We start from the raw sequence: 72,089 nt of genomic DNA on the forward strand, positions 1-72,089 counted from the left end.
TTTTCAATTAAATATTGTATGTTTCAATTAAATATTGTATGGGATTGCACTCTATGACTTAACAAAACTCTTCCTTATAGAAAAATAACTGCATAAGAACCTACTTCTCAAACATGTTGTAGTTAATTCAAAGAATTTATAATGTTATAAGTGCAGTAACAGCGATAGTGGACATTAATTTGCAATGAAAGATCTATACAGAAGATTTTGCTGAATAGTAAGAATGACCTTTTGAATCTCCTTAAATGTGGCCTACAGTCTTAGGAGAGTTTAGTCCAGAGGTGTCAAACTGCCAGCCCGCGGGCCAACTGCATCATAGCGAAACCACGCCTACCCAATTGCCGGCAATGGCAAAAAAAGTCATGATACATCGCGACACGTCACATAACGCTGCGAGTTTGACACCCCTGGTTTAGTCTGTCTTACTTGATTCTGCAGGAAATATGAGGCAGTTTCTTTCTTTCAAGGGCATTTAATCTTGAATTCTTGACTTCAACAGTTCTTGAGTGGCTAGCTCTCAGGTACTCATCCTCAAAACATTAAGTTTTGAAATGCTGATTCCAGGGTATAAACATCTTAGCCAAAATGATAGCAATAACATCTCCAATAGCAAAGACAAAATAAATTTGACTTTGCTATTTCTTGTCTCATTTCAGGAGAAAAGTCAAATGTTAATAAATATTAAAGGTAGAACCATTGCTTGCTAGCCAGTTTGAAACAACTATCTTCCAATTTTACTTTTATTTCTTTTAATGCTGGAGTCCCCAACCTCTGGGCCACAGCCCACTACTGGGCCCTAGCCTATTTGCAACTGGGCTGTGTGAGCAGTGCCCGCCAACCTGCCTCTTGGACAAGTTGAGCTGAATGTGCATGAGTGCACCAGCTCACTGCTTGCATGGCCTCATTCCCGTCTCCCTCCTTGCTGGGCCACCAAGCCACAAAGGTTGGGGACCACTGTTTAATGTATAATAAAAGTAGTAGAAGCACACCACTTAGGCCAATCATAGTATTTTTCCAAAAGTGCCATCAATATGAACTAATTGGAACAGTTAGTGCTACATAACTCTAAACTAGGAAGATCTGAGTTTCTAAAAAGTCAGGTAAAGATCTGCTTGTCATATTTTAAAGATATTTTTCTCATAAGGTAATTGTTGCTCTATTCTTCATGATTATTTTTTTGTTGAAAGAAATATTATGGCCAACATGTCTGCAGTGGAGAGGGTCAAAATCTGCAAAATGGATGCTGTGGTATCATCATCAAAGCTACATGCTTTAATGGTGGTGTAGTGGTTAGAATGCAGTACTGCAGGCTAATTCTGCTGACTGCTGAGTGCCAGCAGTTCGGCAGTTCGAGTGCTCAAGGCTGACTCAGCCTTCTATCTTTCCGAGGTTGGTAAAAAGAGGACCCAGATTGTTGGGGGCAATATGCTGACTCTGTAAACCACTTAGAGAGGGCTATAAAGCACTGTGGAGCAGTATATAAGTCTAAGTGCTATTGCTATTGCTACATTATTTTTGTACCTATGGCAGTAAATAGTGAACTTGTGCCTACAATTTTGCTAATGTTGACTTCCCCAGGGACCTATATGGCAGTGGCCAAACTGGCATGACATTAAATTCTGATTGCTTTTTTTTTTGCAAATACATTCACTCCAAGTCTACAATTTGCTTTTTAAAAACTTAATGTTAAGATACATTTGATATCATAGTTGAGTTCTGTGCTTGATGCACAATGATTAACAATTGATCTTGGAAAGATCTTTAAAGCTTAACTTCTATCCTCCTGTTTTGGTCTCTAACATTTAAAGTTTGCCTTATTTCTCATAACCCGCGGGCCAGTTTCATCATACTGAAGCCGTGCCCACCCCATTGCTGGCAATGCAAAAAGAGTTGTGATATGTTGTGACATGTCACGTGACGTGGCAAGTTGTAATTCATATATGTTGGGCAGGCAAAAGGAACACAGAACTCATTGTGTTTTTTTCTCTCTCTATCCTGAATAGAGATAGCATATCAGGTAACTTAAAGCAGTATGTCTGAAAGATTTATATAACTGAGTATCTTCTTCTTGTTGTTGTTTGTTAAGTACAGTTTAAAAAATAAGTTAGTGGCAGTGTTTAGTTGTGTAAGTGAGATAGATGATTTCTAAGCAAAGCAAAACATGAATAAAGATGATAAATTCCCCTCTAAAGGTGGGATGGTAATGTTAACTTGTCAATGGTGACTTTTCCCTTTTCTTCACTTTTAAATTTAAAAACTTTACCTCTCATACTTGGTGGACATATTTTTCCACATTTTTTAAAATTTCTAAAATGATTATTTTCCAAATACATGTGTGGAGCTTTCTTTCATCTTTATTTTCTGATAAAAATCACATGATCATAAATAGGTCGCGGGCTATGTGCAATCAGATTATCATTGTTAGAATGTAGTAGATGGAAGAAGAACCCTCACCCTAGCCTCATTGTTTTCTATATATCATTAAAAAAATTAAAAAGGGGAGAAAGCTCATATTCTCTCTCAATTTACCCAGGAAATGGTGCATTCCATGTGAAAAAGACAGGGAAAAAATGACTCTTTTGTAGAGGCTAATGTCTCCTATGAATGCCAGAATTTTGATTTGACTGGCATTCCTTTATGCAGCCAATTCTAACCTTTATTCAGAGGTAAATACCCTAAACATAGGATTTTAACCTTAGTGTTACAATTTTACTTCAAAGGGTAAAATTAGAAGAGCCCACAAACTAAAGATATTACCATGGCATCTCATTTAGTGCGCCAGTGCCACACTGCCGTATTATTTTATTTAAATTCATGGTATGGATTAATTTAAAACATGTATACATTCTGTACCTCACTAATAAAAATATGCACAACAAACACAATATTTTGCACAAGTAATGAAAATGTTTCTCAGAGTGAACTCCTGATAATGTCAAGAGATAAATAATATATATTTTTATGCCAGGACATATTATTCTTTCTCTGATACTAGCATCTATACATGAAAGAAAAGTTCTGAATCTAAAGTGATCAAACCTATCAAAATGTTGAGTCACCAAGAGACTGTGATAGCCAAAATGATCTCTTTTTAAAGTGTGTATAACTTAAACTGGTGTAAGTAACATATTGTTGCCTTAACCTGAGAATGAGGTAGACATATACATGAAACATACCCATTTGTAATTAATGTCTGAAGTGCAATACTGATTGTGCAATGCTGATTGTAGTTCTTTACAATGGTACTCATGCTTAGTGCCTATATAATAAATTGTGATTATGATAAATAATCAAGCAGTGTATAATATCTATTTTTGTGCCTCATCATCCTTTCACATAATTTACTGATACAAAAGCCTTTTTACTGTTCACAAAACCACCTGGAATTTTCAACTTGGGAAGGTGTGGAACCAATATACTGTATACATACAGTCCCAATACCCAGTCCTTACAGGTAGTCCAGAATGGTAGCATAATTGATGGTATAAAACATTGCTGAGGGATCAGAAGAGGTACATTCCCACCATCTAGTTTGCAACAGAAATCATCAGTCAAAGAGATCAGTGCGGTTTCTGCCCATGATCAGCAATAAAAAAGGAATACCATCATATCCTTTCTTGAGCAAGACACTGGTGCTTTTCTTGTTTAGGCATCCAAAGAAAAGTGGTGAATCAACTACCAAAGATAAAACAGAACTTGTTGAAACTCACTTAAGTTTTTTTGAGCTTGGGGGGGGGGGAGTGTGCATATGTCTATCCCACACAACACATGAATGTGCTGAAGTCATGTTAACCAATACAGTAACAAATAAAATGTCCTTAACTGCATTTATAGAAGCTGGATGATTTGCTGAAAACAAGTTCACCTATAGTTATACCCAGTGCTTTTTTTTTTGTAACTCACATCTTGTTTATCTTTTATTTAAAAAATTATATATTCAGTCCTTAACATAAATTTACCTTTTGCAGGTAGTCAATCACTGTACACACACCTACACACATCAGTTGTGTAACAAAACATAATGGTCGCCACCTGCAGTAAGCACGTGATCACACGACCAATCACAAGCCGAGCAATGCCACAAGCCGAGCAGTGCAAAAACAACCAGTGCGGACAAAGCACGCATGTATCGGACTCGACACACAAGCAGCCCGCATGCACCATTTTAATGATTTTGCTGCCAACCTGCTATGCTTAACAGGGTGATTCAAGTGCACATGGACCAAACATCAAATTTTCAAAAGTTACTTTTAAAACTTGGAAAATCCTTTGAAAAAAGGTGCCGGAACTATGACAAAAAAAGCACTGCTTATACCATCACTAATGATTGATCAGAATTTTCTGATTTTCTGATCAGAAAATTTCCCACAATTGTAAGGAGAGACAAGAACTAGCATATGATTGGCATATGAGGCTCCAATTATTTTTCTTGTGCTAGAATGGTTAGTTAAGTCTTATGTTTCAGGATTTATGCTTCTCTGCAATAAAGATTGTAAATCCTGCCTGCCTGTAACTATGAGCCGAGCCAAGCCATGATCAGAATTAAGGGTTAACTATCTTATTTATTGTCCATATTCTGTGGAAGTTTCTCATGCTATCTTCTCTTAAAATGTACGTGAAATAAAGATAGAAAGACTTAAAAGATAATTATATAGTGAAAAATAAGAGGCTATCGCCTATCAATGATAAATGAGAATTTCATTTAAATTTTATCTGTCTGTCTGTCTATCTATCCATCAGTCTATCTCCTATCTTAATTTCTTTAAAATGAAATAATTAAAAATATAGAAGCAGTTTTCATTCTAGTATTAATCTCATAATTCCAACCAGTTGTTCAAAATGTTGTATTTCTTTTCAGTGAAAAATAGGTATGTTCCTATGTTCTGGTCAGTTTGACTTTTAAGTTAATTTAAGAAAATCCTGACTGAACTAAGATTCTTTGGAACAAATTGTGAATGACTCAGTTCTTCAAAAGAAGGCTATCAGAATTGGACAATTCTGCTGCTGTGCTTTCTCACCTACTCAGAGAAGAAAATATCAATAATTTTTCTTCCCATGGGCAGGTCTTCCTAAACATATAGACACTTAGGTGTGTGTGTGTGTGTGTATGTGTTTTCTCTCTGTGTAAAATTTTTGGGAGAGGTGAAGTTTCAGTTTGGATCTAATATCAATAGTACACTGATGAAATCTAAATATATATTTCTATACATAGAGGAAAGAAGGCGGGAAACAAGAATACTCTCCCTTTTCACTTACAGCAGGCATGTCAAACTGCCAACCTGCGGACCAGACACGTCATGCCGAAACCGTGCCCAACCCATTGCCGGCAATGGGGAAAAAGTCACAATACATCATGTGACATCACGTTATGTCGTGTGATGTCACATGACATCATGAGTTTGATATGCCTGATTACAGCAACCAATCACAGTTTAGATTGCATCATGCAGTGGCCAGCTCTCTTCAACCAATTAGCAATAACTCTGTATTCTTACTAATTGTCCAACCCTTCACTGCTCCAGCTAGTAAATTAAATATGTTAACAAGGTACTATAATTCTTTATACTCCTTCATTAAGATACAAATATCTCAAAAGCAACTTAAACATAAAGCAAAGTTTTACTGATCAAATTATTTAAAGGCCATATTTATCTACAGCCAAACAATTTTTTCTGTGTTCCTATCCTCAGAGGTTCTTTTCATGTGTGGCTTCTTCATTCTTGGTAGTGAAACCGTGTGTGTAACATTATTATATCTACTTGGAAATGTGGAGTGGGAAAAGATAGGAGTTTACAATGGTGGTGGTGGGGTGGAATACAAAGCTTTGACATTGGTTTGAAGGTGAACATTTCTGGTATGTAGACCTATCAGGTTCGTAGAATATGTTTCTAGGGATTTTTAATAAGCAGATATGGACCAGTACTATAATGACTGGGTTCCTACATTTCAGTATGTCATAATACAATTTGTTTGGTTTGGACTCAACCTGTTGAATGAATAAGAGCCCTGGTAGCACAGTATTGCAGGCAAATTCTGCCCAAAGCCTGGAGTTTTATCCTGATTTTTTAATTTAAGAAAATTAAAAGAATTTGGTACACTAGCTGGCTTTAAGACTATTACACAGAAGCCAAACATGTTAATAAAATATGTCATTGGTGGGGGAAACTACAACTGAACAATCCATGACTTAAATCTTAAATATTGTATATAGTTAGTCCTTTACCTATGACCACAATTGAGCCCAAAATTTATGTTGTTAAGTGAGAAATTTGTTAAGTGAGTTTTGCCCCATTTTATGACTTTTGTTGCCCCATTTGTTAAGTGAACCTGGTTTCCCAGTAAGGTTCTACATTTAGGCAAGAAAAACCAAATGTACAGGTACAGCATAGGGGGTACCTTGCTCAATAGTAGTAATTGTGAGAGGGATCTCAGAGTCCTAGTGGACGATCACTTAAATATGAGCCAGCAGTGTGCTGCAGCTGCTAAAAAAGCCAACACAGTGCTAGGCTACATTAACAGAGGGATAGAATCAAGATCATGTGAAGTATTAATACCAGTTTACAATGTCTTGCTAAGGCCACACTTGGAATACTGCATCCAGTTTTGGTCACCACGATGTAAAAAACATGTTGAGATTCTAGAAAGAGTATAGAAAAGAGCAACAAAGATGATTAGGGGACTGGAGGCTAAAACATATAAGGAATGGTTGCTGGAATTGGGTATGTCTAGTTTAATGAAGAGAAGGACAAGGGGGGACATGATAGCAGTGTTCCAATATCTCAGGGGCTGCCACAAAGAAGAGGAAGTAAAGCTATTTTCCAAAGTGCCTGAAGGCAGGACAAGAAGCAACGGATGGAAACTAATCAAAGAGAGAAGCAATCTAGAACTAAGGAGAAACTTCCTGACAGTTAGAACAATTAACCAGTGGAACAACCTGCCTCCAGAAGCGGTGAATGCTCCAGCACTGGAAGTTTTTAAGAAGAGACTGGACAGCCATTTGTCCAAAATGGTATAGGGCTTCCTGCCTGAGCAGGGGGTTGGACTAGATGACCTCCAAAGTCCCTTCCAACTTTACTACTACTACTACTACCGCTACTACTACTACTACTACTATTATTATTATTTTGCTTGTCAGAAGGTTACAAAAGCAGATCACATACCCTGGGACACTGCAACCGTCTAAATATGAATCAGTTGTTAAGCATCCAAATGTAAATCATGTGACCATGGGGATGCTGCAAACCCCATAAGTGTGAAAAATGGTCATAAGTCACTTTTTTCATTGCCTTTGTAACTTTGAATGGTCACTAAGTGAATTGTTGTAAGTCGAGGACTACCTATATAGTTTGAATAATTTATATACTAAAAGATAAGACTTTTTTTCCCTTTTAGGTTCAGAATAATGGGAGGTTCCACCCGTCAGTGTGTTTTGAAATCAGGCAATAGAGATCTTCCATATTGTGAACGTAAGATGATACTTTATTTTAAGCTTATTAGGTTTCTTTTGGTGCTTTTATGTTAACTTCCTCATAGCAAAAGTTCAACCTACCTTCCCTTTAGGTGACTAATTCTGCTTATTTATAAATATGAGAAATGCCTAAATGAATCATGTCAATAGAATTTATCTACTGTACTCTTTCCTCCATTGTCTGAGTAGAATACAGATCCAACATGCTTAAACCAGGTGAAAATTACAAAATAAAAATAAAAGCAGTAACATAAAGTGCAGCAACACCAAGTACTGCAAAGAATGTGGATCATGTTAAGTAAGCAAAACTTCACTACAAGAGAGAACAACCCTGAAATATTCCAATTCCCAAGACCTGCAGGAACAGCCAGGTGTTTATGGTTGGAGCCGTTTTTATCTCGGGGGGGGGGGGAATGCTGTTCCACACAAGGATGGCATTTCTGAAGATATCAAAGTCATAAGCTATTTGGGACTTTAATAATGACAACCACCAGTGCAGTTCTCAAGGTAATGGTGTTGTATAGTCAAATGAGATACACCCATAACTATTTGTATTTTTGCATTTTTTGACTAGTTATACCTTCTCAGTGATTTTCATGGACAATGCAATGTACAGTGCACCGCAATAGCTCAGCCAAGAGATTTTTTTTAGTCATGTATGAGTGACTGAGAAGAGCCAAGAGAGATTGAAACTGACACACAATACCACACTCTGGAAAGGTTCCACTAGCCACAGCTGTTATATATTCCTGGAGGAGGACCCATGTCAGGCAGTTCCCTTCAGATTATGAAATATCCTGGATTAAAAAGAGTTTCCCCCCCTTTGGAATCAGATGGCTTCCTAATGCAGTTACTTCATCTTGCTTAGATTAAACTTTTTCCACATCTTCTGGTTTCCAGGCATCAGGACAGCTGTATCACCTGTAGAGCCTCAACTGAAGGTATAAAATTCAATTCAATATGAATGCTGATAATACCTAACTGCATTGAGAAATGATTTCTCCCACCCACCACCCACTCCCGTGGCTTCATGTAGTCAATAAATAATACCATCAAGTGCCCTTAAGCTTGATCTTTTTTTCTGTCAACACTATTGGAACCAGTTTAAAGGATACGAGGTAGAATATTTGCAGTATAGTTAGCTGAATCCTTCCCTTCAGATCACAATGTTGCTGGACTGAGTTGTTGGAAATATTTCTATATCTGTACAGTTCTCCATGCCAAATGGGACTTGAATTGCTCCTAGTCTTCCCTTGTATAAGAAAGTCCTTGCACTTACAATCCGTTAGTTAAATGGTAATAATTCAGTTTCTTCAATAGAGAAATATGTACACAAACCATTTTGGTCCAGTGAATGAAAAACCTTCCTATACACCTGATTCCTCCTTCTACTTTGGCTAGGCTGGTCCTTGCAGAATGTGGTATTTGACTGTCTTGTTCAGAGTTACAGATTAGGATCCCATTTACTTAAATTTCTTTATTGGAAGAGTCTGAAATATAAGAACAAATCTTGGGAAGCAGAAAGATGGAAGCCTCCTATGAAGCTTATTCCATGACCAGTGATTTCTATCTAGTGCTAATTTTGCCCACTCACTTATTACACCTTCATTCCAAATCTGGATTATATAAGTAATTTTGTCTAACCATAATGTTAAGAAAGGATGGCCAGCAAAATAATAAGTACATTGTGCTAAGTCATGTTTTGTTTTAACTATAGTTTGCTTGATGCAAAGAAGTGGATATGATTAAGCTATAAAGCATGATTTATAAACTTAGTTTACACATTATACTGCACCAAAATCCAAATGATTTTTGAATCCATCCGATGCATAGTTTCAGAATGGGATAAAACACAGGAAATGCAAAGTTCAAATCAATCAAGTTTTCTAAAGTAATATGATTTATGTTTTATTTAATGGTAATATGGTAGTAATCAGTGGTTTTGAATATCCACTAAATGGTCCACCTAAAAAATGCAATGCCGGAGGTGCTTCTGAATGCACGCACTTCTAGCATTTTTGTAAAAATTAAGTTTTATTTTACATTCTTATTTCAGTTCTCCCCTCATAATACTGCTGGTGTAATTCCTGATTCAAAAATAATACTGCAGGATTGCCTTCACAACCCAAAGCATTAGTATTTCAGGATTCAAATAAAATTGCCATTTAGACCTAATATATTGGAAAAGTGTACAACACATCAAAAATTGAGCTTTTGAAATATAGTCCCTGTTGGCAGCTCTTTAAAGGAACTCACCTCTTCCAGGTAATGCTGCCTTCTACTTGGTTAGTTTCTCTTTGTCATGGAAGCAAATAGAAAATTTATAGCACTATCATAAATTACAAATACAAACAATTTAAGGGTAGGGAATTTAAGGAGTATTTTTTTCACACTGATCACCTAGCAGTGGCTCACAAGAAGCAAACCCAAGGAATGTAACTGCAAACATTATTCTTTAGTAAATGAAGTTTCTCCGTAGTTCTATGGTTATTAAAAGTAGACTTGTCGGAATATAGAAAATGCTTCCTATTGGTCCACTCATCTAAAAAGCGCCACTAATCAGGTCTAAGAATACACAACAGGCAGTGAGACTTGGAAGGAAACTATTTGAAACAATGTTTCAATTTCCATGACTAATGAGCAAGCAGAAGACAAATTCCAGGAGAAACAATTTGGAGTTTACTTCCTATAATTTTTATATGTGAAAAGAAGGTTTAGCCAATAGTTAAGAAAGGTGATTTTTCTTCCGCCAAGGATGCCCTGCCCCTGTTTGTCAGGCGCTACCTTGAACTTATTGTACTGCACTGCCCTACCCTGATGTTCATTCCCCCAGCTGCTCTTGTGGAGAGTTGAAGTGTTCCTTTTTGCTTTTCAAATGATACTTTTTCAAGCTTGTCAGAGCAGCCTTCTAATGTGGGCTTGGCTGTTCCTGTCAGCACTCTTTTGGCTGCCTGAGATTCAAGGTAAGTGGCAGAGTCCTTGAATGCCTGTCAGAGGCTATTTTTAAAAAGCAGGATTGGCGTTGCGTGTAGGGAGGGGGGGGGATTATTTATCCCTATAAAGACAGGTTATCTGACATTCTAATTATTCTTTATGTTTGGATTACACTGAGACTTCCTGGTCAGTATGGAAATAGTCCCTCTGCCTGTAGACAGGCAAATTGACTGCTTTGATACTGTTCCCTTGGTGCTGAATTTTTGACATTTACATCAGTTACTGGTTTGTAAAAATGTGATTTTGGACAAGTTCTTTGTCACTCTGTTTCTCTCTGTCTGTCCATCTGTTGATCTTCATCACCAGGACCCTTGACTGTGCTTTTTAGTTTATTCTTGTCTAGTATTTCTACAGAGAAATAGATTTTGAGACTTTATTTTAAAAATAGAAGAGCGTAAAAAGGATTCTATATATTTTTTTCTTTTTACAATTATGTAGTTTATTTTTTTCTGCTTTTATAATATCAGATAGGTGCATTAACATAATTGCAAAATAAATTAAATAAGAAATAAAGGAAATATAAATAATATTCAGTACCATCTAAATAAAATGTCAAATACTATATATGTGAAAATTCATCATATATGAGGAGTATACCAGATTACAATCCATTACTATTAAGGTAAATCATAAAATCTCACCAACTTTGATCACATTATAGTTCCTATTTCTGAAATCCCCTTACTTAACTTTAACTGTGAATTGTGAGGCAAGCCAGAGCAATTGAAAAGGCTTTATTTATCCACCACTCAGTTGTTATATTATCTAAAGTTTCCAGTGTTTCACATTTTGGGGGGGGCTGCTATAATTAAATAGATAATCAATTCTTTATTCTGAAGCTTATGATCTGGTCTGTAAGTAAGTGCAATAAGCCTAACTCTGGGGATCATTCAATTCTTGTTTAGTGATGATACTTACCTCTCAGAAAAATTGCTGAAAGCTTATAATTTTATCACATGACTACCACAACTGAAAGACTGACCCCTGTTTTTGGACAACCTCTCCAGAATAATACTGATGTGTACCTGCCAACCTAAGAGGAGTCAAATACAGGTAGTCCTTGACTTATGACCACAAATGAACCCAGAATTTATTTTTTTAAGGGAGATATTTGTAAAGTGAGTTTTGCCCCATTTTACGACCTTTCCTGACACAATTGTTAAATGAATCATTGCAGTTGATTCAGTTAGTAACATGGTTGTTAAGTGAATCTGGCTTCCCCATTGAATTTGCTTGTGTGAAATCACATGACCCCAGGACACTGCAATCATCATAAATATCAACCAGTTGCCAAGGATCTGAATGTTGATGACATGACCAAGGGGATGCTACGACGTTTGTAAATTTGAAAACTGGCCATAAGTCACTTTTTTCAGTCTGTTGTAATTTTGAACAGTCACTAAATAAAATGTTGCAAGTTAAAGACTATCTGTACTAACAATGCCATAATCTTTCACTGCATTTCTCACATTGAAGCTGAGGTGAATCCTTCCGAGATCAGTAAAATGAGGACCCAGATTGTTGGGGACAATATGCTGACCCTATAAACTGGTCAGAGAGTGTTGTAAAACACTATGGAGTGGTATACAGGTAGTCCTTGACTTACAACAGTTCGTTCAGTGACCATTCGAATTTACAACAGGATTGAACAAGTGACGTATGACCGTTTTTTACACTTTTGACCATTGCAGCATCCCCATGGTCATATGATCAAAATTCAGATGCTTGACAACTGACTCATATTTATGAGAGTTGCAGTGACCCAGAGTCATGTGATCACCTTTTGTGACCTTCTAAGAAGCAAAGTCAATGGGGAAGCCAGATTCACTTCCTTGGAAAATTTTTAGTTTTCTCAAAGAAGGTTAAAATACAAAACATCAAAATATTTTTAAAAAGGACAAAAGAATTAACACAACAAAAAAGACATTAAATCAAAAAAGTGTCTTTAAAAAAGAAAAAGAAAAGAAGACTAACACACATAATCTTAACATCTTCCCTAATTGAATGCTGATTAATATACAGCAATTGCAAAATAGGCCAATTTTTTTTAAACTATTAAACTACTAAATCTATTTACAAATTATTAGCCTGTCATCTATACACTATATTAATAACAAGATAGTTAACAGAACAAACAATAATAATGAATACATTATATAAAGGTAATCAAAATTGTGAATAATAATAAGAGAAAGACAAGATTGAAATTCCAAAACCCTTTGTTAACAAACTGTTTATAAGAACGTCCTGCCGGCGCGCGAAACAAACGATCCACCAGGTACGTTGCGGTAGTCAACAAAGGTTTATTTCTCCGTTGAAAACAAAACCAGCTCTGGGACACACCCCTGCCCTGCTTCCTAAATAACCCGATCACCACACCCACTGTGTACGCCCCAATCACCCTGATTATCCCCGTAGATTACAGCCCCCACCTGTACCGCGTCTCCACCCCGCCCCCTTCCCAGCAACCACCACTTGTCAGACCCAGCGTCCTATATTTATATGTCCATCTTGCATAATGCCGGTCTATCCCGTCCTCTCCGTCGGCATGGTAATTAGTCATATGGGCCGTTCATCACTGTGTAAGCGCCGGCAGCAGTTCATTCACGTCACCGGTGCTCGGCTCCCACAGGGCTGCTTAGAGCGCTGTACGGAGATTCGGATACCGTGCATCTTCCACACGCAGGTAGGTCTCACGCTGGGTCTGACATTCGGCTCCCCCTTACCATAGAGCCCCCTGAAATGGAACATGAACAATTACATCCATTATCTAGCCATCGTGGGCGTATCACCCATCCCCTAGCCCCTTAGCTTGTGTGGCCACATCCTGTGATATCGACGGGTGAGGGCAGGGGCGAAAACATCCTCCTCCCGTACCCAGGATGCCTCAGTTAAGGGGTATCCCTTCCATAACACCAGGTAATACAGGGTGCCCCTCCGCCACCGAGAATCTAGTATGTCTTGTACCTCATACCTTCCCGGGGCAATGGGTCCTGGGGGAGGTTTGTTGTGGGTGTCCCCCTCTACCGGCTTCAACAAACTCACATGGAACACTGGGTGTATCTTACCAAGCAATTCCGGCAACTGAAGCTGCACCGTAACAGGGTTGATGATGCGTACTCTATAGTATGCCTCACGGAGGTCTAGTTTTGTAAAGATTTTCCCAGCTGCCAAATGGGTAAGTAGGTCTTTCATAAGTGGCAGGGGATACACCTGGTCTATGCACACAGCGTTCAGGCCACGGAAGTCTACACACAATCGCAATCCCCCGTCCTTTTTCCCCTGGAATATGACTGGGGCTGCTATCCTTGAACGTGCTGGCTCTATAAAGCCCCTAGCCAAGTTCTTATCAATGTACTTTCTCAATTCTTGCAATTCTGCAAACGTCATAGGGTACATTCTGGGTTTAGGCAGCTTGGCCCCAGGAGCGAGTTCGATTGCACAATCTGTCCGTCGGTGAGGCGGCAAACAGTCACACTCTCGTTCGCTGAACACAGCCGCGAGGTCTTCATATACCCGTGGATATCGAACCTCACCCTTCTCCTGTACCGGTTTTGAGGAGTTTAACTCCTTACCCCTAGTCTGGTCATCCGGCGGCCGCGGTTGAGGACCCACTGCTAGCCTTAGGTGTCTGGATCCCTCCGCCCACCAGATCGTTGGTGTCCACTTATCCATCCACGCTAACCCCAGAATGACAGACTCGGACATAGTGGGAACAACTATGAAGCGTATAAGTTCCCAATGACCCCCTATATCCATTCTAACAGGTTCCGTCACCAATGTAGTCGGAACCCCCCCCAACAGAGAGCCATCCACTTGTTCAAAACGAATCGGGGATTTTAGCCGGGCCACTCTGATCCGCATCTGTTGCACCACTCCCTTACTGATTAGGCACCTTGTGCACCCTGTGTCCAGTAATGCCGAAAGGGGCATCGACTCACCCGTAACCGGGCTTGTTAATGTAATCGGGATGGTGAAGGGGACGATGGGTTCACTCACCATTGGATCCTCCACCGGCTCTTCCTCCTCGTACTCCTGCAATATAGGGGACGCCTCATCGGGTTTCTGCTGGACCTGCGACTGTCCCAGTTGGTAGGCAACCCGTGATTTCTCCGCTGGTCTCTTCGGCGTGATCCCCGGTGTCCCAATCGCCGTAGGTGTACCTGTTAGCTTGGGTATTCCACACTCCGCGGCTCGATGACCCGGCCGATTACAGCGGAAGCATCTGAAGGTAGGCCTCGAACGTACCGTTCCCGGTAGGGTCTGCGTGGTACCACTCACGGGCTGATCCTGACTTCGGCGGGGCCTATCCTCCCGCCTTCCGGGATGATCCCTCAGCCCGACATCCAACTCTACCGCTGCCCTATACCAGTCGGCTAGACGCCCCACCACCCCCCTGACTATACATGCTTGACGGATGGTGGTATCCAGGCCAGTGCGGAAGTGGTGGATTAGCAAGCTGTCTGGCCATGACCTGAGTTTCCCTGCCACCTTTTGGAACTCGCGAATGTATTCCTGTACTGGTCTACCCTTTTGCTGCAATCCCACTAACTGGGCCTCAGCCCGTAGTTGGCGTGTTGGGTCCTCAAACCTCGTTTTCAGTGCATCGAGGAAAAGGCCTACATCGGCCAGCTCCCTGGCTTGGTCGCTATATAGGTCTGCGGCCCAAGCAGCGGCCTCTCCTTGCAAACTCGCCGTGACAGCTACCACCATTGCCCAGTTGGACGAATACAGGGTTGTATAACGGTCCAGATGGTTCAGTACATGGCTAAGGAATACTGCCAGACGGTCCGGATCCCCATCGAACGTGAGGGAAATGGGTGGAGGATTCCACATCACCTGCTGAGGCCATGGAACCGGCACCTGACCGCCATATGGGCCCATCCCTGGATGCGCCATGGGACGGGATCCCGCTCCCAGGGGGTCCGCCCCATCCCCGTCCGGACCCTCTGGTGAAGGCCGCACCCCCCGTATGTCCAGTCCATACCGTGGCCGCTCGGTTCCGGTTTGCCTTGCCATCGGGTCCCGTAGTGTGAAACGACCCCCTGGCGGTAATTTGAACTCCGGGCTTGCCATTTGAAGGCGGGGCACATACGGGGTGCTATCCTTCACAGGGCTGCGTATGGTAGTTGGGTAGATACGCTCCCCGAACTGTTCCCTAAGGACCTCTAACGTATATTGCCCTGGAGCTGTGGAGCAGCTCCAGTCCTCTTCGTCATCCCCGGTCATTCGGCGTTCCCTCCAGCCGGCGAAACTGGGTGCCAGCCGCCGCCCCCTACCATCCTCTGGGAGACCTGTGGCTGAACCGAGCCACCATTCGCCTTCTGCTAGCGTAGGCTTGCGCCGTCTGGTTCCTGGTTCCATAGCCGCAGGGCCACGTCCCCTCTCTTTCGGGCGTACCGCCGGCTGCTCCTCCCCCTCAACTCCAGTGTCCGGGCTCTCCAACTGCTCGTCGGCCTCTGTAGGCTCCTCGCCAGTAATCGGGTCCACCTCCTGTGTACCCTCGGCCATAGCTCCGCAGCACCAGCCGTCCGCGCGAAGGGCGAGAAGTGTGTTGAGAGCTGGTTTACTATAAGAACGTCCTGCCGGCGCGCGAAACAAACGATCCACCAGGTACGTTGCGGTAGTCAACAAAGGTTTATTTCTCCGTTGAAAACAAAACCAGCTCTGGGACACACCCCTGCCCTGCTTCCTAAATAACCCGATCACCACACCCACTGTGTACGCCCCAATCACCCTGATTATCCCCGTAGATTACAGCCCCCACCTGTACCGCGCCTCCACCCCGCCCCCTTCCCAGCAACCACCACTTGTCAGACCCAGCGTCCTATATTTATATGTCCATCTTGCATAATGCCGGTCTATCCCGTCCTCTCCGTCGGCATGGTAATTAGTCATATGGGCCGTTCATCACTGTGTAAGCGCCGGCAGCAGTTCATTCACGTCACCGGTGCTCGGCTCCCACAGGGCTGCTTAGAGCGCTGTACGGAGATTCGGATACCGTGCATCTTCCACACGCAGGTAGGTCTCACGCTGGGTCTGACACTGTTATTGTAATCAACTTATAAAAAAAAATTACCACAACTTCAATCGCAGATCATCCCAAATATTAAACTAATTGGTCCTGGATCAAATATACATGTTGTTTCTTTATACCATCTCTTTTTCAATCATTGATTGATTGAATACAAAAAGTCCAATCTCCAAAGCCAATCTATCTTCCCCAACAAAACCAGATAAAATCATTCCTCAATTAGATCTAGTAAATCTATTTCCCACTCTCCTTTAAACTCCTTTAAAAAATCAATTTGCCATTTGTCCACTCAGAGAGTTTTCTATTATATTAAAGCATGTGTTAAGCTTCTGGCAGGTGTACAGAGTTGGCTCTATTATTTCTGAGGCTATATTTCTTCCTAGCCAGTTTACAGATGGGAAATCACATTTCTTCTTAATGTTTTCTACCATCTGCGTTGTTTCTGTGTCTATATTTCTGCTTCTTTGAAAACAAGTTCTTCTTGTAGGTTTAACATATTTAATGTCAGTTTTTAAAAAGTTTTGCACAACCTTCATATTTTCATCAAAACTTTAGAAAAAAAATCAGCATATGCTAGCCACCACCACCCCACTTCCCCACCATCCAATCAGAGGTGAAGAAGCTTCTTGGATGAGAAGCAAAACATCTTCAAAGAAAAACAAGAAAGTTGCCTCATGAAAAAAGCATATTTGGGCTAGCCAGACTCTGTTTTCCCTCTTCAGTGTCAGCCTCCTCTTTCTCTCTGTAATCTGATGTGTTGTTGCTCAAAGCAGGGAGCAAGCAAAGAAAACAAAGAAGATAATTTTTGACTATTTTGATCCAAAATATTTTTGCAGGTTAATAAAATACAAATCCAGAGTCACACACCATATTTCCATACAGAAAGCAGAAATTGATAAGAGCAATAAAAAAACCCCAGAAAGAATCCAGCAGGGGTTGAAATAAATCATAATTCAGCCAGCCAATCAACCTTTAAAGATAAGTTCAAAAAGTGAACTTAAAAGTCCCAGACATACTTACAAAAATATTCTGCAGGTAGGAAGAGGTTTAAATGCCCATTGACTTTTCACTGCTCCCACAAGGGGGTGCAATCTTCAAGATTCTCCCTCCAAGGTGGATCCACAGCCATCCAAAAGTTGTCTTGGGTCATTCCTAAGTGCCCCCATTCAAATCCAGGGGGCAAGACTGCCAAAGAGTCTTGGCAGCAGACACAACATTTTGTAAGAGAAAGAAAGCCTCTTACTCCTAAGCAGTCATTTTGGGGAGGAGTGTCAGAAAATCAGATTCACTTAATCTTGTTACTAAGTTAACAGCTGCAGTGATTCACTTAATAACGGTGGTTAAAAAGGTCATAAAGTGGAGCACAATTCATCTAACAAGTGTCTTGCTTAGCAACAGAAATTTTGGTCTCAATTGAGGTCGTAAGTCGAGGAGTACCTGTATAAATCTAAGTGTTACTGCTATCCACCCAGTTTCTATAACTGCTGCTAATCTGTCTCCTGTATGGGATTATCAAGATCAGTAATTTTTGAAAATGCTAGTTTCTGTTGTTCTAAGTAATGGGATATTAGTTTCTCAAAATTAATATAAGGCCATATTGTTGAAGCTCTAATATTTTTATTGCCCAGAAAAGATTTAGGGTGATACCAAAAAGCCACAGTACTTATCACTATTTGTTGCTCTACATCATGGGTGACAAACTCGCCACATCACATGACATATCGCAATGTATCGTGACTTTTTTTGCATTCCCAGAGATGGGGTGGGCACGGCCTCTGCATGAGGCAACCGGCCCACATGCTGGCAGTTTGACACCCCTGCTCTACATGATCTTTATGGAGGTGTTTATCATTGCTAAAATAATCTTTGAGTCTATAAAGATTATAAACTCTCAAAATTTCATTTTAGTCAAACCATAATAACTATTATATTGATCATAATATAATATCACAGGAGTTAAAGGAGAAATGTCCCTTATCAAAATTGTTTATTTATTTTTCCACATTTGAAGCATTATTTTAGTAAAAACATTTTCAATCTCTTTTATTCTAGAAAAATATTTCGGATAAAGAAGTCCACTGATCTATAAACCTATTTGGTTCTGACATAAATTTTAATTTGAATCCATTGTTTAGAAGGGTTTTTCATAAGAAATGGAATTATATCCCATAAAATGTTGCTTGACATAATGACAATTGGGTATGACCTAGTCTCCCTGTTTCTGAGGTCTATATAAAAACCTTCAATTTATTCTCAACTTTTTCTGCTTGAAAACAGAAACTTTCTATTTATTTATTTACTTACTTGCCAATGTCTTAAAACCTGTTCTGAAACTGCCAACAGGGGGTATTGAAATAAAAATTTTAATCATGTAAGAATTTTCATTTATGCTGCTACAATTCACCCTAAAATATTGAAATGGTTTGAAGTCCAATTTTTCATTTCCATAATTTCTTCCATGTTGCTACATAGTTGTTTCTAAATATTTTATTAATAATAGTAACACCTAAATATTTTAAAGATTTACAAAATATTAGAATCCCTAAAACTATGGCGATTTCTTTTAGGGGGTATAAAAAAACAGATGTGAATTACTGAAATTAACTGACAGTCCTTACACCTCTGTAAATTCCTCTAACTCCTTCTTAATATAACTGGTTGAATAAGAAGCTTTGGAGACCCAAAATCATATAACAGTGGTGGCGAACCTATGGCACACGTGCCAGAGGCGGCACTCAGAACCCTCTCTGTTGGCACGCACCACCAGCAGCAGGTGCCTCAGGCTGTCCGGAGCAGGAGCCCCGCCCAGCACAAAAGAGGTAAAGCAGCCGACTAGCAAGCTCGAGTACAGGTGGTAGAGCCGAGGTCACCAACCATTGTTATTTGTAGACTGGAAGAAAAGGGAGGGGGAAGCATTTTACATACATGCATGCGTGCTGCAAATGGGGCGAGGCTAGTGCCTGCGTGATACTCACTAGCCCTGTCCCATTCTTGCATGGTGCAGCGCCTTGTATTATACCCCACGGCATGGCCATTTTTGCGCCTTGCAGCACGGTGGCCCATTTTTGTGCCCCCAGTTTCTACGTGCCAGAGGCGGCACTCAGAGGTGCCTCCCTGCCCCCCATGAGGGCACTACAATGCTGATGTGGCCCTGGCACTTTTGCAATAAATAAGTGGGTTTTGGGTTGTGGTTTGAGCACTCGGTCTCTAAAAGGTTCGCCATCACTGTCAAATAACCTGCAAATAGGTTAAAAGTCATATGAAAAGTACACTCTCTTTGAGTTCTCTAGTTTCACATCTCAGGACATAGTAAAAATCACCTGGTCCTTTGTTGTTGTTGTTAATTGCAAAGTCGTGTCCGACCCATCGCGATCCCATGGACAATGTTCCTCCAGGTCTTCCTGTCCTCCACCATCTTCTGGAGTCCATTTAAGTTCACACCTACTGCTTCAGTGACTCCATCCAGCCATCTCATTCTCTGTCGTCCCTTTCTTCTATTGCCCTCAATCTTTCCCAGCATTAGGCCCTTCTCCAGTGAGTCCTTCCTTCTCATTAGGTGGCCAAAGTATTTGAGTTTCAACTTCAGGATCTGGCCTTCTAAAGAGCATTCGGGGTTGATCTCTTCTAGGACTGACCGGTTTGAATGCCTTGCAGTCCAAGGGACTCGCAGGAGTCTTCTCCAGCACCATAGTTCAAAGGCCTCAATTCTTTGGCGCTCAGCCTTTCTTATGGTCCAACTTTCACAGCCATACATTGCAACTGGGGAAAACCATGGCCTGGACTATATGCACTTTTGTTGGCAGGGTGATGTCTCTGCTTTTTAGTATGCTGTCTAGATTTGCCATAGCTTTCCTCCCCAGGAGCAAGCGTCTTTTAATTTCTTGGCTGCAGTCCCCATCTGAGGTGATCTTGGAGCCCAGAAAAATAAAATCTGTCACTACCTCCATTTCTTCCCCATCTATTTGCCAGGAATTGAGAGGGCCGAATGCCATGATTTTGGTTTTCTTAATGTTGAGTTTCAAGCCAACTTTTGCACTCTCCTTCTTCACCCGCATCAAGAGGCTCTTTAGTTCCTCTTCACTTTCTGCCATTAGCGTGGTATCATCTGCATATCTTAGGTTGTTGATATTTCTCCCGGCAATCTTAATTCCAACTTTTGATTCATCTAGCCCTGCCTTTCTCATGATGTGCTCTGCATATAAGTTAAATAGGCAGGGCGACAGTATACAGCCTTGCCGGACTCCTTTTCCAATTTTGAACCAATCAGTGGTTCCGTGTCCAGTTCTCACTGTTGCTTCTTGAACCGCATATAGGTTTCTCAAGAGACAAATAAGATGGTCTGGTTTTCCCATCTCTTTAAGAACTTGCCACAATTTGTTGTGGTAGATGTTTGTCTGGAACTCCCTAGCTTTCTCCATGATCCAGCGTATGTTGGCAATTTGATCTCTAGTTCCTCTGCCTCTTCGAAATCCTGCCTGTACTTCTGGTAGTTCTCGATCCACATACTGCTGGAATCTAGCTTGTAGGATTTTAAGCATAATTTTACTAGCATGTGAAGTGAGTGCAATGGTGCGATAGTTTGAACATTCTTTGACATTGCCTCTCTTTGGAATTGGAATGTAAACTGACCTTTTCCAATCCTGTGGCCACTGTTGAGTTTTCCAAATTTGCTGGCAAATTGAGTGTAGCACTTTTACTGCATCATCTTTTAAGATTTTGAATAGCTCAGCTGGAATACTGTCACCTCCACTAGTCTTGTTGTTGCTCAGATTTTCTAAGGCCCATTTCACTTCACATTCTAGAATGTCTGGTTCGAGGTTAATGACCATCTCATTGTGGTTATCTTGGACGTTAAGCTCATTCTTGTATAGATCTTCTGTGTAGTTTTGCCATCTCTTCTGAATCTCTTCTGCCTCTGTTAGGTCCCTGCCATTTTGGTCCTTTATCATGCTTATCTTTGCATGAAACGTTCCCTTCATATCTCCAATTTTCTTGAAGAGATCTCTGGTCCTCCCTATTCTGTTGTTTTCTTCTATTTCTTTGCACTGTTCATTTAAGAAGGCATTCTTATCTCTTCTAGCTACTCTCTGGAATTCTGCATTCAATTGGGTGTATCTTTCTCTTTCTCCTTTGCCTTTCGCTTCCCTTCTTTCCTCAGCTATTTGCAAAGCTTCCTCAGACAGCCATTTTGCTTTCTTGCATTTCTTTTTCTTTGGGATGGTTTTAGTTGCTACCTCTTGTACAATGTTGCGAACTTCCATCCATAGTTCTTCAGGCACTCTGTCTATCAGATCTAATTCCTTAAATCTATTTGTCACCTCTACTGTATATTCATCAGGAATATGATTTAGTTCATACCTGAGTGGCCTAGTGCTTTTCCCTACTTTTTTTAATTTAAGCCTAAATTTTGCAACGAGAAGCTCATGATCTGAGCCACAGTCAGCTCCTGGTCTTGTTTTTACTGACTGTATAGAGCTTCTCCATCTTTGGCTGCAGAGCACATAGTCAATCTGATTTCTATGTTGACCGTCTGGTGATGTCCATGTGTAGAGCCGTCTCTTGGGTTGTTGGAAAAGAGTGTTTGTTATGACCATCGTATTCTCTTGACAAAATTCTATTAGCCTGTGCCCTGCTTCATTTTGTACTCCAAGGCCAAACTTGCCTGTTATTCCGGTTATCTTTTGGCTTCCTACCTTAGCATTCCAATCCCCCATGATGATAAGGACATCATTTTTTGGTGTTAATTCTATAAGGTGCTGTAGGGCTTCATAGAACCGGTCAATTTCATCCTCTTCAGCACCAGTAGTTGGGGCATAGATTTGGACTATTGTGATATTGAATGGTTTGCCTTGGATTCGAACTGAGATCATTCTGTCATTTTGGGGATTGTATCCTAGTATTGCTTTTCCTATTCTTTTATTGACTATGAAGGCTACTCCATTTCTTCTGAGGGATTCTTGCCCACAATAGTATACCTGATGGTCATCTGAGTTAAATTCACCCATTCCTGTCCATTTTAGTTCGCTGATTCCTAAGATGTCGATGTTCAGTCTTGTCATCTCTTTTTTGACTACGTCTAGCTTGCCTTGATTCATGGATCTTACATTCCAGGTTCCTATAGAGAAAAAATCTTTACAGCATCGGACTTTCCTTTCACCACCAGATATATCCACAGCTGAGCGTCCTTTCGGCTTTGGCCCAGTCGCTTCATTCTTTCTGGCGCTACTAGTACTAGCCCTCTGCTCTTCCCCAGTAGCATATTGGATACCTTCCGACCTGAGGGGCTCATCTTCCAGCGTCATATCTTTTTGCCTTTTAGTACTGTCCATGGGGTTTTCATGGCAAAGATACTGGAGTGGTTTGCCATTTCCTTCTCCAGTGGATCACATTTTGTCAGAACTCTCTGCTATGACCTGTCCGTCTTGGGTGGCCCTGCACGGCATAGCTTATAGCTTCATTGAGTTACACAAGCCCCTTCGCCACGACAAGGCAGTAATCCATAAAGGGGATTAGCAGTTCTTAAAAGCAGGTAAATACAATCTCAGAGGAACAGCAATACATGACATATTACACCATGTCATCATTTATTTCACAAAAAGAAAACCAAATTGAGGAAGTCATGTGTGAAAAACTAAGTACACTTTATGATTCAGTAGCTTGTAGAACCACCTTTAGCAGCAATACCTAATTATTTCCTGTATGACTTCATCAGTCTCTCACATCATTGTGAAGGAATTTTGGCCCATTCTCCTTTACAACTTTGCTTCAATTCATTGAGATTTGTGGGCATTTGTTTATGCACAGCTCTCTTGAGGTTCTGCCATTGCATTTCAATCTGGCTGAAGTCTGGATTTGACTGAGCCATTACAACACCTTGATTTTTTTCTTTTTCAGCCATTCTATTGTAGATTCACTGATGTGCTTGGGATCATTTTCTGTTGCATGACCCAATGCCGACCAAGCTTTAGCTGTTAGACTCTAGCATACTTTAGTATACTGAGGAATTCATGGTTGACTCAATGACTGCAAGGTGCCCACATCCCGTGACTGCAAAACAAGCCCAAATTATCACTCCTCCACCACCCTGCTTAATTGTTGATATGAGGTGTCTGTGCAAATATGCTGTGTTTGCTTTTTGCCAAATGTTGCACTGTGCATTATGGCCAAACTTTGATCTTGTTTGTCCAAAGCACAGTGTTCCAGAAGATTGTTCAGATGCAACTTTGCAAAGCTAAGCCATGCTGCCATGTTATTTTTAGAGAGAAGAGGCATTGCCCTGGCAACCCTTCCAAGCAAACCTCTCTCGTTCAGTCTTTTTCTAATTGTACTGTCATGAACGTCAACATTTAACATGTTAACTGAAACCTATAGAGTTTTGAACTTTTTGCAATTTCTCTGAGCATTGCATGGTCTGACCTTGGGATGAATTTGCTGAGATGTCCGCTCCTGGAAAGATTGGCAACTGTCTTGAATTTTCTCCACTTGTGAATAATCTTCCTCACTGTAGAATGATGGGACTTAAAGTGTTTGGAAACGGCTTTATGACCCTTTGCAGGTTGATGGGCATCACAATTGCTTCTCTAAAATCATTGCTGATATCTTTCCTCTTTGGCATTAACACATATACAGTACATAATGGTGGAGACCAGTAAACTCCTAAAACTTTAGCATATATAGAGGTAGTCACACTTGCTGATGAACAGTTGATCAAGGGCATTTGATTAGCAGCACCTGGCTGCTACGTAGCCTCTTCATACTTGTGGAAGCAGTAAGGATATACCATGTTTCCCCAAAAATAACACCGGTCTTAATTTTTCTTTTCCCTACAAAAGAGGCATTAGGTCTTATTGGGGGGGGATGTCTTTTCCACTTCTCTTCTCATGGAAGTGGCACTGACAGTCCCACCCAACAGGAGCCCATGTGGCCACCGACGGCCCCTTTTTCTGCGGCTGCTTGCCACCACTCATGTGCATCATCCTCTGGCCTCCATTTTGCCCTCAGTGGCCTTCTGCAAAGGTCTCTGCAGCTGAGAAATGAGCTCCAGATTGACGTGCCCAACCCCCCCCCAGCCTCCATTTCATCATCAGAGGCCTTCAGAAAAGGCCTCTGACAGCAAAATGGAAGCCAGAGTGGGTGTGCAAGTGGCAACGAGCGGCTGCAGAAAAAGTGGGCTGGTGAGGAGTGGGATGTTGGGCTGTGGTAGGCTTGGCTGCAACTGTACTAAGGTAAGCAGCTATGGGGTGCGTACGCAGCTCCAATCCCCCCATCCCTGCCCTAGCTTGATTTTTACGCGTGCATCTCACCCCATCTCATACAACCAGATACAATGGAGAGGGAGGGGTCTTATGTAGGGCTTACTTTTGGGCTAGGCCTTATATTGGGTGCACATGTAAAAATTAAGCTAGGGCTTATTTTCAGGGTAGGTCTTATTTTCGGGAAAACACAGTACTTCATTTTTCTCACATAGCTCACATTGTGGCTTTCTTTTTATAAAAAAAAACTGCTAAGGATCAGATGCTTTTTACTATTTCCTGATATGTAAAACCATAGAACTCAAAGAGGGTTTACTTTCTTTTTCACATGACTGTACATCTTATTTTCCATTTTCATCCTACAAGTCTGCTTATTATATCAACATGCTATTTCCAATGCTTTTATAGATAAGTTGAATAGTATATGGGATAAAGGACAAGACTCCTTGGTACCTCTTGAAAATGTGATGGGGTCTGAATCATAATAGTCTTATCTGAGTTTTTTTTGTGCTTAAATATTTTCATACATCTTTTGAAAATCAGTCCCAAATTTGAATTTAATTTTTGTTATAAAAATTGTCAAAAAAAGAATCAAAAGCTTTAAATATATCTAAAGATCGAATAGCTAGCAAATCCTTATTAATTTGACTAAGCTGTATAATATTTAATAATTTCTTGATAGGAGTTGATATATTTTGATTTGGAATAAAGCCAGATTGAGTCATCTTAATTGATTGATTCATATTAATTTTATTAATCATCACTTTTAGTTGATTAATCAATATATATTTATACACTCATACACTAAGAGTCAGTTCAGGGAATATTTTTAACAATTGGTTAATTTTTATTGATGATGGATTATTTGCAGAATATAAATGTTGAAAAAACAGTTTAAACTGATTTGGCCACATCTGATTATTGCTAATTTTAACTGCATTAACACATCTATTGCCACTGGTGAGGACAGCATGTTAAGTTTTCTGCTCTTCTCTTGATCTAACTTGCCAGTTAATATATAGCCAGTTTAATATAGCCAGTTACCCTTGCTAAATATTTTATCATATAAAGAAATTAGTAAAGCAGTATGTTCAAGAAAGAAACTCTATGCAAAGGAGAAGGGATTAATGCCTACTTGGAAAACTTGAAGAAGGTTGAGGAGGCTCTCTGCAAAAGAAGGAGGAATGGACGGAAGGACTGTTCATGAGGAAGAACAGAATGGAAAATGGTAATTGGACAATTAATAAAACAAGCTAAAAACAACAAAAGATAGAATGGGACAAACATGCTGTGGGATATCTAAACACTTGGCATATATGTCAGAGCAAATGAATAAACAAGCTAAGGAAATATCACGGCAAATAGCAGATAGTGTTCAGAGAGCCTGCAATGCTTATAATATGGCTACAGATAACACTCTTGACATAGACAAGACTGAAAAGTGTGTTTCTGAAATAAAGATTGAACTGGCAGATTTACTGGATTGTAGCAAGAGAAATAATGTATGGATTAAAGAAGTGGCAGAGAAAAGCCGAATAAATAATTTGACTACTTACCTCATTTCTAAAATTAATGACCTGAGCTCTAATATAAAGTTGATGGATAAAGATATTGAACATGCTCACTGGGTTTACTCTCCTAGGAGCACACAAAACTTATAGACATTTTTATTAGAATTGTGAGCTCAAATATGAAAGATAACATTGTAAGAACAACATGTGAACTGAAGGTGATTAAATGGGGCTGTGAGAGAATATTGTTCTTTCAAGCTATCAGTGTAATTGAACTGCAGCAAAAAAAGAAATTCAAGCTACTGATAGAAAAACTTATGCAGAATGAAATTAGATACAGATAGGACTTTCCTTTCAAGTTAACTATTTTTATATCAAAAAGACAAAAATTATTTGAACTCTGAGATGCAGATGGGTGAAGGAAGGTATCTATCATTTGCCTTTGGAACTGTGCAAAACAGAATCAACTAGTCTACAAGCAGAAGATTAGTTAAGAATACTGCATTGAGCTATGGAGTACCAGAAATTATATTGACTGTAGTTTTTTTTCCTGTTTGAGTCTTCAGGTTGGGAGCAAAGAGAAAAAGGAGGGAGTTAAATAAATAAGGAGAATGTCAGATACAAGGAACCAGAATAATACTGGAAATTGAGCAGAGCAATATGCTTATTGTTACTCTTCTATTTACAAGAATCTAACCAAATTACACTAATTACAGAATAACTAGATAAGCACTGCAAAGTTCAAGGAGGATCTGTCTTCTGCTGCTTCCTCCCCTGCAATGATTCCAGGCTAACCAGTCTTTTAGTTCCTCCCACAACTTTAGTTGTAGATTACAGGGGAAGAAATACATCAAATAATAATGTAAATAACTCTATGGTTAAGGAACTAATGTAATTAAAATAGGCTGCAGTTGGGAATTGCCTTGGTACAAAACAGATAGAAAAGTAAAGATGGTTGTTGAATGGGATCGTATTTGAGCACATTTAGCTACAATACTTTGTACATATAGTTTGTGGCTTTATAAATCATCCCACACTTTCATTGCAGATCTCTCTTTATTACTCCTACTTGAAAACTTCCTTTTTGATTTCTAGGTAACTGCACCTCTCCAGTACCACCACCCCACTCAACACTAAAGGAAGATCCCCCGAAAAAAAGTTATCCAGTTGGGACTAACCTGACATACCATTGCATCACAGGTTATGAATATATACCTGGAATTAACCCTTCAGTTACATGCCTGAACACTTCAAAATGGTCTGAAATTTCAGAATTGTGTCAGGGTGAGTATCTTCATGATGGTTCCATTCTGAAAAATGCAGGGCTTGTTTTGTCATAGAATGCCCAGAATGGAGTTCCGGCACCTTTTTTGGATGGAGCTTTGTAGCGTAGGCAAGGCAGGTTGTATGACATGTGTGAGTTCCGGCACCTTTTTTTTTTTTTTACAAAGAAAGCACTGGAAAAATGTATCATCTGTGTTTACATTTCCTATATCTTAACCTTCGCTTGCTCCTCCCAAACATCAATATAAAATCCCATAAAAATACAAAACAAGCAACTTCAGTGCTTCGTATATCCTAGCTGGGAACCATGGCATTGTAATATATATGGTGAGTTAATAATGAATGAGAAAGCAAATTTCTTCCTTTTTGAAAACTACCTTATATGGGCAGGAGTCTAATCTTCATGGGATGTGTCCTCTGCAAGAAGGAGTCAATCTGACTACTGACTCTTCTGTCTTGAGGAACCCAATCTCTTACAATCTTGAGATTACACATAAACATGCCTACATAAAATCCCATTCCATTGTACTAGACAGACTACAGAAGCATTTGACAACTTGAACTGGGCCTTTACGTTTAAAGTAGTGGAAAAGATGGACTTTGGATTGGGCTGTATACAGGATTTGAACTCCAGCTATACACTCCAGAAAGCTTGGATTACAGTGAATGAAGATTTGATAAAACCATGTAAACCCAGAAAGAAACAAGACAGAGTGTCCTTTATCCCCTTTCTTATTTATTCTAGTGTTGAAACTGTTAAATAGAAATATTAGACAAGATAATAGAGCAAAGGGACTACAAATCAAAGTGCACAATTACAAACTATGTGATTTGTATTGATTGTGTAAGACTTGCTAAACAACACTGAATAGATTACGAGGAAGATCAAAATGTTTGGAGAAATTGTGGGTTTAAAAATAAATAAAGGACGACAATCCAAACTAAGAACATAAATGTGGAAGAAATTGGAATGTAAACATATCCAGCAATTTGGGAAAACTGTTTGCAGAAAGGTGTTTCCATATACCAGTAAAAAACAAAAACAAAAAAAACAGAGGAAAGCAAAGGAGAACCAACATTATTCTCTTTCTTCCATTTTATAGTAGACCTGTCCTCAACTAATGTTGCTACCCAATGAGTGACCTGCAAACACTTCCTTTTCTAATATTTATCTGGGAGGTGGAAACCAAATAAAGAACAAATTCGGCTATTATTTTAATTAATGTTACACTGAGCACTAGTTATATACATTTTGTAATTCTATTTATTGATACTTATCAATAAACATCGATCTCAATATAGATGATATAGATATAGATTTAGATAAACTTGCAACTCTGCATAGTTCCAATGTCAGTGCCACCCCTTTGGCAGACGTATTATGATGTCACAGAAGGATATGACGTGGGAGGGGTGGGGAAATACTGCATTGTAAAAATGCAAAGCCCTTTTTGTCATTTTGAAGTAAGCCTGCAATTCTGCAGATGCCTTGATTAACCTGGCGGGTGCTGCATTTCTCTAGTGCAAGAATGAGAGAAGTCTGGAATTAGATTAGCATTATACCCCAAAGATAGAAGTGCTGCATTCCCACATGATTGATTTACCCTTTGTGGGGACCTCTGTTTCCAGTCCTGTAATATGTCAGATCTGAATCACTTCTACACTAAACTGAGAGAGTGACATAGGAAGCACATCACAATAGTACATAGTACATATGTACATAGTACACACAGGTACATAGTACACATAGTACATAGTACACATAGGAAGCACATCACAATAGTAATGGGGGACTTTAACTACCCTGACATCAACTGGGAGACAAATTCTGCACCAAGTGGAAGATCAAACAGATTCCTGACAAATCTAAAAGACAACTTTGTCTCCCAAAAAGTAGAGAAGGGAACTAGGGGATTAGCCATTTTGGACCTAATTCTCACTAACAGAGATGAAATGATAGAAGGTGTTGAAGCCATAGGAGCCTTAGGAGGAAGTGATCATGCAGTATTGGAATTCAACATTATGGAAGCACAAGCAATAGAACACAGTCAAACTAGAGTCTTGGACTTTAAGAGAGCTAATTTCAATACACTTAGAGAGGGTTTGGAAGGATTCCATGGATGAGAATCCTCCAGGGGAAAACAACTCAAGATGCTTTTCAAAAATTTTGAAAAGTGAGATAATAACAGCCCAGTCTAGCACAATACCAACAAAGAGGAAAAATAACAGCTCTCAAAAGAAACCAGCATGGCTGCTTAAAGAACTCTCTGATCAATTGAAAGATAAAAAGGACAAGTATAGAAAGTGGAAAGAGGGACACATAACTAAGTCAGAATATCAGCAAATAGCCCGAGCTTGCAAAGACGAAGTGATGAAAGCTAAGACTCAAAATGAACTAAGGCTTGCAACCAAAGTCAAAAATAACAAAAAAAGCTTCTTTCAACATGTAAAAAACAAGAAAAAAGTGAAGGAAATGATTGGTCCATTAGTGGGTGAAAGTGGCAAGAAGGTGACAAGCAACAGGGAGAAAGCAGAACTATTTAACTTGTTTCTTGCATCTGTCTTTACACAAAGGGAAAAAACAGATCAACCTATCAAAAATAGTGCCATAAAAAACAAAATAGAAATATAAGTTAAGATAGGAAGAAAATGGTAAGTAAACACTTGTCCAGCCTAGACGAGTTCAAGTCGCCAGGACTAGATGGATTACACCCCAAGGTTCTTAAGGAACTGGCAGATGTGATCTCAGAACCACTGAACTATATTTTTCAAAGATCCTGGAGCACTGGGGAACTACCAGAAGACTGGAAAAGAGCTGAAGTAGTTCCCATCTTCAAAAAAGGACCCAAGAAATTACAGACCTATCAGCCTGACCTCAATACCTGGGAAGATTCTGGAAAAGATAAACAACGAATCAGCAAACACCTACAGGCAAACAAAGTCATTACTAAAAGCCAACATGGGTTTGTCAAAAAACAGATCATGCCAGACAAATCTTATTGCATTCTTTGACCAAGTGACAAAATTAGTGGACCAGAGGAATGCTGTGGATATAATTTACTTGGACTTCAGTAAGGCATTTGACAAAGTAGATCACAACCTACTACTTGATAAGATAGAAAAATGCGGGTTAGACAGCATCACCACCAGATGGATCCGTAGCTGGCTGATTGGCCGTACTCACCGTGTGGTCCTCAATGGAACCGCATCTACATGGAGGGAAGTGTGTAGTGGGGTGCCCCAGGGCTCTGTTCTGGGCCCAGTGCTCTTCAACATCTTCATCAATGATCTGGACGAGGGGATAGATGGGGAACTCATCAAATTTGCAGATGACACCAAGCTGGCAGGAATAGCCAAGACTCCAGAAGACAGGCTTAGGATACAGGAGGATCTGGACAGACTTGAACACTGAGCGCTATCTAACAAAATGAAATTCATGGTGAAAAAAATAAGGTTCTACATTTAGGCAAGAAAAACCAAATGTACAGGTATAGTATAGGGGATATCTTGCTCAGTAGTAGTAACTGTGAGAGGGATCTCAGAGTCCTAGTGGACAATTTTAAATATGAGCCAGCAGTATGCTGCAGCTGCCATAAAAGCCAATACAGTGCTAGGCTGCATTAACAGAGGGATAGAATCAAAATCACGTGAAGTATTAATACCACTTTACAATGCCTTGGTAAGGCCAACTTGGAATACTGCATCCAGTTTTGGTCACCATGATGTAAAAAGGATGTTGAGATTCTAGAAAGAGTACAGAGAAGAGCAACAAAGATGATTAGGGGACTGGAGGCTAAAACATATAAGGAACAGTTGCTGGAACTGGGTATGTCTAGTTTAACGAAGAGAAAGACGAGGGGGGACATGATAGCAGTGTTCCAATATCTCAGGGGCTGCCACAAAGAAAAAGGAGTCAAGCTATTTTCCAAAGTGCCTGAAGGCAGGACAAGAAGAAACGGGTGGAAACTAACCAAAGAGAGAAGCAACCTAGAACTAAGGAGAAACTTCCTGACAGTTAGAACAATTAACCAGTGGAACAACCTGCCTCCAGAAGCGGTGAATGCGCCAACACTGGAGGTTTTTAAGAAGAAACTGGACAGTCATTTGTCCGAAGTGGTATAGGGTTTCCTCCCTGAGCAGGGCATTGGACTAAATGACCCCCAAGGTCCCTTCCAACTTTATCATCATCATCATCATCATTATTATTATTATTACATGCTAATTATTCTTCCAGGGAAAAAATGTCCCGCTCCAATTATAGAGAATGGCAAGGTAGATGCTGAGGATGACGTCCGCCTTGGTGGTAGTGTCACTTTCTCCTGTGTACCCGGGTGAGTTGTAGTTCATCTCTTAAAATAGTTGCCTTAGAAACAATAGCCACAAAAATCAATTAAAAGTAAAATTAAGTTTGTTCTAAATTGTTCTTCTCAAATGTAACAGTATATAAACACCTCCTCTGTTTTTGTGTATAAATCAAGAAAAGTACATCTACCTGCTGCTTTTACATATGTATATAAATCATTTAGTGCAAAATAAAATGAGTCCTTTGCTCCCAACTGTGGAACATTCACCTAGACAGCATTTGTTCTGCTTGTCTGAGACTTTTTTAACTTGCTTCTTAAAAACTGCTTCATGGGACTCCTGCTTCTTTAATACTCTATTTTCTTTAAATATTTTTATCATCATTATTTTGTCTATTTATTTGATCATTTATCAAATTTAAATACCACTCATCTTGCTCTCTTATAATTCTTAAGAGATAACAACATAAGATTTAGAAATGTACATTCTGAATTTCTTTTTCTTTAGGTTTAGGCTTATTGGTGAAGCTACACGTAAGTGTATTCTGAAAGACGGCAAGGTTGACTGGAATAGCGCATTGCCACATTGTGAACGTAAGAAGAGATTTTGCTTTAAACTCATTAAAGTTTATGCCAGTATTGTTTGGTGCAGCTTCCAAAAAGTTGCAGTATAATGCTTAGGCTAAGATACAAGGGGGAAAAAATTAAGGCAGCTGAGGATTGACCACTCGCTTATCTAGCATTCAAGTTATGATAGATTTTTAAAAAGGTATTTATGATCTGTCCTTGAATTGACAAGTGCTATACACAGATTTCAGGCACTTGGCAATCCACTGTTATGAGTGGTGTTGTGTGGTCATGTGACATTTTCCAGTAGAAAATGGCAAAAAAACAACCACCCCTGCTTATTGGATATACTGGAATGTTCACTTAACAATCGTATGAATCAATTAGTAGCCTGATTTAACACTGGTAACAACAGTTGTAAAATTGAGTCAGGTTACACAGAGACCTTCTTAGCAACAACTATGACTTTTACCCAAACCTCTGGCCAATTCTGATTGTTAAGCAAGGTCTGTAGAAATAAATCTCCTTGAATAATCTTGTTTAATTAAAGAGTGCAATGAAATCTCCACAGGTTTCTTTATATAACAACTTATTGCGATTCCCAAGAATTGGAAGCAGATTTCTAGCAAGAATGCTAGCGCTTTCCTACTAAGATTAGAAGATAAATTCCTCAACCAAAACTATTAAACTGCCAGATCATGTTCTACAATTTTTTATACTTCTTCACACTAATTATCATTCATTCCCATTGTTGCCTAATGTATTTGCAGTAACTTCCCAATATCTCAAAAATAAGTATCTCTCAATCCTGCCAATGTACTGAAAATGGCATCAATCATAAGGACATTAGCATAATCCCTTTTACAGTTATGGCCTTTGACTGCAGCAACGCCTGGATGACAAAAACACACTCATGAACAGGGCAGTCAGAATGGTTTTATTTTTATGTATTTATTTATTAAATGTCTATGCCGCTCATTTTACTAATCCAGTGACTTGGGGGGAGGGGAGGAGCCTACAATATAATAAATAGTTTAAAAATGCTGTGATACAATTTATCCTCTGCTACACATGAAGTAAATACTTTGCTCTCAGCTGGTGAAAGGGGACCCTTTCCCTGAATGTTTATTTACTATAGCCCTTTGAATGAAACAACCAGAATATTCTTCCAGTGTCAAAGTATGGCTGTAATTCTAATTAAAAGGTGAATTCAAAGAAATCAGTCTCTCCCTCAGACATCCCTTGTGAGCGTCCTGTCAGTATTCTCAATGGACAATATGATCCTGACCCTAAAGACGAATATTACGTTGGATCAGTAGTAATCTATCGCTGCAAGGGTGATTTCTCCCTGATTGGACATTCAACGATCACATGCATAACTGCAGAAGATGGCGTAAATGGAAGGTGGAATTTCCCTGCCCCTGAATGTAAACGTAAGGAAAAATAGAAGTGTCTTTAAACTCTAATTAGCTAAATTGCTTTTTTAGTTGCTGTTGTTGGTAAATAAAATTCTTGCAGGAAGCAAATCATTACATAATCTCTGAAGCTCTAGGGTCCCTGCATGACAGGGGAATTTTAAAAATAACAAAGGGGACAGTATCATAAAACTACTTTGAGAAATACTGTAATAGTATATAATACATAGAGGAACTGTAACTGTAATTCTGATCTAATTAAAAGGTTAATTCAAAGAAATGATTCCCTCCATCAAACATCCCTTGTCCTCGTCCTAATAGACTTCCTGATTCTAATTACAAATATTAGTATGGATGAGTAGTAGTCTATCAAACTGAGTAGTAATCTATCAAATTGATTTTCCCTTTTTGGAAAGTCAAGGATCACAAGCATAGTTGCAGGAGATGGTCTAAATGGACAGCGCAATTCATAAGGCAACTATGAGAAATACTACTGTAGCACGTAGTATTTAATATTATACAAACCCTACATGCGCATATAAATATTCTGCTTTTTCTAAAATTTGGATTTCTCAGCTGAGTCCAAGTGACCACTTAGTGACCACTAAGTCTTATTGGAAGATAATAATATTCAGATTCACTATGAAAAATTTGTTATATTGTTCATCTCTTTTGGGGATTGCTTGTAAAATGACTGCGATTTCCAATTTCTGCAACAATAAGTAGTAACAATCATCCAACGTAGTTGCTAGGTTAGATAAGCAACCATTTAAAACTCCCAAAATGTGCAGTAGTAATGATAATACAGATAGTCCTTGACTTACCATAGTTCATTAAGTTATCTTGGAAGTTACAATGGTGTTGAAAAAGTGATTTATGACTGACGACCATTGCAGCATCCCTATGGTCCCATAGTCTAAATCTGGATCCTTGGCAACTGAAACATATTTATGATGGCTGCAGTGATTCCCTTTTGTGACAAGCAAAGTCAATGTGGAAGCCAGATTCACTTAACAACCGGGTTACTACTTTAACAACTGCAGTAATTCACTTAACAACTGTGGCAAGAAAGTCCATAAAATGGGGCAAAATTCTCTTAACAACTGTCTCACTTAGCAATGGAAATTTGGGGCTCAGTTGTGGTAATAATCAAGGACTACCTGTAGTAAAGAAAACCATGTACTTGATGGTATGAAAATCAACGGCAAAACACAAAATGAATAAAAGATCAACCAGATCTTATATTCTAATTGTTTAATCCCCGATACTGACAGAAGAAAGAAAAATAAAAGCAAATGCTAATTAAATATCCTTTTTAGACAAGAGTACTCCTGCTTATTTTTATTCATATGCTGTTGTTCACAGATGGTTTTTTTTTTTGTTTGTTTGTTTAAATGCTGCTTTCTCTTTTCAGAGGTCAAATGTGATCGACCAAAAGTGGAAAATGGGAAAATAACTAATTTACCTAAGCCTTCATATACCTATAATGAGGCCATCAGTTTTGAATGCAATTCTGGCTATTCTGCTATGGGAAGCCTCCATATTAAATGTGGGGCTAACAGTTCTTGGGTTCCTGCCATCCCCAAATGTGTCAAAGGTAATTAGTTTATGGTCCTACAGGAAAGTTGGGTTGACATTTAATACAGAACATTCTGCCTGGCTAATCTGAACCATCATTTCTGTTTTTCCCTAAGTATTACCTCTGCTACTTTCTCTTTTCCTACAAGTAGTGGCCACCACTGTTCATTCAGATGACATTTATTATTATTAATTTAGTCATTTATTGACTAAATTATTGAAAATATGCCTATGTCTCTACAGTTCTCCATACCAAAAGGGACTTGATTTGCTCTTAGTCTTCCCTTGTATAAGAAAATTCTTACACATACAACCCTTTTAATTAAATAGTAATAACTCAGTTTCTTCAAAAGAGAAATATGTACACAAACCATTTTGGCCCAGTGAATGAAAAACCTTCCTACACACCTGATTCCTCCTCCTCCTTTGGCTAGATTCATCCTTTCAGAATGTGGTATTTGACTGCCTTGTCCATAGTTACTGATTAGGATCCCATTTACTTAAATTTCTTTACTGGATGAGACTGAAATAGATCAAATCTTGGGAAGCAGAAAGATGGAGGCCTCCTATGAAGCTTACTCAATAACCATTGGTCTCTATCCAGGCGTGATTTTGCACACTCACTTATTATACCTTCATTCCAAATCTGAATTATATAAGTAGAGCTTTTGTCTAACCATAATATGAACAAAGGATGGCCAGGAAAACAATATGTACATTGTGCTAAGCCATGCTTTGTTAAACTTTTGTTTATTTGGCATGCCAGATTAAGTGGATATAACTAAGCTATAAAGCATGATTTATAAGGTAAGATCACAAATTATGCTACACCAAAATCCAAATGATTTCTGAATCCTCTGATGCATAGTTTCAGAATGGGATACAACACAAGCACCATGCCAGGAAATGCAAAAGTTCAAATCTAGCAAATTTTCTGCAGTAATTTTTTTTATTTGTTTATTTAAGGGTGATATGTTAGTTTTTTTAATTAAGTATCCATTAAATGACTTAAAAAACACAATGTTGAAAGTGCTTCTGAATACATGCAATTTTCATGTTGAATTATGAGCTGCTTTGGGTGATAGTTTTGGTTGTAAAATGGGATAAAATTTAAATCAGAAAAATGAGAAGGATGCCTCAGACCAATGCCATTATTACAGACAAAAGATTGCCTAAGCTTAAAAGTTTCTTGTTACAATTCTTGGGTAAACTCAGTTTTTTCTAGTATATAATCAATACTATAAAATGCTAACATAGAGAGCATCCCTACCACTGTAGTACAATGACTGATGTTGAAATTTTCATTCAGCCTCCAAGGTCAATTTGTGGATATAAGAGCATTGTTGGGTACATGATAAAATGACCTTTACTGTATATAGGCCCCCCTTTTCTGGTCACCCATCGAATGTTCCTTTTTGGTCTGAAATTCACATAATACTGGGGAAATTTTACTAGGAGAATTTCCAGTGCCTTTTGATGTACAATATATTGGCTTCTGTTGTTGGCTTTGTTGGGAATTGCCCTAGTACAATACAGATGGAAAAACAAAGAAGGTTCTTGATGGTGGCCATATTTGAGGAAATTTAGCTGCAATATTTTGTTAGAACATGGTCTCCTCAACACACACAAACATACACACATACATACACAAATACAAATGGTTTGTGGCTTTATAAATCATCCCACACTTTCATTATAAATCTCCTTTTATTACTCCTGCTTGAAGAACCTTCTTATCAATTTCCAGATAACTGCACCTCTCCGGTACTGCCACCTCATTCAACACTTAAGGAAGACATCCCAAAAGAAGGCTATCCAGTTGGGACTAACCTGACATACCACTGCATCACAGGTTATGAATATATACCTGGAATTAACCCTTCAGTTACATGTCTGAACACTTCAAAATGGACTGAAATTTCAGAATTGTGTCAGGGTGAGTATCTTCATGATAATTCCATTCTGAAAAATATATCATCTGTGTTTATATTTCCTATATCTTAGCCTTTGCTTGTTCCTCCCAAACATTAATATAAGTCCAATAAAAATACAAAACAAGCATCTGCAGTGCTTCATATATCCTAGCTGAGATCCACAGCATTCTAATATATTCTCCAAAGCACCTGAGGGCAGGACAAGAAACAATGGACAGAAACTAATCAAGGAGAGAGGCAACCTAGAACCAAGGAGAAATTTCCTGAGAGTTAGAACAATTAACCAGCGGAACAACTTGCCTCTAGAAGTTGTGAATGTTCCAACTCTGAAAATTTTTAAGAAGAGATTGGACAACCATTTGTCTTAAATGGTATAGGATTTCCTGCCTGAGCAGGGGGTTGGACCAGAAGACCTCCAAGATCCCTACCAACTATTTTATTCTATTCTATTCTATTCTATTCTATTCTATTCTATTCTGTTCTGTTCTGTTCTGTTCTGTTCTGTTCTGTTCTGTTCTATTCTATTCTATTCTATGCTTTACAGTGAGTTAATAATGATTGAAAACAGGAAGAACAAATTTCTTTCTTTCTGAAAACTACCTTATATGGGCAAGAGTCTAACCTTCATTAGATGTACCTTCTGCAATCAGGATCGGGCTTATACAGAGTCCATCTATACACTCCAGAAAGCTCAGATTATGGTAAATTAAGTTTTGATAAAACCATGTGAAATTCAGAAAGGAACAAGACAGAGTGTCCTTTATCCCCTTTGTTATTTATTGTAGTGTTGGAATTATGAAATATCTCTACTGAGCACTCGCTTCATTAGGCTAAACATATCTACTTTCCTTAGCCATTCATTGTATGACTTAGTCTCTAGCCCTCTTACCATCTTTGTTGCTGTCCTCTGCACTCTTTTTGGGGCCTAAGCAGTGGTGAGAATTCAGCCAGTTCGCACCACTTCGGCAGAACCAGTAGCTAATTTTTGTTGCCCAGGCCCAGAATGGACTTCCAGAAGTGGTATCCAAACAGAGAACCGGTTGTTCACATATTTGAATCTCACCACTGGGCCTAAACTTCCGTTTTATGTCATGGTGACCAGAACTGGACACAGTATTACAAAAGTGGCCTCACTAGTGCAGTATAGGATTTAGAATTTAGGTTAACATTACATCTTGGACATAGAACTGCAGCATTTCCACATGATAGGTTTTTTCTCTGTGGGTAACCTTTATTTCCAATCCTCAGATGTACCAGATCTGCATCATTTCTACACTTTTCTGAGAAACTGCATAATAACATACATGCTCATTATTCTTCCAGGGAAAAAATGTCCCGCTCCAATTATAGAGAATGGCAAGGTAGATGCTGAGGATGACGTCCGCCTTGGTGGTAGTGTCACTTTCTCCTGTGTACCCGGGTGAGTTGTAGTTCATCTCTTAAAATACCCCGTAAATGCCGGCGTATAAGGCGACTTCCGCGAGCGCTGAAATCGGCGCCAAAGACGGGGGTCGTCTTATACGCCGAGTCGTCTTATACGCCGGAAATACTGGTAGTTTCCGGCATATAAGACGACATTCTAGGAATGCGGCCCGGCTATAAAGACGGGGGTCGTCTTATACGCCGGGTTGCCTTGTACGCAGGCATTTACGGTAGTTGCCTTAGAAACAATAGCCACAAAAATCAATTAAAAGTAAAATTAAGTTTGTTCTAAATTGTTCTTCTCAAATGTAACAGTATATAAACACCTCCTCTGTTTTTGTGTATAAATCAAGAAAAGTACATCTACCTGCTGCTTTTACATATGTATATAAATCATTTAGTGCAAAATAAAATGAGTCCTTTGCTCCCAACTGTGGAACATTCACCTAGACAGCATTTGTTCTGCTTGTCTGAGACTTTTTTAACCTGCATCTTAAAAATTGCTTCATGGGACTCCTGCTTCTTTAATACTCTATTTTCTTTAAATATTTTTATCATCATTATTTTGTCTATTTATTTGATCATTTATCAAATTTAAATACCACTCATCTTGCTCTCTAATAATTCTTAAGAGATAACAACATAAGATTTAGAAATGTACATTCTGAATTTCTTTTTCTTTAGGTTTAGGCTTATTGGTGAAGCTACACGTAAGTGTATTCTGAAAGACGGCAAGGTTGACTGGAATAGCGCATTGCCACATTGTGAACGTAAGAAGAGATTTTGCTTTAAACTCATTAAAGTTTATGCCAGTATTGTTTGGTGCAGCTTCCAAAAAGTTGCAGTATAATGCTTAGGCTAAGATACAAGGGGGAAAAATTTAAGGCAGCTGAGGATTGACCACTCGCTTATCTAGCATTCAAGTTATGATAGATTTTTAAAAAGCTATCTATGATCTGTCCTTGAATTGACAAGTGCTATACACAGAACCTCAAAGATTTCAGGCACTTGGCAATCCACTGTTATGAGTGGTGTTGTGTGGTCATGTGACATTTTCCAGTAGAAAATGGCAAAAAAACAACCACCCCTGCTTATTGGATATACTGGAATGTTCACTTAACAATCGTATGAATCAATTAGTAGCCTGATTTAACACTGGTAACAACAGTTGTAAAATTGAGTCAGGTTACACAGAGACCTTCTTAGCAACAGCTATGACTTTTACCCAAACCTCTGGCCAATTCTGATTGTTAAGCAAGGTCTGTAGAAATAAATCTCCTTGAATAATCTTGTTTAACTAAAGAGTGCAATGAAATCTCCACAGGTTTCTTTATATAACAACTTATTGCGATTCCCAAGAATTGGAAGCAAATTTCTAGCAAGAATGCTAGCGCTTTCCTGCTAAGATTAGAAGATAAATTCCTCAACCAAAACTATTAAACTGCCAGATCATGTTCTACATTTTTTTATACTTCTTCACACTAATTATCATTCATTCCCATTGTTGCCTAATGTATTTGCAGTAACTTCCCAACATCTCAAAAATAAGTATCTCTCAATCCTGCCAATGTACTGAAAATGGCATAAGGACATTAGCATAATCCCTTTTACAGTTATGGCCTTTGACTGCAGCAATGCCTGGATGACAAAAACACACTCATGAACAGGGCGGTCAGAATGGTTTTATTTTTATGTATTTATTTATTAAATGTCTATGCCGCTCATTTTACTAATCCAGTGACTTGGGGGAGGGGAGGAGCCTACAATATAATAAATAGTTTAAAAATGCTGTGATACAATTTATCCTCTGCTACACGTGAAGTAAATACATTGCTCTCAGCTGGTGAAAGGGGACCCTTTCCCTGAATGTTTATTTACTATAGCCTTTTGAATGAAACAACCAGAATATTCTTCCAGTGTCAAAGTATGGCTGTAATTCTAATTAAAAGGTGAATTCAAAGAAATCATTCCCTCCCTCAGACATCCCTTGTGAGCGTCCTGTCAGTATTCTCAATGGACAATATGATCCTGACCCTAAAGACGAATATTACGTTGGATCAGTAGTAATCTATCGCTGCAAGGGTGATTTCTCCCTGATTGGAAATTCAACGATCACATGCATAACTGCAGAAGATGGCGTAAATGGAAGGTGGAATTTCCCTGCCCCTGAATGTAAACGTAAGGAAAAACAGAAGTGTCTTTAAACTCTAATTAGCTAAATTGCTTTTTTAGTTGCTGTTGTTGGTAAATAAAATTCTTGCAGGAAGCAAATCATTATATAATCTCTGAAGCTCTGGGGTCCCTGCATGACAGGGGAATTTTAAAAATAACAATGGGGACAGTGCCATGAAACTACTATGATGCAGCTGTCAAAATGGTTTTGTGCAGTCCTCGATGTGCCCATGTTTTACCTCACCTGTGCGAGCTGCTTTGGTTGTCAATTTGCTTCCGAGTGCAATTCAAGGTACTGATTGTCAGCTTTAAAGCCTTTCATGGCTTGAGAACTTCTAAGGGGACAAATTTTGATAAAATCTCGTACAAAGAATTGTTAATTTGTTCTGGTTCGAATTGGCATTTGAAATCCCTAGATGTATTAAGGCAGCAAAATATTCTACAGTCATGGTTTCAATATTTACAAATAATGGATAGATGGACTGTAGACAAGAAAGAGGGAATAACACTAGAAGATAGACAATTGGTTATTCAGATTAAAAACCAAGGTCCGGCTCATATAAAAAGAATATACAATGTTTTATTAGAGTTAGATTCGGAAACAGAATTGGTTAAAGACTGTATGATTAAATGGGCTCAGAATATACAGGAGCCGATCTCATTGGATTTATGGGAGACAATTTGGATAAGAAATGTTAAATTTACACAAGCTCAAAATTTGAGAGAAAATTTTTATAAAATGTTTTATAGATGGCACTTAGATCCTAAAAAATTATCTTGTATGTATTCCAACATACAGCCCAAATGTTGGAGATGTGGCAATAATGATGCGACATACTTTCATATTTGGTGGAACTGTAAAAAAGTAAAGGCTTTTTGGATTATGATTTGGTGGAACATTCAAAAGATTTTTAGAAAAAAGATAAAGTTTACTCCTCAACTATTTTTACTTGGTATTTTTGTTGACTTAAATGAAAAAGAAACTACTTTGATGTTGAATTTATTAACTGCAGCAAGGTTACTAGTAGGTTTATATTGGAAGAAAGATTCCTTGCCTACTTTAGAAGAATGGATATTTAAAGTATCTAGTTTTGCAGAAATGGCAAAAATTTCTGCTTATTTAAAGGATTATACACAAGAAAGATATATTACTGTATGGGGAAGGTGGATAGATTATATTCAGAAAAAGTATGGAATTAAAAAGTTTCATTTATTTTATGAATGAATATCAAATATTATAGAGAATTGTTTTATAGGTTATGGAGTTAAAGGTTAATTATGATATTTTTTCTCTCTTTTTTTTTCTTTTTTTCTTAATTATTATAATTTTCTTTTTTTAACCCTGTATTCTGCTCTGGGAAGTGAAGGGAGGGGGGTTGGGGTGGGAGGGAGGTTAAGGGGCGGTTTTCTCTATTTTAAAATTTTATTGTATTTTTATAAATGATTGTATGTTTTAAAAAATAAAAAATTTTCAATTAATAAAAAAAAAGCCTTTCATGGCTTGGGACCAGGTTATCTGAGGAACTGTCGCTTGCTGTTCACATCCACCTGACCCACTGGAGCAGGGAGGGAATGTTGTAGGTCCCGTCCCCTAAGAAGGTTCATCTGTCAGGACCCAGAAGAAAAGCCTTCTCTGTCATGGCTCCCACCATTTGGAACATCGTCCCTGCAGAAATTAGACTGGCGCCCACTTTGACAGTCTTTCATAAGGCCCTGAAGACTTGGTTTTGCCAGTCAGCCTGGAGAACCCAGAGTGTGATGAATCCCATTAAATGTGTTGTTGGGGGGGGGAGTTTTAAGTTTATATAACAGGTCTTTGGTTATTCGGGTTTTCTCCCGCATAAAATTGGAAGTGTCTTGGCGACGTTTCAATGAAGTCTCATTTGTCATCTTCAGGCTGGTGTTTTCGGCTTCGTGCTTCTAGGAGCAATGTGTGATCGTAGCTGTTTCTTCCTTTTAACTGCCAGTGGGGGTATGAACTGATTGGGTGGGAGCTTGGCTGTGTTATGATTGGGTGGAGATGTGTTCTGATTGGTTAGGATCTTGGCTGTGCTCTGATTGGATGGGGGGTTGGCTGTGCTCTGATTGGATGGGGGAGTGTTCTGTTTGGGTGGGGGCTTTGTTGTGCTCAGGTTAGTCTGAGTTGTAGGGGGATTTGAGATGGTGAGCTGCGTTGCTGTTGTTTGGCTTTACGTTCATGGTCGTACCTCATCTTCATGGTGGGTGTCAGTTTGCTTCATGTATGGATTGGAGGGGTTTAAAGTGGCTAATGATGCAGCTGTGGTCTGGCTTCTGGTTTGTGGTCGTGCCTCATCATCAGTGTGGGTTTGGGTTTGCTTTTTGCGTGGATGTGTGGTGGTGACATCCTGTGTGGTTTTTGTGAGTGTGGGTCTGGTGTAATTCTTTGAGTTAGGGACTCGTTTGTCAATAAGGGCGGGTTTCCAAATGGCTGGTAGGTGGGAGGTATCATCTCGTTTATTCCTGCTGTGTGGGCATTTTTCTATCTCGATGGCCTCTCTGATTATTCTATTATTAAAATGTTCAGTTTTGGCAATAGTTCTGGTCTTTTTAAAGTCAAATTCATGTCCTGTAGCTTTAAGGTGTTGGACCAGGGAAGAAGTTGGTTCCTCTTTTTTGACTGAGTTCTTGTGTTCTTCAACGCCAAATAACAGCAAATTGGAAGTGTCGCCAAGAAAGTGTCGCTCTACATTGGGCTACCCTTGAAAAGTATTCGGAGACTACAGTTGGTTCAAAATGCAGCCGCGCGAGTGATAGCGGGTGTTCCTCGGTATACCCACGTTACACCTATCCTCCGCGAGCTGCACTGGTTGCCTACTGGTCTCCGGGTCCAATTCAAGGTGTTGGTTATTACCTTTAAAGCTCTATATGGCTCAGGGCCAGGCTATTTGCGAGACCACCTACTACCTCATAGTTCCCTTCGTCCAGTTAAATCCCACAGGCTGGGCCTCCTTCAGGTCCCGCCGGCCAAGCAGTGCCATTTGGCGGGGCTGCGGGGGAGGGCTTTCTCTGTGATGGCGCCCACGTCTTGGAACCAGCCCCCCCCTGGAGATTAGGACCGCTTCCACCCTGTTGGTTTTCCGCAAGCTGCTTAAGACCTGGCTTTTCCGGCAGGCCTGGGGTTTATAAAATCTCACCCCTGGGTGAATGTTACTGTATTGTTTGTCTTGTTAAGTTATATTGTGTTTTTATTGTTAGCCGTCCGAAGTCCTGCGGGAGTGGGGCGGTTTATAAATTTTAATAAATAAAATAAAAATAAAATAAATAAATTTGACACGTGAGAAAACCCAAATAACCAAAGACCTGCTATATAAACTTAAAACTCCCCCCCCCCCCCGCAACAACACATTTAATGGGATCCATCACACTCTGGGTTCTCCAGGCTGGCTGGCAAAACCAAGTCTTCAGGGCCTTATGAAAGACTGTCTTGGATGACAGAAGGCAGAAATGGTATATAGAACGGCAGGTCAGGAGAGGAGAAAAACCAGAGGAGGGAGATGGGATAGGAATGGATAATGGAATGCAAAAACGGCAGGCAGACCAGCAGACCAATAAGGAGAATAAAAAGGGAAAACCCCATGGCAGGACTCTTGTAATACCGGATCGGAAGGTGTACCGTCAATGAGTAGGAAAGAGCAATTGGAGAGTATATCAGTAACAACAGTACAGGGAGGAGGAGGCTGGACAAGGATGACAGAGCAGAAAAATGCAAAATTGGAGTGCAATAAAGAGAGGGCGGGGCAACTAAGGCAATCAGGAAGAGTGGCCCTGTCACGCGAACAATGAGCAAGCAGTTAGATTGGCAAGGAGATAAAAAGAACTTCCCCACCCCCTGAGCCTCACTCTGAGGACGCTGGCAGAGGACCAGCGAAAGCTAAGTTGTTTTTAACTTTGTATATAACTGTTTTTATTGTTTTAAATATTGTTTTAACAATAAATAACTAGATTATACTCTTCCTGGAGATCGAAGATTGCATTATTGAACAAATATGCCCGGGATTCGCATTTTTACAACTATTAAGGACGTACATGTATATATATATACACTATATATATGTATATATATATATATATATATATATATATATATATATATATATATACACACATGTACGTCCTTAATAGTTGTAAAAATGCGAATCCCGGGCATATTTTATATATGTATATATATAAAACTTCCTGCATATATATATATATATATATATATATATATATATATATATATATATATATATATATATGTTTTCTGAGGTTTTCGCGGGTATTTGTATGTAGGTCTTTGGTTGTTCGGGTTTTCTCCCGCGTAAAATTGGAAGTGTCTTGGCAACGTTTCGACGAAGTCACATTCGTCATCTTCAGGCTGGTGTTTTTAGCTTCTTGCTTTGAGCAGCAATGTGTGGTTTTAGCTGTTTCTTCCTTTTAACTGCCAGTGAGGGTATGAACTGATTGGGTGGGAGCTTGGCTGTGTTCTGATTGGGTGGAGGTGTGTTCTGAATGGTTAGGGGCTTGGCTGTGCTCTGATTGGCTGGGGGAGTGTTCTGTTTGGTTGTGCTCAGGTTAGTCTGAGTTGCAGAGGGGTTTAAGATTTTGGGGTTAGGGAGTCGTTTGTCAATAAGGGCAGGTTTCCAAATGGCTGGTAGGCGGGAGGTATCATCTCGCTTGTTCATGCTGTGTGGGCGTTTTTCTATCTCGATGGCTTCTCTGATTATTCTGTTATTAAAATGTTCACTTTTGGCAATGGTTCTGGTATTTTTAAAGTCAATTTCGTGTCCTGTGGCTTTAAGGTGTTGGACCAGGGAAGATGTTGGTTCCTCTTTTTTGACTGAGTTCTTATGTTCTTCAATGCGTGCACTTATTCTTCTGTTGGTTTGTCCGATGTATGTGGTGGGACAAGTGGTGCATGGGATTTCGTATACTCCTTGATTTTCTAATTCAATTTTATCTTTGGGGTTTCTAAGGATGGTGGATATTTTTCTGTTTGTGCAGAATGCTGTTTTGATGTTGTGTTTATGGAGGATCTTACTGATTCTGTCTGTGGTGCCTTTTATGTATGGGAGGAGGGCTTTGCCGTTTTCTTGTTCTTTGTCTTGGATTTTAGTGGGGGTTTCTTTTTGGATTAGGTTTGTAATCTTATTTCTATGGAATCCATTGGATGTTAGTACATTGGTGAGAGTGTGTAGTTCGGGTTTTAGGTGTTGTTCGTCAGCTAAGCGTTTTGTTCTGGAGATGAGTGTCTTGGCTACAGAGTTGATCTGTGCTGGGTGGTGGTGTGAGAGAGCGTGCAGATAGCGGTTTGTGTGTGTTTTCTTCTGGTAGATGGTGTGTCCTAGGGAGCCATTGGATTTCTTGTAGACTAAGACATCCAGGAAGGGAAGTTGGTTGTTAGCTTCTGTTTCCATGGTGAACTGTATTTTGGGGTGTAGGCTGTTGAGGTGTGTGAGGAAGTTGTCCAGTTTTTCTTTCCCATGTGGCCAGATTATGAAGGTGTCGTCTACATATCTGAGCCAGAGTTTGGGTTTGTGATCCGATTTTTCTAGAGCTTGGGTTTCAAAGTGTTCCATGTAGAGGTTGGCAATGACAGGTGAGAGGGGTGATCCCATGGGTGCTCCTTCTGTTTGTTTGTATTTTTGTCCATTATAGATGAAGTATGTGTTGGATAGGCAGTGGTTGGTCAGATCTAAGATGTGTTTGGGGGGGGGGTTATATTTGTTTTGAATAGCTGTCAAGGCTTCTTTGATAGGCACTTGGGTGAAGAGGGATATGACATCGAAGCTCACTAGTAGGTCGCTGGGCTGTAAGTTTTGTTTCTTTATGATCTCTATAAACTGGAATGAGTTTTTTACGTGTGAGGTGATGGATTCTGCATAGGGCTGTAGTTGTTTGGCGAGAAATTTGGCTAGGTTTTGTAGAGGTGAGCCTATGGAGCTGACTATAGGTCTGAGTGGGGTTCCTTCTTTGTGTATCTTGGGGAGACCATAGAGTTTAGGGCATCTGGATGATTTCTCTCTGGGAATGATTCTTTGCTGGATCTCTTCGCTAATGGGGGAGGCTTTTATTTTGGTTCTGGTGGTTTTTTCCAGGTAGGTGGTGGGATCTGTATTTAGGGGTTTGTATGTGGAGTCTTGGAGTAGGTTGGTTAATTTGGTTTGGTAGTCAGATGTGTTCATAACCACCGTGGCGTTGCCCTTGTCTGCTGGTAGGATTATTATGCTGGTGTCTTCTTTCAGGTTACGTAGTGCTGTCTGTTCCTCTTTGGGTAAGTTGCTTTTGGGTGGCTTGCTGGTGCAGAGGATGTTGGTGATTTTGAGTCTGATTTTGTTAGCGTCATCGGGGTTGATTTTGGTCAGGCTGGTTTCAACTCCACATATAATGGTTTCAGTGGGGATGTGTTTGGGAGCGACTGCAAAGTTGAATCCTTTGGAAAGGACATTGGTTTCGGCTTTGGTGAGGATCCTATCTGAGATGTTATGCACTGTTTGTTTCATGTGTGGCTGTGAGGGAGGAGGGGTTTGTTTCTGGCGTTCTTGTAGTCTTCGGAGTTTGTTGGTGTGTGTATCTGTCTTGAGGGTGGTCTGTGTTTCGGCTCTCCAGACGGCGAGTTGTTTGGATTTGTCCCAAAGTGCGGGGTGGATCTTGTTGCTGAGTTTGAGGTGGAGTGTGAGGAGATCTTTGTTAATTCGGTCTAGGAGGAATCTTTTTGTGTGAAGTTCATTTCTGATTAGGGCCAATTCTGTTCTTTTCAGGATCCGTTTGGTGGCTGCAGAGTTGGAGTGGAATTTCAGTTGGAAACATGTGGGGATTAGATTTTGATCTCGGCAGTTACGTAGGAATGCGAGGTCACATAAAATGGAAGCTCTTTGGACTTCAAGTTTTTCATAGGTCCTGGTCAGATGGTGGATTTCCTCCCCGTAGAGGTTCGATATTTGTTTTCTGAGGTTTTCGCGGGTATTTGTATATAGGTCTTTGGTTGTTCGGGTTTTCTCCCGCGTAAAATTGGAAGTGTCTTGGCAACGTTTCGACGAAGTCACATTCGTCATCTTCAGGCTGGTGTTTTTAGCTTCTTGCTTTGAGCAGCAATGTGTGGTTTTAGCTGTTTCTTCCTTTTAACTGCCAGTGAGGGTATGAACTGATTGGATGGGAGCTTGGCTGTGTTCTGATTGGGTGGAGGTGTGTTCTGAATGGTTAGGGGCTTGGCTGTGCTCTGATTGGCTGGGGGAGTGTTCTGTTTGGTTGTGCTCAGGTTAGTCTGAGTTGCAGAGGGGTTTAAGATTTTGGGGTTAGGGAGTCGTTTGTCAATAAGGGCAGGTTTCCAAATGGCTGGTAGGCGGGAGGTACCACAGACAGAATCAGTAAGATCCTCCATAAACACAACATCAAAACAGCATTCTGCACAAACAGAAAAATATCCACCATCCTTAGAAACCCCAAAGATAAAATTGAATTAGAAAATCAAGGAGTATACGAAATCCCATGCACCACTTGTCCCACCACATACATCGGACAAACCAACAGAAGAATAAGTGCACGCATTGAAGAACATAAGAACTCAGTCAAAAAAGAGGAACCAACATCTTCCCTGGTCCAACACCTTAAAGCCACAGGACATGAAATTGACTTTAAAAATACCAGAACCATTGCCAAAAGTGAACATTTTAATAACAGAATAATCAGAGAAGCCATCGAGATAGAAAAACGCCCACACAGCATGAACAAGCGAGATGATACCTCCCGCCTACCAGCCATTTGGAAACCTGCCCTTATTGACAAACGACTCCCTAACCCCAAAATCTTAAACCCCTCTGCAACTCAGACTAACCTGAGCACAACCAAACAGAACACTCCCCCAGCCAATCAGAGCACAGCCAAGCCCCTAACCATTCAGAACACACCTCCACCCAATCAGAACACAGCCAAGCTCCCATCCAATCAGTTCATACCCTCACTGGCAGTTAAAAGGAAGAAACAGCTAAAACCACACATTGCTGCTCAAAGCAAGAAGCTAAAAACACCAGCCTGAAGATGACGAATGTGACTTCGTCGAAACGTTGCCAAGACACTTCCAATTTTACGCGGGAGAAAACCCGAACAACCAAAGACCTATATACAAATACCCGCGAAAACCTCAGAAAACAAATATCGAACCTCTACGGGGAGGAAATCCACCATCTGACCAGGACCTATGAAAAACTTGAAGTCCAAAGAGCTTCCATTTTATGTGACCTCGCATTCCTACGTAACTGCCGAGATCAAAATCTAATCCCCACATGTTTCCAACTGAAATTCCACTCCAACTCTGCAGCCACCAAACGGATCCTGAAAAGAACAGAATTGGCCCTAATCAGAAATGAACTTCACACAAAAAGATTCCTCCTAGACCGAATTAACAAAGATCTCCTCACACTCCACCTCAAACTCAGCAACAAGATCCACCCCGCACTTTGGGACAAATCCAAACAACTCGCCGTCTGGAGAGCCGAAACACAGACCACCCTCAAGACAGATACACACACCAACAAACTCCGAAGACTACAAGAACGCCAGAAACAAACCCCTCCTCCCTCACAGCCACACATGAAACAAACAGTGCATAACATCTCAGATAGGATCCTCACCAAAGCCGAAACCAATGTCCTTTCCAAAGGATTCAACTTTGCAGTCGCTCCCAAACACATCCCCACTGAAACCATTATATGTGGAGTTGAAACCAGCCTGACCAAAATCAACCCCGATGACGCTAACAAAATCAGACTCAAAATCACCAACATCCTCTGCACCAGCAAGCCACCCAAAAGCAACTTACCCAAAGAGGAACAGACAGCACTACGTAACCTGAAAGAAGACACCAGCATAATAATCCTACCAGCAGACAAGGGCAACGCCACGGTGGTTATGAACACATCTGACTACCAAACCAAATTAACCAACCTACTCCAAGACTCCACATACAAACCCCTAAATACAGATCCCACCACCTACCTGGAAAAAACCACCAGAACCAAGATAAAAGCCTCCCCCATTAGCGAAGAGATCCAGCAAAGAATCATTCCCAGAGAGAAATCATCCAGATGCCCTAAACTCTATGGTCTCCCCAAGATACACAAAGAAGGAACCCCACTCAGACCTATAGTCAGCTCCATAGGCTCACCTCTACAAAACCTAGCCAAATTTCTCGCCAAACAACTACAGCCCTATGCAGAATCCATCACCTCACACGTAAAAAACTCATTCCAGTTTATAGAGATCATAAAGAAACAAAGCTTACAGCCCAGCGACCTACTAGTGAGCTTCGATGTCATATCCCTCTTCACCCAAGTGCCTATCAAAGAAGCCTTGACAGCTATTCAAAACAAATATAACCCCCCCCAAACACATCTTAGATCTGACCAACCACTGCCTATCCAACACATACTTCATCTATAATGGACAAAAATACAAACAAACAGAAGGAGCACCCATGGGATCACCCCTCTCACCTGTCATTGCCAACCTCTACATGGAACACTTTGAAACCCAAGCTCTAGAAAAATCGGATCACAAACCCAAACTCTGGCTCAGATATGTAGACGACACCTTCATAATCTGGCCACATGGGAAAGAAAAACTGGACAACTTCCTCACACACCTCAACAGCCTACACCCCAAAATACAGTTCACCATGGAAACAGAAGCTAACAACCAACTTCCCTTCCTGGATGTCTTAGTCTACAAGAAATCCAATGGCTCCCTAGGACACACCATCTACCAGAAGAAAACACACACAAACCGCTATCTGCACGCTCTCTCACACCACCACCCAGCACAGATCAACTCTGTAGCCAAGACACTCATCTCCAGAACAAAACGCTTAGCTGACGAACAACACCTAAAACCCGAACTACACACTCTCACCAATGTACTAACATCCAATGGATTCCATAGAAATAAGATTACAAACCTAATCCAAAAAGAAACCCCCACCAAAATCCAAGACAAAGAACAAGAAAACGGCAAAGCCCTCCTCCCATACATAAAAGGCACCACAGACAGAATCAGTAAGATCCTCCATAAACACAACATCAAAACAGCATTCTGCACAAACAGAAAAATATCCACCATCCTTAGAAACCCCAAAGATAAAATTGAATTAGAAAATCAAGGAGTATACGAAATCCCATGCACCACTTGTCCCACCACATACATCGGACAAACCAACAGAAGAATAAGTGCACGCATTGAAGAACATAAGAACTCAGTCAAAAAAGAGGAACCAACATCTTCCCTGGTCCAACACCTTAAAGCCACAGGACATGAAATTGACTTTAAAAATACCAGAACCATTGCCAAAAGTGAACATTTTAATAACAGAATAATCAGAGAAGCCATCGAGATAGAAAAACGCCCACACAGCATGAACAAGCGAGATGATACCTCCCGCCTACCAGCCATTTGGAAACCTGCCCTTATTGACAAACGACTCCCTAACCCCAAAATCTTAAACCCCTCTGCAACTCAGACTAACCTGAGCACAACCAAACAGAACACTCCCCCAGCCAATCAGAGCACAGCCAAGCCCCTAACCATTCAGAACACACCTCCACCCAATCAGAACACAGCCAAGCTCCCATCCAATCAGTTCATACCCTCACTGGCAGTTAAAAGGAAGAAACAGCTAAAACCACACATTGCTGCTCAAAGCAAGAAGCTAAAAACACCAGCCTGAAGATGACGAATGTGACTTCGTCGAAACGTTGCCAAGACACTTCCAATTTTACGCGGGAGAAAACCCGAACAACCAAAGACCTATATATATATATATATATGTGTGTGTGTGTGTGTGTGTATGTGTGTGTGTGTGTGTATGCATATGCATATGTATATGTATATATATATTCAGTGTTTTTATTGTTTGTAAGCTGCCTAGAGTCACATGAGCAAGTAGGCAACTATATAAATGTTGTAAATAAATAAATAAATGCAAATAAAATATATTATAGTAGTATGTAGTATATAGTAGAACGTTAACTGTAATTCTGCTATAATTTAAAAGGCTAATTCAAAGAAATGGTCCTGTCCCTCAGATATCCGTTGTTGTCATCTTGATAGAATTGCTTATATACCCCTTTTAGCCAAGGGATAGTCTTGCTTTTTTAATTTTAGCCCCTAGGTTGTTGCTCTGGGCTGGATGATTCAAAAACAGTGGGAGACATGATTTTCTGGGTCAGAAGAGGGGGAAGCAAATGCTAACTATATATCCTTTTTAGACAAGAGCAGCTCTTGCTTCTTCTTTTTTTATTTTTAGTCCTGTTATTTTGAGCTGGATTCCTTTTCTCTTTTCAGAGGTCAAATGTGATCAACCAGAAGTGGAAAATGGGAAAATAACTAATTTACCTAAGCCTTCATATACCTATAATGAGGCTATCAGCATTGAATGCAATTCTGGCTATTCTGCTGTGGGAAGCCTCCATATTAAATGTGGGGCTAACAGTTCTTGGGTTCCTGCCATCCCCAAATGTGTCAAAGGTAATTAGTTTATGGTCCTACAGGAAAGTTTGGTTGACATTTAATACAGAACATTCTGCCTGGCTAATCTGAACCATCATTTTCTGTTTTTCCCTAAGTATTACCTCTGCTACTTTCTCTTTTCCTACAAGTAGTGGCCACCACTGTTCATTCAGATGACAGGTCTTATTGACTAAATTATTGAAAATATGCCTATGTCTCTATAGTTCTCCATGCCATTTGCTCTTAGTCTTCCCTTGTATAAGAAAATTCTTACACATATAACCCTTTTAATTAAATAGTAATAACTCAGTTTCTTCAAAAGAGAACACAAACCATTTTGGCCCAGTGAATGAAAAACCTTCCCACACACTTGATTCCTCCTCCTGCTTTGGCTAGATTCATCCTTCACCCTCTAGGCCAGTGATGACGAACCTTTTAGAGACCGAGTGCCCAAACTGCAACCCAAAACCCACTTATGCATCGTCGGGTGCCGGGTGGGTGTGGCCCATTGGGTGGGTGTGGCCAATTGGGTGGGTGTGACCCATTGGGTGGGTGTGGCTGCGATGGTAACAGCAGACTGGGTGGGACTAAAGATCAAACAATCAATTCCAACTTTGCAAGAACTTTTTTTCCTGTAAGAAGTTGAAATTGACTGATTGATTGAACCTTTTTTTTTTTTTTGCACACAGGAGTGGAGGCCTAAAGAGAAAAGGTTTTATAAAACTCAGCTGAAGGCCTAGGACTGGGGTGATGGCGTGCGTGCCCACAGAGAGGGCTCTGAGTGCCACCTCTGGCACCCGTGCCGTAGGTTCGCCACCACTGCTCTAGGCTGTTATTTTCAGCTGGATTCCTTTTCTCTTTTCAGAGGTCAAATGTGATCAACCAGAAGTGGAAAATGGGAAAATAACTGATTTATCTAAGCCTTCATATAGCTATAATGAGAGCATCAGCTTTGAATGCAATTCTGGCTATTCTGCTGTGGGAAGCCTCCATATTACATGTGGGGCTAACAGTTTGTGGCTTCCTGCCATCCCCAAATGTGTCAAAGGTAACTATTTTACGGTCTTACCGGAGAGTTGGGTTGACATTTACTACACAACATTCTGCCTGACTAATCTGAGTCATCGTTTTCTGTTTTCCCCAGTTACACTCCCCCCTACTCAATCAAGTACAGTTAACGGTGAGTTAAAATGTCACAGAACCATTAATGAGATTTGGGTGTTGAGCTGCTTCAATTAAGTTAGTAGAAATATTTCTGTACCTACAGAAGTCTCCATACAAAAGGAGCCTACTTTCTAATCTTTCTTATATAGAGAAGCTTGCAGAGGGAATGAATTGGGTATCCTGAAAGAAAGCTTTATTTGGCTGCCACACCAAATAATTCTAGATGATAACTTACACATGTAGGTCCCAAACAGTTTTTCAAAATACATTAGCATTTGGGAGACTAACAGTATATCCTAGCAAATGTTTTCTGTTCACTCTCCAAAACAAGTTTGAATTTTTGGGGACTGCTGTATTTATGATCCTATATTGAATATCCTTATTTATTAATTATATTTTTATCCCTCCTTTATTAATAATAGTTTAATAATAGTTTTCACTCTTGTACACAGCTTTTGCAGTGAAAATTGCCTTTGTATGTATCATATAAGTCTATTATCTGTAATATGTTTTTACATGTTATTTTATCTATTATTATTTTTAGAAATATAAAAGCAATTTTACAGCTTGTATTTGTAACCTAACATGGGTGTTCCCTAGGTGGAAACATTTTTTCTTCTTCTTTGAGTTTAATATTGATAACTCATCACAGTATTTTTTTATTTTTTTATTTTTGCTATATCACAGATTTTCATTAAAAAGTAGGGCTTTTGTTTTCTTTAGAAATCATTTAATTGGCTCTCACTTGCTCAGAGTTAAAATGTTTTTCATAATGATTTTATTAAAAGTTTAGCTAGAACATTAAAAGATAATATGAACTAAAAAAAAGAAAAAACGAAAGGAAAAAGGTTCAAGAAAGTAACTATATATTTCTTTATATATTGCTAAAAAAAAATCCTTTTCACCCCTATGGGCTGTATGTTTTCACAATGAATTTTATTTTATCAACATTTTCTCTCAAATTACAGAAAAGCCAAATACAACTTCAAAAGATTATGCAGGTAAGACTAAAATAGTATGAGGTGAGCTACTGCACTTGTACCAGCAAGATGGTTGCTTTTCAAATAGTGAAACTGTGGCAGTTTGTAATAAAAGACCTGGGAAAGAAAGAAAGAAAAACAAACAAAAATGGCATTTTCTTCAATTCAACAATACTTGTATGGAAACAATTGTACAATCTTTGTATCCTTCCATGCAACATAGACACAATAAAGTCCATTTTTTCATATTCAGCACCATATTTCTATCTGTTGTGCAAAGGGGCTTGTCCAAAATTAGATCAAATGAAAAGCAATTTAGCCAAATTTAGCCAATTTAGCCCCCCCACCCACCAAAAGTAACCTTCAGATCAAAGCTTTCAATAGTAGTGGTTGTAATATGATGTTACTCCTAGTATTTTTCCAGTTTTATTTCAGGGACTCTTTTTTTGTGCACTGTACACATTTTAGTTCACATATTGAAATTCACAATCTAGCACTTTACTTACCACACTACACTGGACCTCTATTATTTAATAACAAATGATAATGATATTTTAAATAAACCAGAAAGAGAAAACATACATTGATTCCAATAAGGCTCAAAAGTTTAGCTCATTTCTCTTTCCCTTTTTTTTCTGTTTTAGAATGTAACAGAACTACAGCACTTGGTAAGTAATTATATGATGAGATATTTCAAAGTGTAGCCAGTGCTATTCTGTTTTAATGAATGATGAAAATTTAATTTCTTATTGTTACCATTTCTTCATAATCCACACACGGGAGCTTGGCATGATGTATTTTGACTGCCCAAACTTATCCAGTGAGTTCTATAGACAAGTGAGGTATTGAACTTTTGTTTTTCCAATTTCAATTTAACACCTTAAATAATATATTACACTGGGATTGGAACACTTAAGGTTCAGTGTTATGTAAAACTCAACATGCTCATTGTGCTAAACTTTTATTTCTCTCTCTAGTGTTGATATGTTGGAATTGTCATTGAATTTAGACTTTGGGAGCAGTCTTAATTGAGAGTATCTTTCTCCAACTTCTCACAGAAACTTCATTTACATCTTTTTAAGAATACAGGAACTTCAGCAACTGAAATATTTGTCATATTTTACCCCTAAAACATCTTGGACAAAAAATCATTTTTTTTCTTATTGGCTGTTCTATGAAGTAGTGAGAAACTGAGCTGCTTTGCAGTTGATGGAAAGCTTTACAGTTCTCTGTTTACTAACTATTTCCTGGATCTTTATCAGCATGTGAACTAACGCTTACGTGTCCAACAAAGGCAGTCTAATTCTGTGTAATGGAGAACCTCCAAATATACATATAAAAGTCTTCATGTGAATGGAATCCTGGTAGTGAAAACTGATTGACTTATTTAGATGTGCAAAAGCTCACTATCAGAATCCTGGCTCACACTGAAGCCCAAACTCCCAAAGCCCAATCTTACTGCAGATCCTGTAATAGAAATGAAATAGACAAAACCCTGCACTTATTCAGGCCATACTTGAGAAACAAAGATATTGATCATAAAATCCAATATCAAAAATTATGCTACCACAAGGACATTAATGTGAAAAGTAAATATTTTTGCTCATTCAGAAGGGCAATTTCTATGATTTCTGTCATACATCCTGGTTTTCTGAAAGAGTTGAGCTATTTTTGATAGAGGGGTAAGGTGGCACGTAGGGACAAAAAACCCTCAACCCAATAAACTAGACCACACTGCAGTTTTCTGAAAGGAAAGATTGAATAGAGTCTCTGTCTTTGGCTATATGCTAATTAATTTTTATAAATAGCCTAGAGGATGGAATAGAAGAGAAATAATGTGCAGATAACACCAAGTTGGGTGGGGGTATTGGGAAATATTGCTTGTGACAAAATCACAATTCAAAATAACTGAATAAAATACTGAGTCGTATTCAACAGGGTGATGTTCGGTAGTTAGAAATTAATGTTCTGCATCTAGACAGGAAAAATCATAGACACGCATACTGCATAGGACAGGGGAGACCTGGCGGGGGAGCACTGAGTGTGAGAAAGATGTAGGGATTCTAGTAGAGCAAGCCATGTGATGCAACAACTGCTAAGGTCAACAAATTCTTGGGCTGCATTAAACTTTATGTCCTGATTCATAGGAAGTAATAGTTCCAATACATATATGCTGATCAGATTGCATTTGGATTACTGCAATACGTCTTGAGCATCACAATTTATAAAGTTTAGGTAAACTTGGAATAGGGTCAGAGGATCTAGAAATGAAACAATATGAAGAGTACATACGTGTCATCTCAGTTAGACTGAATATGTTTTGTCTGTCCCAGGATGTTTAGATCAGATACTCTAAATCAGTGATTCTCAACCTTGACAATTTTAAGGCATGTGGACTTCAACTCCCAGAATTCCACAGCCAGAAACACTGCTCTAAATAAAGCCCATATTTTATTTATGTTCATCAACATACATAAAAACCAACTGAATGTGAAAATCTTAAAATCTTCCTTATAAATCCACAAGGTTATAAAGCAAGCAGAGATACTGCTTTTGGCAATCCTATTTTTTTATACCTGTTGGGAAAGGAAGATGAGAGGCTTAATCCACCTAGCATCTCCTTGGTGAGATGGATGGCATAGAAGTTTAATAATAAATAAATAAAACGAAATATGAATGACAGGAGAAGGATCAAAGAGATTCATAGATTTCTTCTTCCAGTCCTTTCTTATTAGTAGCCTTACTCTATTATTCTTATTGGAAAAGCTGAAAGATCTAATGGAAGGAGAAACAGCAGGCACATTCAGTACATCGCATTTTCCCCAGACTATCCTACTAGACTCAGATCTTTTCTGTTATGTTTATATAAACATATATATGCATACACCTTCTCTTCTCTCCTGTCCCCTCCTGTCCTTTCCCCTTCCCCTCCCCTCCCTTCCCTTCCCTCCACTCTCTTCTCCTCTATTCTTTCTTCTGGCAATGTTATTACCCAAAGGAGAAAGCCAAAGTTTTTGACCCTGTGCAGTACTAGTGGTAGGGGGATAAATCTGTAAAGAGACAAAACAAGTGCTTGTCCATAAATCTCTCCAGCCCAATTTGGGGACATTTTATTTTTAAGGGAAACTTAAATATGAAAAATCATCTTTCTAATTCCCAAAAATTGGGCAATACTTTAAGGAACCACTTGTTCTATGAGGTAAAAAATGATTTTGGATGTTGTATGAAAATCCTGAGTTGTTCATTCTTGCCTAAGATAAGAGGTTTTGAATTATTTATTACAACTTTTTCCTAGGAAAACTGATCATCCTCCTGGCTGTTCTGTATAATTGCTGGTGAAGTCATGAGACTGAACACATGGAAAATCTATCAAGATTTTATCTGACTACATTGAATATCTGCTTTGCTTATTTATTTAATTTCATTGCTAAACATAAAATACAAACTCCTAAAACCATTTATCTGTCGATTTGTTTATTGTATTTATATTCCATTTTTTTCTGAAAGCAGGAATATATGGGTCACCTTATTTTATTCCCCAAATGGCAGCCCTGTTTAAAAAAAATGTCCTGAGGATGACTGAGCAAGGGTTACCTCATGAGTTCCATATTTTTTAATATGTTATTAAATTTCAAGAAAAATTAAAATACAAAATAACTACAAAAAAAAGGGGGGATTCAAAAGGTGAAAAGATGAAAAGGTGAAAAAAGAAAAAAGAAAAAAGGAAGGAGAAAAGTGAGGAAAGGCTTCCAACTTACTTAATATATATACAAATAGTTAATCAAATAATCTTTTATTCTAAGTCAAACATAATATAACCAATATCTAACTCTGAATTTGGCAACATATACAATATTTCACAGCCTTAAACAAATCCAATAATCAAATCATTAATTTCAAATTAGCCATCATTAAAAAACAAGATTATAAAAATAAACTCTAGTTTAAAAATAAGCCTAAACAAAATAATAAAATAACAATATTGTTCAATTTCAACATCTTCATCAATCCATTTTTCAAATTCACTTTTTGTTACTCATTTTTGCATTTACTTCCTCTCTATACATTATAATTCCTCACTAATATAATTGTAACAAGAAAAAAGAAAAAAGTCACATATTTCCTCCATTCTATTGATCCATTATAACAAAAAAAATCCCACCTCAAAGACATATTCATCTTTACATTTTTATATATAAAAATATATAAAAATAAAAGTAAATAATACATTTCACCACAAAATTCATTCCTTAAACCTACATAATTATCAATAATCAAAATTAATATTATACCCCAATCTTACAAAAAGAAGATCTGCCAGAAAAGATGGGGAAGAATACAAATATAAGAAATTCTGAGATAATGAAATAGATGAAGGATGGACTGAATTTTCCTGCCAAGGGGAATGCTGTGCTGCCAAGAAGAATTATTCAACAATGGATGATGCAGAGATATTTACAATAGAGACTTACGAACTTTGGGAATGAGATGCAACTGCTGGCAAAGTTCCCAGTTAAAAACCTAAAGAAACGTTTCATTACTAAGAAACAAATGAGGGTATTTGATCCTGGACTGATCAAACATAATGGTTGGGATGCTTTGTGATAAACTGTGCAGATTTTCTATAACTAAATTACAATAACAGACTGTTAACAGAGTGCTTTGAATTTTAGCTTCTCTGTTGTTTAATCTGTTAACTATTTTTTGCTTTCATATTTGTAATGTATGACAGGTCAACTGAGTTGCAAATAGTGATAGAAGCTCAAATTTGGCATCTGTTTTGCAGGGGGGAAAACTATTATTGTAATAGATTTGTCAGTGTTCAAGTAGGGCAATAATATGGGTTTTTGTTTTTTTAATTCACACATTTTTAAACATTTTGTCTAATTTTGCCTTTCTTTTGAATAAAATAAAAATTGCAAGAAAAAGAAACTAAGTAGATCTTTGAACATGATACAGTTCCCGTTTAATCTGATGAAATACAGTCCTTATTATGGTATATGTCTAGTAAAATAAAATGAAATAATAAAGAAAATAAAACCAATCTGTAGGTCAAAAGGGCATGAGTGATTGTCAGCAGAGTTCAGTGGTCCAGAAAGGGACATAACTGATATATAACCCAAAGTTATGCAGAGACCTTAACAAGTCCAAGTTGTCTCCAGATTGCACACTGTTTATTTAAGGATTATTTAAGTCAAGGGTCTCCAACCTTGGCAACTTTACAACTTGTGGACTTCAACTCCAGAATTCCTCAGCCAGCTGTTCTTTGCAGCTAGGCTGGCTGAGGAATTCTGAGACTTGAAGTCCAGCAGTCATAAAGTTGCCAAGGTTGGAGACCCCTGACTTACTGGGTAGGGCTGTACTCACACAGACTTTTTGTTGTACAGCAAGAGGATATAATAGCTATGTTAAAAAGTGAACAGAATGATTCTGGGCATTCCTTTCAATGATAAGTTAAGTTAGTAACAACTTGAACTGAACCTAATGACTGTGGTGCTTCACTTAAGAAATGTGGAAAGAAAGATTATAAAATGGGGCAAAACTCACTTAACACATTTCTCATTTAGCAACATAAATTATGGGCTCAGTTGTGTCCCAGGGCCAGGATCACATCACCGTTTGCAATCTGCCTTCCAACAATGAGAGAAGCTGGATTCACTTGACGACTGCACTAATTTGTTTAATTGTGGCAAAAAAATCATAAAACCAGGCATGACTCACTGAACCGCTACCTTGCTTAACAATGGAAATTTTGGTCCTAATTATGGTCGTAAGTGGATGATTCTTTGCAGCAAACAATTAAAACTTATTTAACAGCATTTATATCACAAATATTAGAGATATAAATTGTCTAATGAAATTCACCAACAAAATTATCGGTAATTTGGACACATTTTTGAATAAAAGGCCACCAGTTTGAGCCTTTTGAGACCCTTTTTTTTTTCACCTATCCAACTGAAAACAACTTCTCTGTCTTGCCAATCTTTAAGCTTTCTGCTAGGGTCACTTGGCCCACACTTTCAGTACTTCTTTGCTACCATCCAAATAACTGTAGACTACCAGTATGTATGGTAGTCTGAGTTTTATTAATCAGAAACTACATAAATTCATCATTTTAGGGCAGGGATGTCAAACTGCCTGCCTATGGGCCAGACGTGTTATGTGGAAGCCGTGCCCACCCCATTGCCGGCAATGGCAAAACTCTCCCGATACATTGTGTGACATCATGTGATGTCACAAGTTTGACATGTCTGCTTTAGGGGATCCCAATATACACACACACAAAAAAAAAAAAACAATGCCAAAATGACAATACTCATGCTGTGACTAATGCCAACTCTGCATCTTGCCATAAGCTTTAAGTCACAGCAGTTATTACACACATCTGTACCATTCCCTCGTATCCACTACAATCTCATGAACTTTAAGAGCTCCCCCACCTCCTACCCCTGCTCCAGTGTGTCCCTTGAATGCCAATGATCATTTATTATGTCTTTGAGCCAGTATTGACTCCTGGTGATTGCCTGGATTAGTCCCTGCAGTTTTCTTGGCAAGGTATCAGAATGTGGTTTGCCATTGCCTCCTTCCTACAGCTGAGAGAGAGTGACTGGCTTAAGGTAACCCAATTAGCTTTGTGCCTAAGGCAAGACTAGAACTCATGCTGTCTTAGTTTCTAGCTTGGTTCCTTAAATACTACATCAAACTAAACAATAATCAAATAAAAAAGCATTTTTATGAAGTTATTAACAAAATGATAACAAGGTTACCACTATAACTGCAGGCACACAACATCAATAAGTATTTCCCAGTTGGAGAATCTCCAGCAGACTTGCTCTTCAGTTTCCAGAACCTTTACCATCTAAGAGATGGACAGAAATCATGCTACCCAGATTTAACAGAATAACAGAGTTGAAAGGGACTTTGGCGGTCTTTTAGTCCAAACCCTTGTTCAGGCTGGAAACCTATACCATTTCAGACAAATGGTTGTCCAATATCATCTTAAAAACTTCCAATGCTGGAACATCCACAACTTCTGGAGGCAAGTCATTCCACTGATTTATTGTTCTGTCAGAAAATTTCTCCTTAGTTTTAAGTTGCTTCTCTCCTTGATTAGTTTCCATCCATTGCTTCTTGTCCTGCCCTCAGGTGCTTTGGAGAATAGCTTGACTCCCTCTTCTTAGTGGTAACTGCTCAGATATTGGAAGACTGCTGTCATGTCACCCCAAGTCCTTCCTTTTCTTCTCAAACAAAAATATAAGGTCATTCTTGACCTGTTCACTTGACCTTTTCTCTAAGAGTTGGTTTCTTGAGATACAGAAGCCAAATACCAATTAAGACAAGGGACTGAAAGCCAAGAAGCGAACTTGTTGTTTCTATATACATGAGAGCTTATGCACTGGAGACAAATTCCTTGTGTGACCAAACACACTTGGCCAATAAAGAATTTTATTCTATTTTTTTCTATATCAGAACATAAACCTAGACGCAAAAAACAAGGTTCGGAGGAATGTGTGTTTATTTAAGGATTATTTAAATCACTGCGTAGGGGTGTACTCCCCAGACTTTTTATTGTACAACAGAAGCAAAGCCCAAGGATATAGCTTTGTTAAAAAGCAAACAAATGATTTTGGGTGTTCCCTTCACATACAGGTTCAGTTCAAGTCTTTTAAGGTTCCCCTGTAACAAAGGGAAAGACTATTCCTTTGTGTAGTGAAGAGAAAAATGAAAAAAAATTGTAGGGTTGGAAGAAACCACAAAAATAATCTAATCTGAGTCACTGCACAAATGGGAAAAGTATTTAAAGAATCCATGAGACTCTCTTTTTAAGAACCTACAATCTCCACAACTAAACTGTTTCATTATTATACAGGTCTTATCATCAGGTTTTTTAATATACATTTAAATTAAATCCAGGTAGCTGCAACTTGGTATTTTTTATCCTAATTTCTGTGGCCATGGAAAATAGTTTCCATCTTCCCTGCAGTTTCTCTACTTGAGCACAGCTATAGCACAGCTTAAATGTCCTCAAAGTCTTATTCAGATTGACCATCCCAAATTCCTTCAATTCCTTAAGACCATGTCTCCATGTCCCATTATCATCTTTGTTACCACTCTCTGAACCAGTTATAATCTGTCAATCTCTTTCTGATAATATAGAATTCGGAATCAGTACCCAGGTATACTTTTGCTGGTGCCAGGCAGAGAGGAACAATGATTTCATGTGTTTTAATAAGTATTTTTAATGCAGTCCAGATTTATATTAATCTTTCTAGTAACTGCTTCTCACTACTGATTCACAGCTTCTTTTTTGAAAAAAATATACTTTATTAAATTACTTATTAAAATACATTTCTCCCTGAAGATACCTCTGCAACATTGAGACATTTCAAAACTTGGATAAAATCCAGGTTCCTTATATCTGTCATATTCCTTCTTGTCAATGGAATGGTGACCCTATTAGAGGATGAGACAAGATTTCTCTCACATTTTTTTTGTCAAAGTTATGTTGGCCTTTGTATCACAGATTATCTTTAAGATCCCTGAAAACTGCCCACTTTATTTACCTATTATAACATCATTCCGGATAATAAAGTTAAGCTCACTAGTCTATTGGGATTTTTTTTTCTTTCCTGAAGAGAGGGACCACATTCCACAATTTTTCAGGAGTGAACAAAGATGATTAATCGAGATCTTGAAAGTTCTTCTTCCAGTTCCTTCAGAACTGAATAGTAGGGCTTCATTACTATAATAGACTTTTATCTTTGTTCTCTACTTCAGAACTTCCTCCTTTTTACTTATCTACAGATGAGTGTCCAATTCCAGTTCTCCCTCGCCATTCTTCACTAAAAGAAGGAGTTAGCAGATGCCTATGCTGTTGGAACCATTTGTGGTTACAGTGCATCTCAGGTTATGCAAATATAATCAGAACAATTCCTACTATGACCTGTCTTGACAGTAATAAATGGTCAGAACTTCCTACACTTTGTCAAGGTGAATATCATTTGTCAACAATAGTGGCTGTTATGAAACAGTGAATGAAATATGTTTAAGTCTTCAAAGTTGTCATCTTTCCATCTGTGTTTCCCAATTATAAATCCTAAATGTCCTACTAATTCTGAACTTGAAATCAAAACTATTGTAATTAATTTTCAGAGATAACAGACTTCAATGAATTTGGCTAGTTGAAAATTATTTACTTCTATATATGCAAATGTTACAATCTTTTTGCTTCTCAATTTAGAAAAATGGTGAGAAAAAAAATGATGGATGATATGTATGAAGTGGAAATCATGGGCAAATCCAAAAAAGGTGACCAATAAGCTTAGTCAGATGTAGTGTCCATAAAGGCTGCTTTGAGAGTTTGATCTTGGTGTAAATCCTGACTCTCAACTGGGGAAGATTCAAAAGACCAATTTTCTAACCTGGATCCATCTCCATAACCTCCACAATGGCTTTTTTTTCCAAGTTGCAATGGCAAATTTCTTCAAACTCCTTTCACAGTAGAATGCCAAATCCCTAGTCACATGCTGTGCACTTTTCAGCATTATACTTGACTGCCAGAGCAGGGTGATGTGGTTGTAGAAGATTTTTTTTTTTTTGACCTGAGGTATGCAACGCAATGCTGTCATTACTAGAAAAATGGTGATGGTCATAATATTGTCTTTAAATGGCCCGCTTTATTACCTATTATTACATATTATAGCATTTTTTCAGAGATTGAGGTTAAGCTCACTAGTCTATTGGGGTCTTTTTTTTTTCCTTTCCTGAAGAGAGGGACCACATTTCTCAGTTTTCCAGGAATGGACAAAGATGATCTCTATCAGAGATCTTGAAAGTTCTTGTTTCTTTAGAACTGAATGGTTGGACTTCAGTAGTATTGTAGACCTTTATTTTGTTCTTTACTTCAGAACTTCCTTGTGTTTCCTTATCTATAGGCAGTGCTTTTTTTGTAAAAACAAACAAACAAAAAAAAAGATGCCGGAACTCACACACATCATACAACCTGCCTTGCCTACCCTACAAGGTTCCATCCAAAAAAGGTGCCGGAACTCCATTCTGGGCATTCTAAGACAAAAAAAAAAGCCCTGTTTACAGGTGTGTGTCCAACTCCAATTCTCCCTCCCCATTCTTCACTAAGAGGAGGAGGAGACCTAACAGATGCCTATTGTTTAGGAACTGTTCTGCGGTTACAGTACATTCCTGGTTATATGCCTATACCTGGATCAAGGCGTTCTATGGCATGATTTGACATTAATAAGTGGTCAGATCTTCCTATACTTTATCAAAGTGAATACCTTTTGTCATCAGTAGTGGCTGTTGTGGAATAATGAATGAAATATGTTTAATTCTTCAAAGTTATCAGATTTAAAGTTGTACATTTAATTCCCAGCCTATAACTTATTTTGAATAAAACAGTAACTGAAAATGCTTCTGACTACTAGATCATGAGAATTTGAGAAGTATACAGGTGGATGTTCCTGAATTGCTCTTTCTTGGTTTCTTCTGCCAGCAGAATTAGTTAAAAATACTAGAGCACATCAATTATTGTAATGCTGCCTTGAAGCTAATCATCTTAATTAAGATCTTTTTCTGTTTTGGAGGACAGCAGGTCCAGGATGCTAGGATGGATATACTGTAATGCTAACACTATGGATGGTAGGAGAAATCAACAAAAGTTTACTCAATGTATTATCATTTATGATGAAACATAATTCTTGCTTATTTATCATTTATTAAATTTATATTATCCTCTCATCTGAGAGCTCAAGGTGGCAAATCCATTCTAAAGAAAATCTTCAATAATGTTGAAAAGATTTTTTAAGTCATTAAAATGCTATCAGATTCTTAGTATCACTTAACTAGTTTCATCAACAAAACTTTAAATGACCTCACTAGATCAAACTATTAAATTGTTATCTGCTGGTAACTTGAAATGGAACCAATATGTTCAATCTGATAAAAGGCTCATCTAGCCTATGTGTGTGTGTTTAATTATTTAATAAATATATATTTATATTTAATACATTTAAGTATTTATTTAAATTTATATTTAGTGTGTGTGACGCAACTTTCCACCTGTGTTTCCCAATTATCAATCCTAAGTGTTTTACTATTTATTTATTAGCCCTTGGGCCATATCTAAGTGCAAAGTTCCAGAAACAAATTATTACTAAAATTTGATAAAAGCAATTTAAAATGGAATTAGATAAAATACAATTTAAAATGAAATTGGAATAAAATAAAATGAAATTGGGATAACCTAAGTGTTTTATTAATTCTGAACTTCAAGTAAACTATGGTAATTAATTTTTAGGAATAGCAGACTTCTATGAATTTGGCTGTATGAACATTGTTTATTTCTATATATGCAAATGTTACAATACTTTTGGTTCTCAGTTTAGAAAAATGGTTTGAAAAAAGATAGATAATATGTATGAAGTGAAATCATGGGCATTTTTCTACTTACTACATTGGAATGGGCAATCAAGGTTAGATAAAAGAAACTATTATATCCCATAGCATATGGCTATTCATGTGGATTAATGTTTCACATAGTTAAAATATTTACTTTCAGATTATCTGTGATTTTAAGATGTCAAAGTTTAAAGTATAATTGCTTCCAGCACTGCAATCAAAACATTGTAAAAAGAGAATGATATTCTTTGACTCCTTCAGAAAAACTCCTAGAATTACTTTGCTGCTTATCTGGGTTTCAATAAGGAAATCCTTCAGAACTTTAACAGATTGTTATAGTAACCATAAATAAAATGTATCCTTTGGCTTATCACTTCTAAAGAAGCCCTGAAGGTTTTTCAGAAGTGGTTTGTCATTGCTGTCTTCCCAGGGCTGAAAGCGAGGGAATGGCTCCTCCAGCTGGCTTTGTGCCTAAGGAAGAACCAGAACTCATGCTGTCCTGGTTTCTAGCTTGATGCCTTAATCACTACATCAAACTTGTTCTAATGTTACACATTCAAAATAACTTGGCCCAATGTTACACACTCCAAAATAACTTGGCCCAATAAGTGTTGAGCAGGCTCATAAGTCACAAAATTCAGTAATGACTAACTGTTGGAAAAAGGAAAATGGGCAAATGTTTAAGGCAGGGAGGCTACAACTGAATATGCCACTTCTGCTCAGCATATGTCTGGCTTTCTGGCATTCTAGTGGTGGGGGCAAACTGTTAGAAACCAGATTTTCCATCTTTTTTTTTTTAGTGGTTTACTTTACACTCTATCTCAGCTATATTGTACATATAAAGCAGAATGTATTTTATAGTGATTAAAATGATTTGTATTTAGTTGGCTAGATGTCTCTTAGTTATAAGTTATCCCGGAATTATAAATATGAGTAGTACTTTTTATATTCTTTTTAGAATCCAATCTGTCCTTCTACCTACCCCCAAAATGTTTCCTTTTTGCTGTATTTCTCCAAATGAAATTGTGCCCTCCATTACCACCACCACCACCATCACCATCATCATGCTGTACTTTTGAAATGTTACGTTGTTGCTTAAATCCCTTTTTTTACAGAACATGATACATAGGATAAATATTAATAATATTCAACTGAGCTAATTACAAATTAGGTAACATCATCAGTGCTAGATCAAAATATGGTAATATCTTGATCCTACCTCCAGCCTGATTTCTGCCCTAGGTATCCATTAGCCTAGCAATTCAAAGTTTCTGAAATGCTGAAATTCCAGAGAAAAATCAGATACATATTTTGAATAGTAATTTGAACTTATTATGTTATTGTAAGGACCCACCCCACTTTGCATCTTAAGAAGACAGAACTCTTGGAATAATTCTTCCAACAGGAATCCTTTATTAAGAGAAAATGGTTGCAGGCATGCTAGACAGGACTTGGGGTCCAAGCTCTCCCATTCAAGGTTTTAAGGGGTTCCCCAGTAGTCCCACCCAATCAACCCCCCTTCCAGTGATAGTTTCAAGTATCACAATTCCACTCCCTTTCTTCTTTCTTCCGTCTGGATGGAGACTTCAGATAACTACATGAAAGGCAACTTCCCTCCTTTGGTATGTTAACGCTTCGAGGTTACAATAAACACACATTCAGCATTCAGCTCTTTGAAGTGTAAAGAAGGAAGTGAGGGCCATAAAGCCCCTTTGTTCTCCCCCTTCTCTCCCTCTTATGGCAGAATCCAGAGAAGGCAGAATTGGGAGTTTCTATATTTGATAATTTAAAGATGAAATATAATTGGATTCTGACAGTTATGCATTTATTGTTCATAATGCAAATCCTTACCAGCACTTTTAATTTTATTGTTGGGTATATTCATGAAGCTCAAACATAATTGTTTTTTTTTATTTAAACCCACTTCAAAAGGTGTATTGTAAAAATATGTGTAGCAGAAGGGATGGCAAAACCTGGGGATCAGCCTAGAATCCTTACAAAGCTGCAAGTGAATTAAGTCCAATCACCTTGAGTGCCATTGATTCTTATCTAATCTAGCCAAGTGCTGACTGTTAGTTGAAAAGATACCTGTGCATAGGCTTTTAGCAATAATCAACTTAACTGAACTTTCTTGTGTGGACCTGGTCTTTCATTACTGACAATATGAGAACCATTCATTTTATGATGGAGATGTGATAATTGTGGAAAAATCAGTCTTTGTGCTATACATGATGTAGACATGCCATTGGTAATTTCTTATTATTTAAATTTTATTGTGATGAACAAATCTTGGACGGATGTAAAGAATGAAAGGTGTTCAAGAGGGTGTAAACATATATCCTCCAAATTAGGAATTTTTCCATCTAGTCTTTATATTGTACTTGGACTTTTGCAAAAAAAAAAGTGATTATGTATTCATGGAAAGGAAGTTTATACATTAAAAACATTGGCTTAATGATATTTTTCAACACTTGATTTTGAATTGGCTTTGTGTCAAAGGAGACGCAAATTTGAAGAATATGATTCTAATGTGCAGCCTAGGCACAGATCATTGTTGAATAATTGAAAAATAATTTTATAGTACAAAGCTTTACTAATAAAAGTTTAAAATTATAGGAGAGCAATGGAATTTTGAAATTTGAATTGTTGCAGGATTTTATTTTCTGTTTTAAGATTTTAGTTTGTTTAGATTGTTTTCTTTTTAAGAATGGAGTTCATTTTGTTATGGAATTTAACTTTAATATACACAGAGAATGTATGAAAGACTTTGAATCAGCAATGCAACCATTTTTTTTTCCAATTCATGCAGCTGCTTCATATTTTTGGCTGTTTTCACATGTAGTGCATGAACAGCCACTGAAGTGAACACATATGCGCAGATAACTGGGAATAGCAACTCTACCTGGCAAAACAACTGATACAATATAACATAAAATAGAGAAATATAAAGCTTGAATATCAAATGTAAAATGATACTTTATTTAAGCTTATTAGACTACCCTAAGTGCTTTTATGTTTAACTTCCTAGTAACAAAAGTTCAGTCTATCTAACCTTTAGTAGAATAATTCTGACCATTTACAAATATGGGAAATGCCTAAATGCATCATGTCAACAGAATTTATCTACTGTACTCTTCCTGCACTGTCTGAACAGTACACAGCAGTACACACATTCCTAAATCAGGTAAAAATTACAAAGTAAAAATAAAAGCAGTAACATAGAGTGCAGCAACAGCTAATAGTCCAAAGAATGTCAATCACATTGAATAGGCAAACACTTCACTACAAAAGAATATTCTTATAGTGCAATATTCCAATTCCCAAGGCCTTCCAAGAACAGCCAGGTGTTCATGGTTGGGGCCATTTTTAGGCATTTCTGAACGATTGCAAGAATTGGGTATTTCTAGTTTAACGAAGAGAAGGACAAGGGGGGACATGATAGCAGTATTCCAATATCTCAGGGGCTGCCATAAAGAAGAGGGAATTAAGCTATTTTCCAAAGCACCTAAAAGCAGGACAAGAAGCAACGGGTGGAAACTAACCAAAGAGAGAAGCAACCTAGAACTAAGGAGAAACTTCCTGACAGTGAGAACAATTAATCAGTGGAACAGCTTGCCTCCAGAAGCAGTAAATGCTCCAACACTGGAAGTTTTTAAGAAGAGACTGGACAGCCATTTGTCCGAAATGGTGTAGGGTTTCCTGCCCGAGCAGGGGGTTGGACTAGATGACCTCCAAGGTCCCTTCCAACTTTACTATTATTATTATTATTATTATTATACCCAGGTCATGGGCTGTTTAAGGCTTTAACGATGACAACCAATTTTAATAAACCCATTGCATAGCAGCTCTCAAAGTAGTAATGTTATATGGACAAAATGAGATGCACCCATAACTATTTGCATTTTGTGCATTTTTGACTAGGTATACCTTCTCAATGGTTTTCATGCACAATGCAATGTACAGTGTACTGCAATAGCTCAGCCAAGAGATTTTTAAGGCATGCATGAGTGACTAAGAATCTCCTGTTCCAAGAGATGTTGAAACTGACATGACACTGTGGAAAGACTCTATTAGCCACAGGTGCCCTACGTTCCTTGAGGAGCGCTTCCCAGATTATGAAGTACCCTGAACTAAAAAAGACTGTCCCAGATGGAATCAGATGGCTTCCTGATGCAGTTACTTCATCTTGCTTAGATTATACCTTTTACTCATCTTATGGCCTCCAGGTATCAGGAGAGCAATAGCGCCACAATTCAAGGTATAAAGTTAATATGCACATCAGAGTATGATAATACCTGACTGTGCTGAGAAATTACCTCCCCCCACCAGTGGCTTAATGTGGTCATTGAATAACACCAATCCTTATAATACTCTGGTCCATCATTGAAGGCTTTTAAACATGATTTTTTTCTCTGCCATCACTACTGGAACCAAAGGTGTTTTTTCAAAAAGCAACTGGACTTTCTTTTCCTTGAAGACATTTCACTTCTCATCCAAGAAACTTCTTCAGTTCTGAGTTCATGGTGACACTCCAAGAGAGTTCCAGACCCAGTGCTGGCTTCTTCTAATTTGTATGATCTCTGGCTTAATTATAGGAGCAGATATTTTAATAATTATTGCAATGGAACTAGGAACCTGAAACTAAAGAACAGTGGATTACCTAGTTAGCTATTACAAGAAGACTGAACAGACTGACTACAAACAATGGCATGACAAAATAACAACAATGATACATTGGGATATCTGCAAGAAATACCATTTCCTGCAAGCAAGAACTGGTGGGACTACAAAATAGAGTAACAGAAAATGAAGAAGTTAAAGTGCTCTAGAATTTTAGAATTCAAACAGACAGGCCCCTGTCACATAACCCTCTGGACTTAACAATTGTTGCTAAGAAAGACAAATTAATCTGGATAGTGCATGAAGCAGTATCTGGAGACAGCAGAAGAGAAAAGAACTGGAGAAAATTACAAAATACAAAGACCTGCAAATAGAAGTAGAACTACAATGGCAAAAGAAAGCAAATATAATGCCAATACTAATAGTTGCCTTGGGCGCAATCCCAAAAATAACTGGAGCAAGACTTGAACACCATTGGTATTGACAAAATTGCCATCAGTCAATTGGAAAAGACAACTTTCTTTGGAACATTTACATCCTGTGATCATACTTTTGATATTATTAAACAACAACATCTGTTTATCCCAGATCTTTGGAAAGAACTCAGTTGGCAGATAAAATGACAAATCTAGTCTAAATATCTGGCTGACTGTATGACCAACCCAAATTATAGAGATAATTTTATTTAATCCCAGAATAACCAGTAATATTTTTAAAAAAAATAATTTGAAGTGGTTTAATCATGTAGAGGGAATTGGGATCAAAATACAAAGAAGTATATGAAGGAAAAATGAATGAATTTAAAGGAAAAAGGAAAGTTATAGAAATTGAGAAGTCCATAAAAATTGAAAATAAAAGGTATATTTAAATGGATTTCATACTGTAATAGAAATTAGCAGTTTTCAGCAATAGAAAGATATGGAGAATTGGCATAAAATAGATTTTATCATTTTCACTATATCTCATATTTCATGTTTTTTATTTGTTTGCCTAATATTTCTTACTTCTTTGTGCTTTTCATACTTTTGTTTACTTGAAATGGGAATAGCATGATGTATACTATACAGTGTTCTATAGCAGTGGTTCTTAACCTTTTTGAACGAATCATCCCCTTGAGCCAATGAGGAAGTTGTCATCGCCCCCCCTCCCCCAACATAACATTTCAATCACAACATAGGAAATAATTCTTCAATTTATGCAAACACTTTTTTTGTTTTCTTTAAAATTGTCATCAGGACATATCGATGCAAATAATTTATTTCCAGTCTTTTTCCCATATCTCCCATATTCTGGCCAATGGCATGCCACTGTATGGGTAGAGGCTGCTGCGCAACGCGCATGAAGATAAGCAATGCATATTCACATATATACGGCGTTCTGTACTGAAGCTAGCTGAAGGAACATTTGAAAACACAATTCAATCTACTAATAGCGAGCAATCTGATGTTTTTGTACGACAGATATACAGTGATTCACTGT

General features: G+C 38.6%; 2 protein-coding genes across 6 annotated transcripts in view; both read left to right on the top strand.

Annotated features, from left to right (window-relative positions):
* The window catches only part of PFKFB2 (6-phosphofructo-2-kinase/fructose-2,6-biphosphatase 2), a 51,227-nt gene extending 47,562 nt beyond the window's left edge, over positions 1-3,665 (top strand). For all 4 annotated transcript variants that reach the window (XM_039320093.1, XM_039320095.1, XM_039320096.1 and 1 more), the window contains one exon: positions 1-3,665. This exon is cut by the window's left edge and continues 687 nt beyond it. The gene's annotated coding sequence lies outside the window, so the exon portion shown is untranslated.
* A 6,458-nt stretch (positions 3,666-10,123) lies between these two features.
* On the top strand, positions 10,124-58,266 carry LOC120297449 (complement receptor type 1-like). Of its 2 annotated transcripts, XM_039320081.1 has the most exons (16): positions 10,125-10,431; positions 27,355-27,543; positions 31,778-31,874; positions 32,353-32,438; positions 33,647-33,844; positions 35,241-35,423; positions 37,152-37,340; positions 38,662-38,758; positions 39,445-39,530; positions 40,741-40,938; positions 52,267-52,449; positions 53,297-53,479; positions 53,576-53,611; positions 54,564-54,596; positions 55,220-55,243; positions 57,871-58,266. In XM_039320081.1, the coding sequence occupies exons 1-16, from the start codon at positions 10,344-10,346 to the stop codon at positions 57,912-57,914; spliced, it is 1,914 nt and encodes a 637-aa protein (XP_039176015.1). In that variant the 5' UTR covers positions 10,125-10,343; the 3' UTR covers positions 57,915-58,266. The 2 variants fall into 2 exon arrangements, with proteins under 2 accessions (XP_039176017.1, XP_039176015.1); XM_039320083.1 differs by lacking the exon at positions 53,297-53,479 and having other exon boundaries at positions 10,124-10,431.
* Positions 58,267-72,089: the final 13,823 nt, after the last annotated feature.

The sequence above is a fragment of the Crotalus tigris genome, unplaced genomic scaffold, assembly GCF_016545835.1.
Source record: "Crotalus tigris isolate CLP2741 ecotype Arizona unplaced genomic scaffold, ASM1654583v1 scf7180000023618.1514416, whole genome shotgun sequence".
In the NCBI taxonomy this organism is placed as follows: domain Eukaryota; kingdom Metazoa; phylum Chordata; class Lepidosauria; order Squamata; family Viperidae; genus Crotalus; species Crotalus tigris.

Coding starts and splice junctions, on each gene's coding strand:
- LOC120297449 (XM_039320081.1), top strand. CDS start 10,344: ATGATACTTTTTCAAGCTTGTCAGAGCAGCCTTCTAATGTGGGCTTGG. Junction 32,439..33,646: donor CGCATTGCCACATTGTGAAC/GTAAGAAGAGAT, acceptor TCTCTCCCTCAG/ACATCCCTTGTGAGCGTCCT. Junction 53,612..54,563: donor TCAATCAAGTACAGTTAACG/GTGAGTTAAAAT, acceptor CTCAAATTACAG/AAAAGCCAAATACAACTTCA.